Source organism: Chlorocebus sabaeus, chromosome 10 (genome assembly GCF_047675955.1).
Source record: "Chlorocebus sabaeus isolate Y175 chromosome 10, mChlSab1.0.hap1, whole genome shotgun sequence".
Lineage (NCBI taxonomy): Eukaryota > Metazoa > Chordata > Mammalia > Primates > Cercopithecidae > Chlorocebus > Chlorocebus sabaeus.
In genome coordinates this window covers 85,771,292-85,843,380 of record NC_132913.1, presented here as the reverse complement: position 1 = coordinate 85,843,380, position 72,089 = coordinate 85,771,292, and positions in this window count along the sequence as shown.

Here is a 72,089-nt window from a genome sequence, read left to right as displayed (position 1 = left end):
TAAATGTATGCATTAAATTTTGGTAAGATTGTCATTTTATACGTGGCAGCATGGCAAGCGAAAAGATAGTAAGCTATGTTTATCTACACTCCATCTTGGGGTTACTTGCTACCTAAGACAGATCATTCTAATGTGAAATGTCTTTTAAAAAGATGTAGACCTGTAAACTCGAAAGACAGAACAGAATCCTGTGGTTTGGGGAAAATAATGATATCACACCGCCTAACACTAAGCAATTGGCTCCACAGTAAAAGCATAAAACCCTCCTACAAGTGAGACTGAGTACCAAGTCTTGTTCATACTGATCAAAAAACTTTCTCCAACAACTGAAGGAAATAATTCATTTTAATTGACAACTAAAACAGAGACTTTAGAAATTCACACAGTGACTACAAAATTAAGTGTGTGTGGAGATGGTAGGGCAAAAGTCAGCCAACTGACTGTTTCAGTTAAAGGAGCATAAGTAACTCCTTTGGGTAAGCATTTTTTAGTTGAATTGACCGATTGCTTTAGCGTCACGTACAATAAGAACAAGTAACAATAGGGATAAAGCATTTACTTTTCCATTCCTAGGGAAATAAGCTATGATGCAAGAATATTTTAGAGCCTTATTGTTTCTTTTTTAGTCTTTTCATATGATTTTTAAGTATACCAGATAAATTTACACAAAATTAAGCAAAATTAAAACCTTAGGATATGTGTTTCTTTGTACATGTGTGGTTGAAGAAAGAAAACAGATAGGTTGAGGGAAAAAACCCACAAATGGTAAAATAGAAATTTCTCAATTATACATACATATCACAGTTTTATAAATAAACAAATAGGCATAATATTTTTCACATGCATATTATAAATGAGGCTATGCTATCTTAATACTAGTATTACAAAAGCTAATACTTCACGATGCCTATGATTAGCAGTCTTTACAGTCTTCGAGAAGTAAAAGAAATTTTTTGAAGAATAAGATATATTATTTTGGGGAAAATACTGTTTAGACTGGCAAGAAATTGTTCCCTAAAATGCTATCTAATGAGATCTATTCATATTATTGTTTTTCGATTTATTACAGAACTTTTGTTCTCTTTTAGAACAAAAAGTTGCAAATAACTTTCCTTGAGTTTGAGAAAAAAAAATAGAAATTTTGACTTTTAAAGGTCGAAAGAACTTTCCAAGTGCAGTCTCCTCATGTTGTACATGAAATATAGTTCTCTTATTTCATATTTGGCTTTGCTCTTTTTTGCACTGTTCCTCCACACTGCTGCTGCACACAAAACCCGGGGTTACATTCCTATGTCCTTTTCATGCATTTCCCCTTTTGTAAGCACAGGGGGTACCTCCTCCTCTAACTGATTAAGCACCAAAGTTATGCTCAGAATTACATAGAATATAAAATTAGATATTGTCCCTGCCCAGTGGGCTCACAGTATCTCCAAATTTGCTGTAAAATATGTCTACATATTGTATAACAGATGCACTTCAAGTGCTAAATGTCTGGAGATAAATCTATTATTGACTTCATCCTCTCAACCTTTCCAATTTCCTTTATCATTTGTCAGCTCTCTCTATGTACATGCCCAGGCAGAATGGTAATTGCAGAGCATGTTCTTCATTTTTTTCTTAAGAGGTGCCACAGTCCAAATCAGCCATGACAGATTTTGGTCCTGCACATTGTGGCACTAATAGTGTTTTGACCCCAACCCATGGGCATTTGTCTCTCTACACTTAGAGCAATGGTAGATACTCAAGTATGTTCTATAGTACTTTCTGCCTTGTTAGAAAACTCAGGAATCTGTACATTTTAAAATATTTTATAACTTGTTTTCAAACCAATTTTATGCTTTTTAGGACACACCTATAGTGCTGCTGTTTTTTTTTTAATTTATAGTTATGCTAATGCACTTTTGTATTGGTATATTTATACTGTGCATTTTGACCCAGACATATATTTGATGCATGTAATTTATATACTTAAATATATAAAAGCATTGCTTTCTTGATACCTCAGTGCTATTGTACATATTTTATTTACACAGCTATGGCTTTTGCAGACATCTAGGTGAAAATCTTAATCTCTAAGACTGCAGGTCTATAGTATTACAAATATTAAAATCACATAATAATTATCCTGCTAACTTCAAGTCTGTGGATCAGTAGTTAACGATAAAATTCCTTCAGACTTTGGAGTTGAAATGTGTTTTAAGCATGCATGAATACAACTTTTGTCATTTATTTAATAAAAGAACAGTTTTACTTCTCATCTTAAAAATAAAGCAAGAAAAAATGTAAAAATAAAATGTCCTCTTCTTCCCTCCCCTTTTTGTTTATTTCTGAGTCTTTTCTTCATTTCAAATGAGTTTTTAAACACATTTGGCAGTCAGTACCCCTAATCATTCAAAGAGTTGTGTGACAAGGGGGGAGCTGGCTAGATACCATCAGTTCTTTTAAAATGTATTAGTCTTTAACCACCTGTCTTCTCCCTCAAAATTTAAAGAGAAAAAAATATATTTTGGTGAGGAAATCAGCTTAATGATTTTATAATGAAGCTTTGGGATACATACGTTAGCATATATCATGACTTAAGACCTTGTAAACATGATGGAAATGAGCACATTTGTTCAAAGTGTGTCTTTTGGTAAAAATCATCCTTTTTACCACAATGAACCTACATGGGGCAAATGAAATTGATCATCAAGAATGAATCTTTTCTATTGCTTGCTTTGTCTTTATGGCCCAAGGTAAAGTTGTGTTTTGGTCTCCATGCTAGCTTTCTGTTCTGTCCCCAGGGTAAAGAGAGCAGAATTTCATTGTTGTTACACTGTTGCCAATAATCTCTTCTATGTTCATTGACTTTCCACCTCATAAAATATGGTTTGCATTAAGACACTAGTACCTGCTGATCTATTTTATACATCCTCCGTTTGGTTGTGCTCTGTCATGTAAATACATGCTGTATCCGCTGACTTAATGGTTTTAACTGAAAGGATGTCAGTAGAATTTTGAGAAAAGCTCTTTAAAGCTATAAGGCCATTCTAAAAGTAATTTGTAGCTTTCATAGCCATTAGTGAATGTTGAACAGGATGATCTGAGGCTATTTCACTTTAAAAGTATAGTGTTCTCGAGAAAACAGACACATTTTTACACAACGCGTTCCTGGCATTTCATAGGATCCTAAAATCTCAAAACTCTTTTGGACTGTGTTTCCTCTTCCAGAAATGTTGACACCTTCACTAGAGGTAGGGGGAAAGTTCTGATCGTGGAGTCAAGGTTGTAATTATACCATGCAATATAATAGAAGAGGAATTGCAAATGTGCTGCCCACTTTCTGGCCCATGGATCCACTGGTAACATTTCTAGGCTGGGGAAGGAAGATGGAAATCAGAGAAGGGAGAAAAAAAACAGTGATGCTGAGAAACAGTATAATTTTCCAGTTTGGGACATTTAAGACCAGGAATGCAGGAAAACACAGAAAAGAAAATCTACTATTGGTAGAACACTTAATAAATAATTGTCATATTCTTGAAAAATCATAGAAATTACTCTGTGATACTCAGATTTAATTCACTTAATCAATGTTTGTTAAATGTCAACTGTGCACTGTATATTATACTGAGTCCTAGGGAAGAAATGGTGAATAAAAACCCTATATGTAGATTCTAGTGCAGCTCACAAATGTGTGAATAAGATATTCACACAGGTATTAATAAAATGGTAACAGAATAGCAGTGTAAAGACTTTCGGTCGTAAGATGAGCAAGTTCTAAGTATCTAATGAGTGGTGAGGAATGTGTGAATTCATTCGATTGTCATTATTATACAATGTATGCATATATTAAGTCATGTTGTATACACACTTGAATATATTCAGTCTTTATTTGCCTCTTAATTATTTTCAAGTTAAAAATAGATTCCAGTTTACAAAGGGAAGATAACGTGGTGCCATGAGGGCAGATCATAAGAACCTGGGCTTGTCTGGGGATCCTGAAAAAGTTTTGATTGAGATTTGAAGAATAAACAGAAGTTAGATTATGATTCCATCAACATTCAAAGGTAGAAATAATAAAGCAGACACATTAATAATAAAGCTAGGCTTTTGCTTTATGTTTATAGTTTTAATAAAAGGAAATTAAAGGCTTTATGTATCTCAGATTACTGTTAATTCATAACCTCATATGCTATTCAGATCTCACAATGTAACACTCACAGGCAGTAGTTTTACTATATATCTATAAACTTCAGTTTTCAGTTTAAAATCTCAGATGTTTCCATTTGCATTTAGCTACAAAATTGGCAAGAAGATTATCATCTCTGATCCAATTTTTTTAATGGAAAACTAATTTTGATTTATGGGGTGGCAAAAATATAAACATTTTAGATAAATCTTTTGCCAATTTCTAGATAAAAAATGGTTTTAACTGTTAACTTTGGCCTTTTGAAGGATTATTTTTAACTGAACATGTCAATGTTTTCACCCTATTATGTTTCTCTATGTAAAATCACACAGTATTACCTTGTTCTGTTTAATAGTAAATCATAACCCTTTTATGAGACATTGGCATTTGCGTCCGTCTGCAATAATAGTCACTGTCTAATGAAGCCAGAGTCTTCATGTCATTACCATTTGTTCAGGCAAGTGTGCGATAGTTATTAGCACATTACACAAAACATGGAAACTCTTTTAAAATACATTTAATACTTATGTGATTGCTTTAATAAAAAGAAACAAAGATACTAGTGAGAAGCATTCATGCTATATAAATATCACCATTAGTACTCATTTGTTGGTAGTGTGGTGATACCAGTTAAAGGCATCTAGAAAATAAGAAAGCTAGTTTAGGAAAACAAATCCGAGCTCTGGATCTTTGTGGGAAACCAACTCTAAGCAAGTTTAGAATGCCCAAGGCTCTTAAAGTTTCCCTAGGGAAACTAAGTTGATTACTTCTAAATTCTTGTCTTATAATGTTGTTTTTTCCTTTTCAATATTATTTTTTATTAAGTAAATTAACATTAATAATAAAAATACTTCCATATTTAAGAAAATATAATTTGCCAAACTCTCTCATTGAACTCTGGTCTTTCCCTTTCAAAGCATTTATCGGAATTTATAATTATGATCTCATTTATTCATTTGCTTTTTCCTTAACTATGTTGTAATATTTTAATAAGTACTATACTATGTCAGCTGACCCTCATCAGTTTTATAAATCAGTCTGAAAAACCTGTTTTAAACTGTTTTAGTGCTCAATGCTCAGCTCAGTGTTATGAACTTTTGACTGTTCTCTTTTGACTATGTTGCATTTATTGCTTACATTAAATATGATGGAGGACCTTACTTCAAAGCCTCTGAAATTTTAGTTTTACATTTTACCTTTTCAAAATGTGATACACCTATGTATACATAATACATATATGTACATATATGCATATGCACATATATAATTTTTAACAATTAGAAATGTCTTAACATGTACATGTATGTATATATACATACCCATTTTTTTCTGTTATATTTGTTTAAAATTACATATATGTATCTGTATATATAATGTATTATAGATAAATGTCTATATATAATTAGAAATGTCTTGTTTTTTAAATTCAAAAGAGTATTAAAATTAAAAGTTTACAGCCACATTCTGCCAGCTTTATTGATGTATATTATATATATAATTCAGTAATTTTAAGTGTACATTTTCATAACTTTTGACAAATGTATTTAGTCTTATGACTCTCACGACATAACTATGTGTAACATTTCCATCACCCACATAGTGTCCTGGTACCCATGTACAGCCAATTCCCTTTCTCTGCTTTCTATCACTCTAGTTTTGTCTTTTCTAGCATTTCAATATTGGTCACTTTTTAAAAACGATTTCTTCAACAAGACTGTAAGCTCCCTGAGATTAGGCATTGGATTAGTCAACAGGCAACTGGATTTGAGAATTGAGAAGGAAGAGTCCTCAGACACACAGACTTGGTGAAAATTACACTTTACAGTGCAAGCTTGAGAGACACAAGGACAGCTGAGAGCATAAGTTGAGTGAGTATGATTCTCGAATCTTAGTTTCTTCCTGAGACATACCCTGGTGGCTGTGATAATTAAGCTAAATGAGATAGATGCTGCCACTTGGTATAAAGACATTAATCAAACTCCTGTGTTCCCTGTCACATCACCCTGAAACGCTGTCAAAATTGTCTCGTGTGTTTGCCTCCAACCTTTTATGTTTGAATCTAACCTTTGTATTTCCGGTATGATTCACTATGTGTTATATTCTTCTTATTATTACTATATGTATTTTTTTGAGACGGAGTCTCGCTCTGTCGCCCAGGCTGGAGTGTGGTGGCGCGATCTCGGCTCCCTGCAAGCTCCGCCTCCCGGGTTCACGCCATTCTCCTGCCTCAACCTCCCCAGTAGCTGGGACTACAGGCGCCCGCCACCTCGCCGGGCTAATTTTTTTGTATTTTCAGTAGAGACGGGGTTTTACCGTGTTAGCCAGGATGGTCTCGATCTCCTGATCTCGTGATCTGTCTGCCTTGGCCTCCCAAAGTGCTGGGACTACAGGCATGAGCCACCGCGTCCGGTGTGTTACATTATTTTCAAGTCAACTAACAACATTGGTCTTTATGTGTGTAGGGTGTGTACTACAATGCTGAGCAATCCAGGTGTCTCTGCACTGATTTATCTGCCTCATGACTTGACTCAGGAAGGATTGAGCAAGGCTGTCCTAACAGCCAAGATCTCTCTGTGCCTATTTAATTCGTGGCCATGAGTTTAGCATTCAGCACAGGTCTTGCACATAGTAGTTATTCAATAAAGTTCTAGTGAATGAGTAAATATGAAGCCTCTGTTTATTCATCCATAAAATGGACTGAAACCATCTAGGTAAAAATGTATGTAGAATATTTAACATGGTGCCTGGCACATATTTGGTAAACACAGATAAAATGTTTATTGCTGTAATGACTAGAATAGCTCTGCAAATTAGAAGTCTAGATTAATTATCCAGATGATCCAAGAAGGAGCTTTTTAGTTTGTCTTATTCTCGGTTTTTCTTAGACTTGGGAAACTCAGCTAATTGAATGGCTGCATATATAATAACTCCACAACCACAGTTCCTACTTCTCAATTACTGGGTGATTGACAAATGTATTGGTCTAAAGAGTTTCATGAGTTTCACAGATTTTAATGAAATCTCCAAGTCAGCTTGTACTTCTGCCTGTAACTCTCTCCATGTATTTTTGTAGAGGGTAAAGCCCCTGATGAATCGCCACAAAGAGTGTAGGTGTGTGGGTTTGTGTGTTGCCAACGTAATTGTGCCTGAGAGTCTGGCAGAGAGGGAATATGTTTAATCTGCTTAGTGGGGTTTTTATAACCTTGTGGATTTATTACTTAAAGTTGAAAGCTCGTGGTCAATGCTCATCCTCTTGTTACCTTGTTCTTGTTTACTCGTCTAATGCACATTTATTAAGTGCTGCTGTCAGGTACTTTGTTGAGACACTGTCTGGGAAGCCCTCAAATACAAAACTGATTTTCTTATAAAATTTAGACTTAGAAAGGACATTAGAGATCATTTAGTCCGAGAGATTAGAGAAATGCCCTGGGAAGTTAAAGGTAGATTTGGAATCTTCAAGGTTTCTTAGAGTTCCCTTCCCACTCAGCTTCTGTTTCACTTTCCCTTATCAACAGGCGAGGCATATAACTCCCTAAAATTTGCAATATCGTTTGCCACTTTTTTTTTTTAATTAAAGGATTTGTTTTCTTTAGACCCATTACAATGTGTTAATTTGGAGTACCTAGTTTGTATAACTTCTGCCACATAACCAGTGTCATCCTCTCATTACTTGTATCTATACCTCTATCTTCTGTTAATGTCCTCTAATTCAGGGAAAAGAAAAAAGAAACTAAATTTGTACACAAAATTCCCTCCCAAATATTCAAATACAAATTAGACAAAAACGTTAAAACTAAGTACAAAACAAACCCAATGCTAAATGTTGAATTTCCTACATGCCTATTTTCTGGTGTCTTTCCATTTTTACATGTGATAGTTTCAATATAAAGAAAAAATGAAAATATCAAACTTGCTATAAATCTGGTTTCCTCCTCATACTTCATCTTTGACTGAAATATTGCTTACTTTATTTTAATGTCATGGTAGCATGACTACTGATGAGTCATAGCCAGTTGGCCTAAACTGTTAAGTTCTGTAAGGCATTCAGGTGGGGGTGCTTCCTGGAACTTTATCTTGGGCAATTCAGATAACCTAAAGTTGCATCAATAACATACAGATAAAAAATTTTACATAGAAAAAGGAATAGTTCTGTTGTTGAAGGACGCCATGGGCATGAACAGTGGCAATGAAAAATACAGTGTCCAGGCATATAAAGATTTAGAAATGAGGTCAGTTAAGACTCAAGAAAAGACACATTGTAACAGGTTAGAGTTTGTGTTCATGAAACTTAACAGTGTTATGAAAATGTGAGTGATAGACAGGAGGCAATTTTTAAAATGACAATTGTATTGGAAACATTACTTTTGCTTAATTAAACGTTTCAATTGTAAAAATGAGACACGTACCAGGTAAACAAACAAACAAAAACCAGTGTGCCAACAAATGAACTGCATAATGAAAAGTAACTGTCTGTCCACTTCAACCCCTAGAGGCAACCACTAATGTTTCCTTCAGTGTCCTTTTATCTACCCTCTGAATGTTTCCAGTGCCCACTGAGGTCATGTCACAAATGCTTGAGATAATATTATATTTCAAAATGACGCCCATGAAAGCAGAATGATTCTTGCAAGCCCTTTAAGGAAACCTATACATTTTTCACATTTCTAGGGCATCATTTCACAAACCTACTTTAAAAACCATCCAAAATTGAACATATTGGAGGCAATCAGCCAAAAATCAAGACTACACCATGTTAAGCATTAAGAGCCAAGAAGAGTGACTGGATGTCATGTGCAGAGCTGTGAAAACCCAGCCCATCTTGACAAAAAATAGATTTACTGTATACCGTGTACTGTAAATGGCAGCATGTGGAGCGAGCAATCGCATCAGCTGAAAGCAACTCTGTGACATGCCACATCGCAAGCTCTGCAGGGCTGAGATGCAGATGAACTTTCTGGTTACTTTATGTCACAAACCATTTTTTGGGTATGCTGTACTGGATCAAGTCATGAAGGTGTACATTTTTCAATTCGTGTCAGCTATTCTATAAATCAGAACCAAAAGGTTTGGGTACAGTGAAATTGTGTAGCTAACTCATACCTAGTTCTCTTCGAGTTTATGGTATGATGCATCCTGGTATGGGATAAATTCTGCATTTCCAGGAAACAATAACATCAAAATGGAGTTAAAGTGTTGTTTCAGCATTAAATGGCAGATACTCCAAATGCCAGTACTTTTATCACTTTTAAATTGTATTATTTCTGAAAGTGCAGAGAAATATTCATAGGGAGAGAATCTGACTGTGGGTCTCATACATTCCTAACTCACAGCAAAATGAAAAATGATCCTGAAAAGTTCAATAATTTTAGGCCATTTACTCTTTACATAAAATACAAAAGGGTAAATATCATTCAGGGTTATTTCCTTTCTGTCGTTGTAGATGTTTCTCACAGAGCCAAGAGCTCCTGGCACTCCAAAATGCTAAGGGCTCCTAAAATCAGTTGGTGTACCTTTCTTACTTACTTAATAAAGGATATCATTTAAACAGCATTTTCAACTTGAGAATTAAACAGTGCATGATAACTTTAGATATAATTACTACAATGATAGGCTACTGTCATGTTTTAGTGTTATTAATACATGTTCTAAATACTCTAAATATAATATGATTTACATATTAATTAGATGATAAATTATACTTAAAAATATAATATACCAAATAGTATACATTATGGTATATATTATATATTTTATTATATATTATTCATTATGCTATATGCATTATACTAATATATTTTATTTTATGCTATATATACATATGTAAATAAAATATATATAATTATGAAATAATAGTATATTTAACTCTTAAACCTATTGATTTCATGTTCACAGTTTTTCCTTAAAATCAAAAGCACTTAAGCTGTGTTCAAGAAGTCAGTAAATTAGTAACAGCAATATTTCAATTTAAATACTTAACTTGAAAGCTTCAAACTGTATGCATCGTATACAGAGTGGGGTGTTTTTATCAGAAGTTATTGAATATCCCTTGCAGAATTATACTTTGTGTTTTAGTACGAACAAAGAGAGTATTTTCAAGAAAGCATAAGAATGTTTTTGCACAAGAATGTTTTCTTGTATATTTGTGTTCATTATAAGTAGAAAGTCTGCAAGTGCTGTTACAACATTATTGTATAGCAGCCTTCAAGAAAACAGTATTGTGAAAGATAATTGCAGTTTCAATAGTAGTTTCCTCTTCTTACTTTAAAAAAAAAAAACAAAAAACATATATTTAGCCAGATACCAGGCACACTAAGTTTAGTTCACTTGGCAATGCTTTAACCAGCTTTTTCTTCATAATCTTTGTATTTAAAATAAATCCAAAATAAAACCCAGATAAGCTATAATTCAATAAGCATCTGAGCAATGACTATACATATCCTGTTTTAACAGAAAAATATATTACAAAGATATGATCAATTATTTTTTTAATGCAATGTACTGAAATGGCATAGAATTAAACCACATTGGTCTTCATTTTATCTGAAAAATAGAATTGCTGGGAACCAGTGGTGACTGGGGAGAGGAAACCTATCAAGGATTGGTTCCTGGGGAGAAAAAGTTTCCTAGTAGCTGTATTATAATAAAATAAAAAGTGGCTAGCACAGCATTTCTAAATAACAAGGCAATAATGACATGTTAGATCATTCCATATTTAAAACCACAAATTGAAAATGGATAGACTTTATTTCATCAAGAGATTAAACTTAAGCCTTCCTTTTCCTAACCCTTTCAACAAAGGACACTTAGAGGTCGGAAGCAAAGGGCTACTTCATTTCTCATGGAACAAGGTATTTTCAAAGTTCATCAAAACTTTATCTTCTGGAAGGACTATGGGGGTGGCATGTGCTTTGCAAAACACAGACAACTTTTCACTATTTCTACCCTATTTTGGTCTATATAGATGGGGAAGGAGAAATCCTTCTCTTCCATTGCCTCAAATGCCTTGGATATAATTCGGTTGTTCTGCTACCTCTTTATAGTGATACTGTGTAATGTGTGAATACATGTGTAAAAAAATAATAGATTTGAACCTTAATACCCAATTACTATTCTAAAACCTAATTACTAACATGTTTTAAAAATCCATTTACTTCTTTCTTGAGTTAGGACTCACAGCAGTTTCTCTGAGGGAGAAGAATGAATACTTTTACTTTTATTATTATTATTATTTAATAAAGACAGCCATCTTTCTAAGAACTGTATCTATCTCCCAAACTGTCATTCAGAAAACAAGCAAGATTCCAAGCTAAGGCCAATGGAGTTCATGATTTAAATACTTCTTTACAAGAAGCTGAATATTAAATAAGCTACCATTTTATGGTTATTCATGATGTGCACAAGGGTACGGTGGGCTTTGAGGATCCAAATCTTTCCATATTCCTCAAGCACAAAAAAAAAAAAAAAAAAAAATTCTCCAGAGTAGGCAGAAGGCCTTTGCCTGCCCTCAGGTTGCTTCCTCTCCTTAGGGTCTCCAGTATCCAATTTAACAAATATTTTCTGCAGCTCCTGTGTGTTCAGCTCACATTCCATCAATTTCTGTTTATTTGTTTTTAATGTTTCCTCTAACACAAACAAAATTGAAAAATAATTTGGTTGAAAATTAGCATATGAGACAGGGGCCCTGTTTTCAACAGGTCTGTGTGACCCCTGTAGTTCCTGTAAGCTTAGAATTATTACAGTTCCTTATTGTTAATACAAGACTCGTTTCTTTACAAATGTGGTTCAGCAATTTATTTGCTGCCTCCTCCTTATAGTCTGTGATATGTTTTGTGTATCATTCTTCAAATGTAATTTTTTAGTTGATATGGCCTGGTAAATCCAAACTTTGTCTTTCCCACAGTTTGAATAGGGGTTTTATCATGTGAAGAACGGCCACCTTCTTTACAAAGGAAAATAAAGACATTAACAGTTGTGTTTTCATTCTGTGCCATACGTTGAAGAGGTGATGAACAGATCTTAACTCCTTTAATATTCCCCATACCTTATGATCTATAGATATTATTATTCTTATGATATCAATATGGAAGCTGGGGCACAGAGAGATTAAGTAATTTGTCTAAAGCCTGGAGGTATATGTGAAATCAAATTTGGCCTCTACAATGTTGCCTTCCTGGTTTTTAATAAGTAAATCAAGTTGTTCTTTTGATTCTGTCATCTTGATGAAGAAACTATGTTGTTAACTAAAAGAAAGAAAAACAGTATTTATTTAAAATCACTCTCACCAAATATTTTTAAGTTATTAAGTTTTTAAAACTTTGTTAAACAGCAACTATCCACAAGTTCTTAAACATCATCCAATTGTAATGTCATATTGAGGCTATAACAGCAAATAGTCTTTGGCAGTAAGATTGTAAAATGTTGCAAGAAAGATACAGTCTTATTTCTTCTCTGATAATCTTTAATAAAGAAGATATTAAACTTACTCCTTACTGTATTATCATGATTTTGAACTCTCTTACAGTAATTGTTTTCCCCTAAAGTTGAACCTTAGTCCTTCAAAAAGGTATCCTGGTTAGTGTTGACTGATCAAATGCGTGAGTGATTTTCAACTCTGTTCTAAGGGGAATGATTTGCCCCTTAAAACCATTTTTGATTATGTGCCTTAGGATCTAGGCAAAATGTTATAAAATACTAGCAACTATGGAGTAAACTTAAAGGCAGTGTTTATTATTACAATACAATGTTTAAAATCATGTGTTAATATAATTACAAGTTTACCCTCCATGACTTGTGATTATAGTATTTAATTAAGTTTCATATTCTATTTGGAGGAATATAATAATACAGGAAAAAAGTATTTCTAAGCCTGAAATAAAGAGGTGAGGCACAGTGCAGGAAAATGGGCAATATGGTGCCTGGCATAAGTGTTTATAATTTGTAATAAGTGTTTTTTTAAAAACCAAAAAAAAAAAAAAAAAACTAAATGCATTAAAAAATTTTGAACACTGATAATTTTCTTAAATCAGTATGTACCTGCACAGGATTTAGCATGGCTCTTGGTACATAGTAGATGCTTTAGTAAAATTTTTTTTTTTGGTATCAAAAAATGGAAAAAAAAAAAAAAAAGAAGGAAGGAAGAGATAAAATTTAAAATTAAAAACTGAATGGGATCAATTAGTTAGATTTTTAAAAATTATTATAATAGATATTAATAACACTTTTTCTTCTTTTCTAGTCTAGAGTCCTTCCTAAAGGAATTCCAGACAAGAAACTCTGCTCCCACTGAGAAATGGGCAGAACAATCATGTAGAATTTTTTTTTTTTTTGATAGCTAAAAATAGTAGCTTCACTTTTTACTAGGGAGTTAAAGACCAGAGTTTAATCAGAAAAGCAGTGACTTATTTTAATAAAATCCACAAATGTATGTCAACCACCTAAAACTGGTAGTCTGAAGAAGACAACAATAAACAAAACATAATAGCTGCCCTCCAGGAGGTTGGAATTTTGAAATAGAATGTAGTCAGGAGCATAAATGACTATTAGCAAAAGAAATTCCACTTATGAAGTTCTCCAAAACACAGCATAAACTCAGTGTGTAGACTAATCTAGACATAAAGTTCTGAGCTGAGAGCCAGGAGAAACTAGGATTATAGGACATTCACCTGATGACTTTGGACTTTCTGTTCTTCAGTTTCTCTGTTTGGAATACTGGAGTATTAGTACATGTTATACATTAATTTTTATGGACATATAAAGATGAATAAATATGTATCAAAGCAATTTTCTCTCTTACAATGAATGTTATTACTCATGTAAAATATTAGAATAAATATATACCCCTTTTAAAGGCATTCCAGGAGCTCAATGAATTTAGGTTCTGTTGGGAAAAGCTGTTTGTATTTGTCAACAAATAACTGTAGGCATTGACATAAAGGAATCAAATTCTTTCAAAATGTTGTCTGAATGGTTCAAGTGATGTTTCTGATTATAAAATGACTTTTCTGCTGATAGACATTTCCTACTGTGTTTGTCAAATGGTAGGTTCATGGCTTAGTCAGGGACAAAGTTATTAAGGACATAAAACGCCATCTGGATGGAGCTAATAAACATAAAACATAACCTTCAGATACACTGCTGCAGTGGCCAGACTGTGCCAGGCCAGATTACCCTTTGTTTGTTTAAATATGAGCCATGTTCTAAGCTTTCGACTGTGCTAGCTTTAGATGTTTCCCCTCGACTCAAATGTAAAAACTCCATGAGGTAAGCAAATTCACCTTGTATACCACACCAGGCTATAGATTTAATATCTGTATGACTGATGTGACATGTCTAAACTATTCTTCCATTACTTTCTTCAGAAATTTCCTGAAAGAGTAACTTCATTGACTTAGAAAGTAAGAACTCATAAAATTATAGAGGGAAATATATCTCACGCTATATAAGCTTTCTTTTAGTGAAGTCCAAGGAAATAAGCATTACAACTAGAAAATCCTGACCCTTGAAAAACATGTAAGTCCCTTGTAAAACACTATCTCCAACACAAAATAATCATGCACATGCTAAGCTTCAGGACCTAAGCTTGATTGTGGTAGAAAAATCGATATATTTCGACATAAGCTTGCAATAGTCAACGGATCTCTCCTCTCTCTCTCTCTGGTGTGATACAAATTATTAAAATTGTCAAAGATTCCCTTTAAGTTGTTTAGAGTTATGGAATGTATTGAAGTTATTAACGACAAATTATTAGGCAGTAGCGAACAGATACTTGAATAATATTCCATAGAAGGACATTCTCACAAAAGTCAAGGAGATTGTACCATGCTGTTTACCTGAGGTGTGCCTGAGCCTCTGTCATTAGAAGAAATGTGGCGCCTGTGGTGGAAACTGTGTTGTGCCACCTAGGTCCCCATTCAGGAGTGAAAGACTTCTTCCCCCACTGATGGGAGTGTTTCTGGGAGACAGTCCTCAGCTGTCAGCCACTTTCAGGGACTGCCTCAGCTGATTGCATCATGCAAGGTCATGCCTCCTTGCCAAACCATCCCACATCCAGTGAGGGGTATAAAAACCCAGCCCTCTGACCAGAACTTGAGTTGACTCTGATGCACCATTCCACTTTCAGGCTTCCGTTTTGACTGTCAACTTCTCCCTCTTTCTAATCCTACTTCCTTTTCTTCCAGAGGTATTAATCCCATGAACATTCCTCAGTAAACCTCCTGAACACCCACGTCTGCCTCAGGATCTGTGTATTAGTCAGGATTCTCCAGAAAAGCAAAATCGATAGGATATATGTAGTTATGCAGAAAGAGATTTATTACACAGGATTGGCTCACACAACTGGGGAAGCTGAGAAGCCCCACAATCTGCCGACTGCAAACTGGAAGCTCAGAAAATCTGGTGGTAGAGTTCTAGTCCAACGCCAAAAACCTGAGAAAGAGGAAAGCCAGTAGTGGAAGTCCCAGGCTGAGTCCAAAGGCTGAAGAACCAGGAGTAGTAATCTCTGAGGGCAGGAAAAGATGAATATCCCAGCTCAGAAACAGGAATTTTCTCCATTTCCCACCTTTTTGTTCTATTCAGGTTCTCAACAAATTGGATAATGCCAATCTGAATTGGTGGGGGTGACCTGCTTTACTCAGTGTAGCAATTCAAATGCTCATCGCCACTGGAAACACCCTCACAGACACATCCAGAAAGAATGTTTGACCAGCAATCTGGCATCACTGAGCTCAGTCGACATATAAAATTAACCACCACTGTCTACTTTCTAGAAAACCCAACATACAACATTAATCTTCTCAGAGATAAAGACAGTAAACTCCACCAGCCAGGATGCCCTTTTCAAACTCCCTTCCCCTTCTTCTCGGCATTCACCAAGGAAGAGATATGCGCACTCATTCTGCAGACATGGCCTAGATGCTAGTCAGCACTGGAAGAGTTAAATAGATTTAGTGACTAACGAAGTGGGATTATTTTTAAAAGAAAAATCATAAAACACTATGAGCCATGGTATGCAAATTGCCCTGAAAGCGACGGCAGTAAAGGCTGACTACTCAGCAACATCAATCCATACCCACAGGCCTCTGCAATTAGTCTACCATGGTGAAATTGCAGCGACAGACACATGTTTCATTCTTCATTTCTGTGTAGCCTCAACATTTGAAAATTTCCTCTCTTCCTAAGTAAGAGGCATTTCATTAGATCAGAATGACAGCTATATAGTAAGAGTTTTAAAGCAAAAATGCAGATTACAAGTGGGAATGCTATGCAAAATGGTGATTAAATTAATTATGAGGTCTTTTTAAAATTTTCAAAGCCACATTATGTTAATATTCCCCAATAGATTAGGAATCTGAATGTTTTTCTTTCAAATGCTAACAGCGTTAGGTAGGATTATCTTGATGTCTAATGCTATTTGGTTATTAATATTCTCCTTACACTCATTTATTTTAGTAATCCTATCTTTTGTTGATTGACTAAAGTGAATTGTCCTCATGAAGACATACATTTATGCTACCGAAAGACAGAGCTTTCCAGACATGTATTCTGTGTGCCTACTGTGACCTCAATCCTCTCCTGAAAGCATTTACCCTTTTGACATTAGTCACATGGAACTTGATGCCATTGCTTATGTTGCTGTTCGTTTTGTTATTGGTTTTCTACTTGATACCACTTTGACTATTGAATCCTCTCTCACTGAATTGCCAGTCTTTTCAGAGCCAAGATGTTTCTTCTGCTTCTTGGTAGGTTTTATAGCACCTTCCAAAGTAGCTCAAATGTGGGTAATGCTTGATCCATATTTTGCAACTAATTTTTTATCCTGTTTCATTACAGACAATTTTATTTGTGTCTCAGAGACTGAGCAGTTGAATGGAAAATTCAATGCCATGATCTCTGTCTTCCTTTAACACTATGGACCACTCTCTCATTCCTGACAGACCTCTCTTCTCTGGGCTTTCGGGATGCTGAGCTATTCTAGCTCATGTTCTGCCAAGCACCTCACATGTCCGGCTTCCTTTCCAGCTCTCCTCTTTCCTATGTTCCCTCACTACACAAGCCAGGCACTCTGCCAGGTGTTGAAATCCAAAGATTAATAATCTCCAATACCTATCCTCATCAACAGAAACTTCTTATTTTAGAAGGGGAGACTCCTGCATTTCCAGCCTCTTATATTTATATTTTACTTATTTAACAAAATATTTACTGAATATCTACTATGTGCCACAACATTATGTTCTAAGGGCTAAGGTAAAATGAGAAAAAGCAAAATCCTGCTCTCATAAAATTCTGATGGGAGTTGAAATGGGGATAGACAATACCCTAAAAAGATCAGTCAAATATAAGGCTGTTAGAGAGGCAGTGTAGTAGAGCTGTAGAGAAGAGACTGAAGCCCCTGCAAAAGTGACTGGCATTAGTTAGTGCATGTAGCATTTATTGAATAAATTAAAAATAGCCACAAGTACTACGAAGAAAAATAAAGTGGGGGCAGAGGATAGAGATGGTGAGTATGTGGCTGCAACACTATACAGGGTCATCAGGGAAGACCTCAAGGAGAAGGTGACCACTGGACCAGAACCTTCAAGGAAGCAGGGCACAAGGCTTGCAGATGCCTTTGGGAGGAGCATTCCAGAATGAACAAGCAGTTAGCACAGAGCCTGTTCAGCAGAGGCATGCTAGGTGTGTCTAGCAACAACCAAGAGGCCAGTGTGGCTTGAAAAAGTGAGAGGAGTGCAGAATAGTAGAGAGTGGGTCACCTTCCTGCTGCCTCTATTACTATTTAGCTTCTATTTTTAAACCAATTCCAAGTTCTAATAATCGTTTGTTTTCCTTACATGTCCAAACACATTTGAGTGATGATCTGTTTTAATGTTTTAGTAAAAATTGTTATCAGGCATATTGGTCTGTGTATTGTAAAAATTTTCCATGATTCTTTCTTTGAAAACTGTTAGATTGTTATTCATTTCCAGTCTTCTGGATCCTCTCCATCCCCTACTATTCCTTAAGGGTTATCAGCAATAGTTCTGTGATCAACATTTCTGAAAATCTGCGGATGTAATTTGTCTCAACTTCATAGCTTGAACTTGTTCAAAGTGGAACTTGAGTGGAGAAGCATTCCCTTAGCCAGATGTACATTTGTCTTCAGTCCTCTCTTTCCATCATGTCTATACTGCCTTTCCAGAGCTTTCTCTCCACATTTAAAACTCCCTTGAGCGGTAAGCTACCCCTTCTGTCTTTTTCTTGTTCAGTGTAGGTGGTTTGAGGAGCTTCTCTGGCATCATGATCACAGTTTCACTTAGCTTTTCTATACTTGTTTCTAATTTTATCTTTTTCCTTTTATCTTGGTAAGAATTCCTCACAATTTGAGATGATCAGAAATCTCCCTGGCTAGTCATTTTTATTTATTTTTTTTTTGTCTTTTCTATTTTTTTTTTCAGAGTTGGATACTTCCTACTTTTTTACTTCTATATATCACAAAGATTATATTATCACAATGTATTTATTGAGGTACTTCCAAACTTCCTGATCCATTTTCCTTTGAGGTGATACCTGGCAACTTTTAAATGGTTAAAATCCAGCAGACAACTTAAATGATTAAAATGACCTGGCTGGGGCTTTGTTAAACTGAAGAACTTCCTGTGGAAAGGTGGCAGCTGATGCCCTGTTCCAGTTAATCAGCTGGATGGTACCAAAGTTGGCTACTTTTCAGAGAAGCTGAAGATCCCGAATTTTTATACACAAGTTGCATTAGTTTCCTAGGGCTGCATGGCTTAGTGACTTAACTGAGTGATTTCAACAACAGAATTTTCACACAATCTTGGAAGCTATAAACCCAAGATCAAAGTGGCAACAGAGTGTGTTCAATCTAAGGGCTGTGAGGGAGAATCTGTCATGCCACTCCTGTAGCTTCTGGTGGTTTGCTGGCAAACTTTGACTTCCCTGGCTTGTAGAAGCATCACCCTCATCTCTGCCTTCATCTTTATATGTTGTTCTCCCATAGGAGTGTCTGTATCTAAATTTCCCCTTTTTATAAGGATCCCAATCACATTAGATTAGAGGCTTGCCTTGCTCCAATATGAAATCATTATCTATAAGGACCTCTTTTCCACGTAAGGTCACATTCTAAGGCACTGGAGGGTAGGATTTCAACGTATGCATTTTTGGGAAACATAATTCAACACATAACACAAGTTATGCTAGCAACCATTTACCACTTATTGTTAATCCCTGAGCAGTTCATGCACAATGTACCTCCAAGCCAAACTCAGCTGGTGGGTCCAAAGTGTACAACTTCTGCTTCAGTTCTTAGTCCTGGGATCTGTTACTGTGCTGAATGTTGTGTCTTGTGTGTTCCTGAGGCTTAAATCACTTATATGGACATGTCTAAGATTTTTCACTTTTAAAAATGTTAAGACACCACGTTTCCTTGCCACCAAACTCCTATTGTGCTTGTTTCCTAACCTGGTTTGTCCTGACAGTTAAATATGTATTAATATTATGTATGAATAAGCCCTCCAGGCTTATTCCCCACAGTGCAGGCTTATGTGGGGGCCTCTGAGCATTGTAGTTCTTTATTGTAATGAAGGGTATTTTTGTGCTTAAACTTTTTTGAACCCGGATATTCCCAAACTGTGAATATTTAGTCAAACTTCATTCATACATATCTTATTCTGCATATTGCGTTATAAATAATTAAGAGGAGGATAAAATTATAAAATATTCGGGACTATTTATATTTACAAAATATCATGTTATAACATTCCTTCAAATATAAGAACATGATTATATGATGGATTTTTGTAAAATGAACAAAATGAAATTTCACTAGCAATTAGGAAAAATGTTGAACTGAACATTTTAGGCTAAGAGATTTAAAAAAATATTTAGTTGTCATTTTGAAGTCTGTCCCTCTAATGAGTTGGGAGATGAAAGAAAGTTTTCTAAGTAGCTAATTATAACTATTAAAATTGCATGAGGAGCTTTTTGTATTAACTATAGAAATTCAGCTTGCAGATTTTCACAAATTTCTATCTCTAGAGAAAATAAAGATATGAACAGGAAATTCCTCTAATTATTTCCTTCTTTTGGAAGTTTGCTGTATATTTTCAAGATAGACAGGTTATGATTTTCTTTAGTCAAAAATTCAAACTATTTCTGAAATACTACACCACCTGCTTTGTTCAGTGTCTAACAGATATGGGAGATGAGTTACCTGATTGTGTAGTGATTTACCAGTTTATGTTTTTACAGAAACAATGAGCCAAGTCTCCTTTTTTTGGAAATCAAGGTTATAACTATCTCAGAAGTCCTTTCATAAAAGTGGATCTTATTTTGCAATTAAGGCTTATACACAAAAGTTCTTCACCAGGTGAAACGAGTGTTAATTTTTTTTTTTCTTTTTTGAGATGGGATCTCACTCTATTGCCCAGGCTGGAGTGCAATGGCATAATCTTGGCTCACTGCAACTTCTGCCTCTCAGGTTCAAGTGATTCTCCTGCCTCAGCCTCCCAAGTAGCTGGGATTACAGGTGTGCACCACCATGCCTGGCTAACTTTTGTATTTTTAGTAGAGATGGGGTTTCACCATGTTGACCAGGCTGGTCTTGAACTCCTGACCTTGTGATCCACCTTCCTCAGCCTCCCACCAGTGTTAATTTTTACAAAGAATTAAAGAAAGCAAAACCTTTAGAAAGAGTTCACAGTGGAGAGAATTAAAACGTTCCCTCTTCAATAATGTAAAAAAATAAAAATAAAAAATGGAGGAACACCAGAGGGTTTTTTTTTTTTCAAGTAACAGGCATTTTTATGTCAGGCACTGTGGCCACAAACATAGATCCCCTGTTCCAGCTGGCTGCTGTCAGCCAGCTTGCTGGAGCTGGAGCCCTTTTCTATTCCTCTCCAGGGACTGTGCTGAGAACTTGTACCAATTTGCGTTTTCTGCTGCAAACAATAGAGATCATCAGCTCTGCCATATTTATGCAGAATAAAGAATTAATTGGAAAGATGTCAGGTAGCTTTCTGAATCAACAAGAACATTGAAGAACCAGACTAAAACAAAAACAGAAACACAACAAACAAACAAAATCCAAAAACCTAAAGAACCAAGAGAGGTAGACAGCAAGAACAGCCATAGAAACTTCCTAGTTAAGATGATGCAACAGGAAATACAACTACTGTACCATCCGCTAGTGACCACCGGTGCGGGAAGTAGATATCTGCTGTGCTATGGGTCCCTTCACTTTGTTGCCACTGTTTGTTTGTTCGTTTTGGATTTTTCTCATTCTTAAAGTTTCAAAGTACTGACTGGGCAAGTTTAAATCAAATATCTATGCCCTACCTCGTTAAAAGCAAGGAGGACAAATGCTTTGCTTCCGTTTTCATGATGGGATGTGGATCTCTTTCTCTCACTGATTCTGGAATTTTCTCAAAAAGGAAATGTATTTAATTTCTTAATTGCCAAAGTTGGACACATTTCACTAAGCCCCACCTCTGTGGCTCCCTTATATTTATATGCACCCTTCTTTCCATGTCTACAGTTCAAAAAATATAATGCAACTGCTCTTTCATATAATTTAAAACAGTCGCTTATTGTTTGGGGGAGACTAACCAAAATTCCATCAGGTAGTTTCTCTCGCTGAAGCATGGAACTTTAGGATGATGTCCATTCAATCCTTAGTATATACACGCATCCCTTCGTATCCATTAAGCATTGATTCCAGGACTCCCTCAGATAACAAAATCTACAGGTGCATGTCTCATATGAAATAGCATAGTGTTTGCATATAATCTACACACATCCTCCCCTATACTTTAAATAATCTCTATGTTACTTACAATATCTAATACAATGTAAATGCTATGCAAACAGCTGTTTATACTGCATTTTTAAAATCTGCATGTTTTTAATTGTTTATTATTCTTTTGTATTGCTTTTTAACCAGATATTTTTATCCACTGTTAGCTGAATCGCTGATACAGGACCCACAGATATAGAGATCTGGCTTTATTCTGGTACTCATGGTATTAAATTGTACAATTCTTTATTACTTACTCCCTTAAAACATTAATAATTGGATATAGAGAAATAAAAAATAGTTAAAATACATAAATAACACAGCAAGGTGGAAAAAGAAGATAAAAGTTATAGTATTTGATTCAACAGGTGGTCACTACAATATCTACAGTATTTATGAGTTTCTGCTATTAACTATTCTATGTTTCTTTTACATTCAACTTGCCTCTCAGTTGGGGTTCTTTATTCAATGGAATAACCCAAAGCTTTATTCTTGAGAAATCTGTATCTTAATGTTCCTATTTATACAGAGTTCTATTAAATTTAACCATTGAACCAAAGAAGCATCATATGAGATTACCTGTTCTGTTGTTGTTTGTTTGTTTGTTTTTAGTGTATGTCTCTTCCATATTTTTTCTGACATGAGGATTCCAAAAAGGCTAATTCATTTCCAATTCAATGGAATCATTTTTTATGCCTCCTATTGGAAGCATTATTACTTTAGATAATGAAATCTCTAAACAGCAGAGTTCAGAATTACAGAGTGAAGAAGCAAATATTTTCCCAATGGGTAACTAGTTTTAATTATGAGAGGTGCCACCCCACTGCCATTCCTTTGGAGTTTGGGGAAAAACAGCAACTTCCATGCATTCTGATTATACATTAATTCCGAGAATACACAGAATCTTGCTGACTAGTGTTTTAACTTGGTGGAGTTAGTGTTTGGGGTTTCCTTTGGAGTCTAGGGAGAAACAGCAACTTCTATGAGTTTTGATTATATCTGGGTTCAGAGGATACACAAATCTTGCAGGCTAGTGTTTTAACTTGGCAGAGTAGGAGTTCATCTGACATCTTAATGTGGTCTTGAATGGCCATTTTACTAACCTATAAGGTTGCCTGTTTTGGAAGATAGGGTACATAAATGCAGTAAATCTCATGGACATTGATTAATTGCCTTAATTTCATATTGGAAAACAAGTTTCTTCGTCAGAATAATTCTTGTGCGAGATATCTTACGTGTTTAAAACAGTCAGTAAATCGATGGATGGTGGTTTGGAGACAAACATAGCAAGCAAGAAAAACAAAACCAACTCATAAGTGTCTATTTCCGTAAGAAAATAATATCTAAGTTATCCAGTAGCTGTCTCATCCTTAGAAGTCGAATCAATTACTATTACTATTTTTGCTCTTAATCTGATACCAAAGGGAAAAACAGTGTGCTGCTGAGAAGTATAACTTTGGAACGGTGCTCAGCTCAGTTAGGCAAGGAATGCCGAGTCAAGACCTGATTTTGGAGGCTGGAGGATGAAAGCAGAGAAACACCGCCTCGAGTATTGAAAATTCATTGGACTTGCAGTGACTTGCCATAGCAAAATTATTCATGCTCTCTATATTAACAAATGTAGGTGATTAACTACAGTTTTTACCTTCCAATATTCTAAGGAAATATGCTGTTTTGACATACAGAAATAAAAAGCAGTCTTTCAAGTTAAAAAAATAATTCTCTCTAGGAGCCACCAATTTCAAAATTAAATAATAAAGACCAGAGTGAAAAGATAAAATTCCCATAGTACTGAAAATGAACGCTGGCAGGAAACTGAATGTCAGAATCAAGCATGAGTTTCAGCAAAATACAACTCTAAAGCAGTTTGATTGACGGGGAATAAATTGTCTATATTTATTTTTGTAACATATTTAGCTTTGCTTTAGAAACGAAATTTACCTGAAGAAAGAGGCAGAGATCTGATCATCCCCAACAAACACCATCACCAATATAGTCTCTACCTTTTTGATTCAGAGGCCTATGTTCTTACTAAATTTTCAAACATTCTACAGACATGTTTCTGCCAAACATGCAAAAGTCAAGCCCACATGTGTCTTCCTTTCAACGCTCCCATTTTTTTCTATACCCTTCAAGGGATAAGAACCACCAGGAAACAAGGCCACAAAAGGTAAGAGTGGGCAGAGAACAGTGGCAGGCTGTCCGATGGGAGTTGTGGTCACCACAAGTAAGGTTCTGTAATCACTGGCTCAAGATCTCAGATAACAGGGTAGGGAGAGTAAAAGAGGATCCCACCTCAATTAATCAGAATCATACAAGAATCCCAAACAGATGCCCAGAGTTGTGCTAGGATCAGTTTATAGCAGCCTTCTCTTCAGATACAGAGCTGGTCATCCTAGCAAGGGCAAGAGACAGCTACGTGTTCTGTATTAACATGCATCTGCCTATGACCTACCTCATTTGTAGATTCATAAACAGAAAAGAATGCATTGTATGAAAAATATACTGCAGAACAGGAGAAAGAAAACAACATTCTGAAGACTTGGGGAATAAGTGGTTGTTTGGAAAATAGTAAAACAGTTTAGAGTCACTTAACCAATTCAACAAATACTTATTATGTGCTTGACATGTCCAGGCACCGATGGTCTCTGGGGTCTATAATTTTTAAAAATAAGACATACCTAACTTCTGCCTTTGTAAAGATTCAGTCTGGGTAGAAATATGGCCAAATAAACAGGAAGTTGTAATATCCTGTAGTACATTTTACAAAAAGGGAGTTATAGAGTGTTACAGAAATGCAGAAGGACCACTTAATTCAGTTTGGTGAGGATTGATGGTTTGGTCAGAGATGAGGTCCTGGATAAAGTGGCATCTAGTGGAAACTTGGGGTTAGTTTGGTAAATGGCAAAAGAGGATAAATGTCTAAGAAGACAGTGATTGGAGGTAGGGAAGCATGAGGCTCCAGCAGTTCAATCTGGCTGCACCACAGGATATATGGCGTGAATGGGCCAGTGACACTGGTGGGAGGAAGTGACTGGAATGGCAAGAGGTAGGGTAGTGAAGGAAACAGGGGCCAGGAGCCTGTGAGACTCATCAGGAGCGAACACTTTATCCTGCGGGCAATATACAGCCACAGGTGCTTGTATAGGGGAGTTTATTTAATATAATTTGAATGATTTGGGGACAGTAGAGGCACCATTCTGCTGCAGTGTGGATAATTATTTAGAGGTAGGTAAGACAGATACAAAGTGACCACATAAAAAGGAATTGTCACAATCAGGAAAGACAATGGCCTGAACTGATGCCTAAAGAAAGTACGGAAATGGAGAAGGTGGGTGAAATTTATTCATCATTAAGAGAGGCAAGCAAAACTATTTGATAATTGTATAAAATACAGGATGAGGAAGATGTATGAATCAAGGACAACTTGGGTTTTCCTGGCTAGGGTGACTTAGTAGGGCGATGCCATCCACTCTGGGAGGAAACAAATATAAACCAGATGAGAAGTGAGGGGATGACGAGTTAAAATTATGACATGAAAATACGAATTTTCTGTGAAATGTTTGAGTGAAATTGTCTAATAGGTATCTAGAGATGTGAGTCTTCATCTTTGGAGAGACAGCTTAAGACTTTGGATTCATTATCTCCAACACACAGACAATAAATGAAGGTGCTGTGCTGCTCGATATCAGGAAGGAAGAGTCTGTCTAGTGAGAAGAGATCAAAGGAGCGTTTGCATCCAGGGGGATGGAGAACTGTACTGTAAAGAGGGGAAGAAGCAAGGATGAAGACAAATGTAAGTCAGGTTGTCCTATTTAAGTCAGAAATTTGATTGGATGGTTTGTATTGCCTGTGGGACCTAGGAGGAAAGTTCCTCCCTGGGAAAGTACATCAAGGGAAATAAAGGACAAAGCTGGTCAGAAAACAGAAGAATTGTTAGGCAGTTGCATTTGGAGCCTAGGGAATTTGTAGTAGTTCTAGACTACAGAGTGAAGAGAGTACTTTCTCTCCTCCCAGCCAGAGATCTCAATAGCCGTGTTATAGAACCAGAGGGGGCCGGGCACGGTGGCTCAAGCCTGTAATCCCAGCACTTTGGGAGGCCGAGACGGGCGGATCACAAGGTCAGGAGATCGAGACCAGCCTGACTAACACAGTGAAACCCCGTCTCTACTAAAAAAATACAAAAAACTAGCCGGGCGAGGTGGTGGGCGCCTGTAGTCCCAGCTACTCGGGAGGCTGAGGCAGGAGAATGGCGTAGACCCGGGAAGCGGAGCTTGCAGTGAGCTGAGATCTGGCCACTGCACTCCAGCCTGGGTGACAGAGCAAGACTCCGTCTCAAAAAAAAAAAAAAAAAAAAAAAAAAAAAAAAAAAAAAAAAAAAGAACCAGAGGGAATATAAAGGAAAGGACGAAGTGATAAAAAGGTACAATACAAATGATGATTGATACAAGCCAATGTACAGGGTAAAGAACAAATTGAAGCAAGAATATATGTTTTAACAGGAAAAAAGTGTCCTTGCCTGTACATTCTTTTTGAATGATAGGCTTCACTTTCAAACAAGATAAGTTTAAGTAAGTAGATACCTCATCCCTGCACTGCAAGATAGATCGTGTTAGTGTTGTGGTAGTGTTGTTTTTATAAAAACTGAATTCAAAAAGAGATGCAAGAATCCAGGAAGAAGACAAAAACAAAACAAAACAAAAAGTGTTTGCCTACTAGGGAAATGAAATCAAGTTATTTTCAGAATCCTCTGTAACACTAAATGAAAGAAAATAGTTTTGTGGGGGAAAAAAGTGACCAAAGGGAATTATATTATACATTTAGATTTAATCCATATTATAAATCTGTATTTAATCTGTGAAAGCAAAATAAAGATAATCTAAGATAACATAAAGTCTTAAGAAGTTTAACACTCATATCTTCTAATTGAAGCAAAAATTTAAGATTCATTTCAACAGACGGAGAAGTAAAGGAAAATTAAAAGTTTAGTAATAATATAGTATTCTTAGAGGATTTTGTGAACACTAAAGTCAATTAAGCAGAGAAATAAACCAAAATAATTGTGAATCTAACACAAGTCTAAATAGGAGTACTAAAAAGTACTTTTGAAAGGAAGTCTATGTAAAGTTGTTGCATAAAGTAGGAAATACATAAACTGTATGTCTAATATATTCAATAGCTTATATGAGCACAAATAAAATATTGGTATGTATAGCAATACAAAATTTTAGAAAGTGTAATTACACAAAATTAGAGACAAGAGAGTTTACTACTCATATGTATTTTTGGAAACTTAATAGAATACCATATATATTTCCATGAAACAAAATTTTAATAAAATATGAATTTTCAAAATTAACTTGAGGAAAGCAGGCATTTAAAAAATGTAATAATCATGAAAAATTATAGGTATCAAAGAATTACTATTAAATATCAAGTCATAATTCTAGGGATTTTTATGAAGATATTATTTCAAATTTTTATACAAATAATATTTGTACTATTTAAATATTCCTAATGTTTACAGTTTCTCAATTGACAAAGACAGTACAATGTTGATACCAAAACCCGCCAAAGATACCACATAAATATAAACTACAGGCCAATTTCATTTATAAGTAAATAAAATATATTTTATATAAAATACTAGTAGATCTTAAAATAATTATGCTTTTTTCAATCCAAGAGCAATGCATATCATAACAACTAAAATAATTTTTTTAAAAATTCTAACCACTAGTATCCTAAGGAATGTTAAGAGAATAATATACCAAGAACAAGGAGGCTTCATTCCAGTGATACATGAATTGTTCAATATTAGAAAATTAATTAGTGTCCAGGAGGCCTTTATTGTTTCAGTACAATAGGAACTGATCTTTAGAAGTAAATTCACTTAAAACTGGAACCATACTCTCATAGTTAGTAGTTTTTAGAAACAAAAACCATTTTATTGACAATCAACTCTAAAATAAAAATGAATTTGTGATTTGTATTTGTTTTCATCTAACAATCTGTAACTTGGAATTGAAACTATGAACCAATTTCTATAATAAAATAAAGATGAATCAAAAATAAATCTTTTAAATAATAGTTCTCTAATAAAATTATAAGATTATATTTTCATAAATTATCATAAAAAGATCCTTCTGGCAAAAGTTCTAGAGGTCTCAACTCATTTTCCAAGGGCCTTTTGAACCACTGAAAGTCAAAGCATTCTTAAAGTCCACTGAAGTCAAAGCATTAAATGCATTTAATGTCATCAAACTTTTTGATGTTTTCTTCTTCAAATACTAATTGTTTTAAATCTCTCAGATCTTCTTATATCAATGGATTTTAGTATGATCCTAGCAATTTTCAACACTTCTTAAATTTTATGAAATCATGTATATTTACATTTGCCAATTCAGTTTACAATTGATTTGCATTATCTGATACTTATCGTCTGAAATCAACGAAGAATTTAATAGTGTAATGTGATATCTTTATGAGGAAGAGACTAAGTTTAAAAGTGTTCAGTTTGCTTGTGAACGTTTTTGTACTCTGATGAACTTTGCCCCCTTATTTTAATATTATGAGCTCTAGGCACTTCAACAATAAATAATATTTCGATGAGTTTTTTCTACTTCCTCCCTTATACACGTGTAAATATTTTTTTCACCACGCGAAAGGTGGAAAAAAAGAGGGATATGTATCTCTAAAGTTCCCGGTATAAAGGGGAAAAAAAATACCTCATTAGAAAAAAATCAAGTAAACTAGAATTCAATAGATAGTTCCTTAAGATTTTTAAAACATCTCAAACATATAATGGGTTGATGTGTAACTACTAGAGGCACTAGCATTAAAAACTCTGGCTAAGAAAAAGTCAGTTCTAGCACCACTGTTATTTAACATTGTTTTGGAAGTTCTGATCAAATCAAAAAGACTAGAAAAAAGAAATAAGGCTAATTTATTGGAAATAGAGAAAATTATTGGTCTTTTAAAAATACGTGATTGTATAATTAGAAAAAACTAACAGAATCAGTTAAAATATTATTGAAATAAGGAAATTTTTCTTACATAGCAGGTATAGTTAGGTCAATATATAGTGGGTAGCTATTCTGTTTATAATAGCAGCAAAACATAAAATGTTAGGATATTTAGCCAAAAAATGAACAGGACTTACAAGAAGAAAAGTACACAACTTTACTAAAAAATCTAAAATAAAACTTAAATAAATGTAGATACAAAACAGTTCACCAGAAAGAAAGGCAACATTACCAAGATGTTAACTGCTCTAAAATTGATTTATAAAAGTTAATTTATAAAAGTAGCAATCATAATCCCTTCAAGATAAATCTCACAAAACTCTAATTTTTATCTTTGAGGAAACACTGGCAAAATTAGTCAGAAGAAGATATGAAGAACAAGTAATTATTGAAACTTGAATGATCAGAAATAAAAATACATTAAAATATCACCATAGTGAAGAACACTGAACTATTTGCTCAGAAGATGACATATCGTTAAAACAGAATGGAAACTCTAGATATTTAAACACACTCACAGTACCAGTATATCATGACAAACAAATGATCATTGTGGCACATGAATTCGTTAAGAATGTACTGCATTAACAAATAATTCCAGGACATTTTTATTTGGGAAAGAACCTATTATTTTTGGAACCAGAGCTACCTAACAGGCAAATGAAAGTATGAATCTGATTTTGGTCTTTGGGGAGATATTTAAAAGTCCAATCTTTGAAAGTCATTCATGGTTGAAATTGTAGGAGGGCCCATATGAATAGAAACAATGAGAAAGAAATAAACTGGATATACAACTTTGAGGAATTACTATATTTATGGGCAGAAAAGGAAAAGGAGCCCGTGAAGAGTCCCTGGGTTCTCAAAGTCCAGAAAGCAAAAGGTATCAAGAAAGAGGCACTTCGACAAAATTTGAATCATCAGAGAGATTGAAGAACATGCTGTATTTGAGAAAATGTGGCACATATACACCATGGAACGCTATGGAGCCATAAAAAGGATGAGTTCATGTCCTTTGCAGGAACATAGATGAAACTGGAAACCATCATTCTCAGCAGACTAACACAGGAACAGAAAACCAAACTGCATGTTCTCACTCATAAGTGGGAGTTGAACAATGAGAACACACGGAGACAGGGAGGGGAGCATCACACACTGGCACCTGTCAGGCGGTGGGGGGTCGGGGTAGGGGAGGGATAGCATTAGGAGAAATACCTAATGTAGATGACGGGTTGATGGGTGCAGCAAACCACCATGGCACGTGCATACCTATATAACAAACCTTCATGTTCTGCACATGTGTCCCAGAACTTAAAGTATAATAATAATTTTTGGCCAGGCGCGGTGGCTCACGCCTGTAATCCCAGCACTTTGGGAGGCCGAGGCGGGCAGATCGTGAGGTCAGGAGATTGAGACCATCCTGGCTAACATGGTGAAACCTTGTCTCTACTAAAACTACAAAAAATGAACTGGGTGTGGTGACGGGCGCCTGTAGTCCCAGCTACTCAGGAGGCTGAGGTAGAAGAACGCGTGAACCCGGGACGCAGAGCTTGCAGTAAGCCAAGATTGTGCCACTGCACTCCAGCCTGGGCAATAGAGCCAGACTCCGTCTCAAAAAAACAACAACAAAAAAAAAACAGCAATAATAATAATTTTTTAAAAAGACAATAAAGGGTCACTGGGGTTTTGTGAAAGGCCAGAAACCAGTTTATGGGCGGTAAAGGAGAAAACAGATGATAAAAAATTGTATTCAAAGGTAGAATGTATTAAAAATATTTGGCTGTGAAACGAAGGAGAAGAGATGACAAAAGGATGTTTATAGGTAACATGCTAGGCACTTCCATGTGCCATTTTTTTTTAACATTTATTTTTGTTTTTAAACTTTTCATGCATTACTCTTTGGAGTGGGATTGTAAGTTTATTGATGTATAATTTACAAATCAAAACTCACCCATTCATGAAACAGTTACACTATTCTATGAATCAACAGAAATATAGTCACGTAAACACCACTATAGTCAAGATAGAGAATATTTTTATCATCCCAAAAAGTTCTCTCCTTTTTCTTTGCAGTAAGTTCCCATTTAAACCCCACACCCCTGACATCCACTGATCTTTTCTGTCCCTACAGCTTTGCCATTTACAAAGTGAAATATAAATGGAATCATGTCATATACAGTCTTTTGAGCCTGGCTCCCTTCATTTAGCGTAATACTTTTCAGGTTTATTCATGTTTCGAATATATCCTTTTTATTGCTGAGTAGTATTCTCTTTTATGGGTATGCCACAATTTCACCATCCTAAAAATTAATCCTCATAACTAACTACTAAGGGAGAAATTATCTATACTTTACTGAAGACATAATTGAGGATCCAGAAGGTTACTCAGGTTCCTGAATCCCATGGCTAATAGGAATTGGAGCTGGGGTTCATGCCTTAAAACCCAAGGACAGTATATACCTCAGACATTAAAAAAGTAAAAAATATTAATAATTGAAAAAGGAATTATTACAGGCCTAGAAAATAGGGCAGATAATATTTTTAAAAATTATATTAATTTGTCTCTCATGGAAAATTAAGATAAAATGTTTGTTTTCTTTAAAACAAACTTGTGCTTTTTCAAGTTTCATGTCTCCACTATTCCCTGTTGTGTATTCCACTGTTTTAAAAGATAGTATAAGAATTTGAGTGAACTCAACCCACTTTGCACCCCTGGAACATTTTAAAGATCTTGAAGCAAATTGAACTTCTGATTTGGATCTGTTCCTGGGGGACATTTGCCACAGCCACATGCTTCCATCAAATGTACAGTACATGATCAGAAGGATTCATACTATAGATAGAAAAAGGACAAACTGCATTTGAATCTGTTCACTTCTAAATTTAACAGTTCATTTTTGTGTTTATGTAGAGCAGCATCAAAGCTGTGCTTTGCCAATAATGTATTTTATTTAATTTTTAGATTTATACTAATTCACCCATTTCCTGACTTTTGACTGTCTCATATCCTTGCAGGAATGATTTTGTGCATATTTAGAAAACAAGTTGATCAGAATTCCTGCTGCCTTTGGTCCTGCAGCAAGTTCCTCTCCTTTTTTTTTTTTTTTTTTTTTTTTTGACGATAATAAAGGCACCCCACAAGGACCACCACAAGGGAATGTGTTTCACATCACAACACAGATGGCTTGTTTACACCATTTCCCCTTCTTGCAGAAATTTTTAGGGATGAATTCAAATTTTACTTCTTGTCGCATTATGTCTTATAATTCCATTCTCATCAAAACCTTGTTTTGCCCTTGAAATACAGTAAAAAAAAAACTATTCTGCTTTCATTTCTTTTAATATATGAAGATCAGCAGGAATTAGAGTAACTAGCGACCCCCTCCTAGCTATTTGCCAACTTTTAAACAACTGTTTACATAATCCTTAGCGTCACTCAGTGCTCACCTTTATATTAACAAACGACATCTAGAATCTCTGTCTTGAATTTTGCAGCATTTAACTCATTAAATGATTTGTATAACTTCTTTGGCACTATATGTAAATGTTCCAGGTCAGTCTATCTTTTTTTCCCCTCGGAAAAAAAGGCTAGATTATTGATAAAGGCTAGAACAATGGTTCCCGGTCTTTATCATACCTGAGAATTATCTGGGAGCTTTTACAAAATGGTGATGCCTGGAGCCCATCATCCCTATTTCTCAGTTAAGTGTTTTGGGGTACAAGGGCCTGAGCATCAGAATTTTTAAAGTTCGTTCATGCAATCCTAATGAACAGCTTGAACTGAAGAACCCTGGTCTAGAATTTTCAAACATTCAATAGGATGCCAATAGAGAGCTTTATTTGCTTTTTTCTTCACATCCTCATGAAGTATATGTTTGCCATTTAAGGTTATAGGAGCGCATGGATGTGGGAAGTTTTTCCACAGTGATGAATATTTATGGAGAGAGTGGCAGCTCTCCTATCGTGTATCCAACAGGTTGGTGAGAGTGTTCTGTAAACTTCTATAGAAATATGATATTTATCTAGTTCCTGGAGCAGTTTTTATTCTAGTGTCTCACCCTGAAGGACATTGAGTAAGCTCTATTCCCAAAATTAGAGATGACTATTCTCCAATTATGAAGAACGCACCAAAAAAAAATTACACTTCCATTAGAAATGCTAAGCCAGTGTGTCTCAATCTCAGCACCATTCACATCTGGGCCAGATAATTCTTTGCTGTGGGGGTTGTCCTGTGCATCTAGAATGTTCAGCACCATCCCTTGTTCCTCCCCACTAGATGCCGGTAGCAATTCCCTAGTTGTGACAGCCAAAAACATCTGGAGATACTGCTAAATACTCTCATAGGGGCAAAATTGCCCCCAGTTAAGAAACTGTTCTAAGTATATAAATGTAATTTTATACCTAGCTTGAAATGTTTTATCAGGGTCATTATCACTGGAACATTGATATGTGCGCACATTGCAGCCATACTCATTTTTCCATTAACTATCTGGAGTATTTAATATTAGTTCTTAAAACTGTATCAAAATGTTCATGTCAAATTAGGCCATGCACTATTATATCAATATCATTATAAACTGGGGGCTCAGGGACAAGTGGGGATGGTTAATAAGTATAAAACAAAACAAAAGGAATAAAGAATGAATAAGACCTACTATTTGATAACACAATAGGGTGACTACAGTCAATAATAACTTAATTGTACATTTAAAAATGAAGAGTGTAATTGGATTGTTTGTAACTCAAAAGGGTAAATGCTTGAGGTAATGGATACCCCATTCTCCATGATGCGCTTATTTCATATTGCAAGCCTATATCAAAACATCTCTCACCTACCCTATAAATATATATGCCTACTATGGGCCTACAAAAATTAAAAACAAAGATAAAATAAGAATGCTGAATAAAATCTTATTATAAACATTTTAAACATCTAACATGAAGGAGACTGTGTTCCTATTATTGTAGTGTAAAAGGAAGTATGGGAGACAGGAAATGTAAGAAAAAAAAGTAATAGCAATACTAACTGCTAGTATTAGAATCTCTTTTTCAAATGCTCTGGCCCTTTGGCATCCTATAACTTACAAGTAAACAAAGACTAAATCTGGTAGATTCATAGGAGATATAATGATTCTATTATTTCATCCCTTTCATGAATCCATGTTCTTCCATATGTGTGAAGAACATTTATATGGTTTGGCTGTGTCCTCACCCCACCCAAATCTCATCTTGAATTGTAACTCCTCCAATTCCCATGTGTTGTGGGAAGAACTCAGTAGGAGGTGATTGAATTAAGGGGTTGGGTCTTTCCTGCACTGTTCTTGTGATAGTAAATGAGTCTCAGGAAATCCGATGGTTTTAAAAACCGGAGTTTGCCTGCACAAGTTCTCTCTTTGCCTGCTGCCATTCATGTAAGATGTGACTTGCTCCTCCCTACCTTCCACCATGATTGTGAGGCCTTCCCAGCCATGTGGAACTGTAAGTCCAATTAAAGCTTTTACTTTTGTAAATTGCCCAGTCTCAGGTATGTCTTTATCAGCAGCATGAAAACAGACTAATACAAACATTATAAAAGAGATAGAAGAAATTAGGTTGTAATTTTGCCTTTAACTTGGAAATAATAAATTTGTGAGTTCTTCTTCTTCCTCTTCTTCTTTTTCTTCTCCTTCTCCTCCTTCTCCTCCTCCTTCTTCTTGTTCTTCTTCTTGTTTTTCTTCTTCTCTTCTCTTCCCTTTTCTCTTCCCTCCTCCTCCTCCTCCCCCTCCTCCTCCCCCTCCTCCTCCTCCTCCTCCTGCTCCTCCTCCTCCTTCTTCTTCTTCCTTTTTGTTGAGACAGGGTCTCACTCTGTCACGAGACAGGGTCTGGCTCTGTCACCCAGGGTGAGTGTTGTATATGGTAGTTTATATCAGAGTTTAATGAAGAAGACTATCATTAAGGGCGAGAGAGAGAGAGAGATTTCACAGAAGATCCAGGAGTTGATCTGGTTTTTGTAGGAAAATTGTCTTATATAAGTATATAAAAATGAAGAAGATACTCCAATAGTAGCAGAAGAGTAGATATCGTCAAGGAGAATAGAAAAAGAGAAAGAGAAAGGGGGAGTGGAAAGATCACTTGGGTGAAGTGGTGCTTGAGAGTGGTCTATAGAAAGATTAAACACCTATAAAGTAGATTAAAGTGAAAGAAAGTCATTGGGTTAAATTAAGTTTAAAAATGCAGAATACAGCAAATACAAACTAGTGGTAGAAGAGTGGTATTGGCAACTCTGTTGATCACCAGGCCAAAACTAGAAATCAGTATTCATGTATCATGAGATGAGGTCAGGAACTCTGTGTGTGTGTGTATGTGTGTCTTCATGTGCATGCACACACACATGCACATATGCACTATTGTATAATCATAGAAGACATTATCATTTTTATGTGATTGAGGTAAATTCAAAATACGTTTTTATCTTTCATGGAGTTAATAGACATATTCCTTGTGCTTCAGGCTCCTGTCCAACAATAAGGACCCATTAACACACACACACATGACAGACGGAACTGGCCAATTTTTTAAGTCTAAACTGAAAAGCATTCTTGATTGCCTGCTAGCATAAAGAATCCCCTTTAAATGCTCTATCAAAACAAGACAATACCAAAAAGCTACTCGTAAAATCATTTATACTATTCATTTTGCAATATATATAAAATTAAATATGAAAATTCACCTATACACAGGTATATAACATATTTATATAAAAATACTAGAAGGAAATACAGTATTGTTATTCCATAATATTTGAATTATGAGTGTGTGCATTTTTATTTTCATATTTATGCATATCTTCGTTTTCCACAGTCAATGCTTATCATTATTTAGTCATAAAACATATATAAGTTGAGCATCCCTAATCCAAAAATTCAAAATCCAAACTGCTTCAAAATCCAAAACTTTTTGAATTGTGCTCATGATGCCAGAAGTGAAAACTTCCACACCTGACCTCCTGTGAGAAACACAGTCATTTCATGTAAAAAATTGTTTTAAATAATATATGAAATTACTTTAAATAATATATAAAATTACTTACACCAGCATGTAAGAGGTGTACATGAAACATAATAGAATGTCATGTTTAGATTTGTGTCCCATCCCTGAGATATATTATTATGTATATGAAAATATCTCAAAATCTGAAAAAATATGAAACAGTTCTGGTCCCAAGCATTTCAGATAATGGTTATTTAGCCTGTGTCAATTTTGGTATGAGCCAGGCACTATGCTAAACCTTTACAATACTTTGTAAATATTATCTCATTAAATTCCTAAAATAGCCCTTTGGGGTAGATCTTATATTATCCTCATAGTGCAGATGAGGAAAATAAGGATAAGAAAGGGTAAAAGTGTCTCAGATGACACAGTTTAACAGTGGAAAAGCTAAGGTTGCACCACAATCATTGTAACTCAAGAGCCTATACTTTTAACCTTGGAAAGCACTGACTCTCTTAATAAAAATAAGAGAATGGATATATGAGAATACATGATTAAATCTCAATAGAGTACATAGATTTCTCTAAAAATTCTAATGCTCTTCCTTTTTTTCTATATTTACACCAAATTTTATTTTCATTAAACTCACAGGGAATTTCACCTATTAGGTATGTGTTTTTATCTTCTTTGTAAGTGGGTATTTCAACATTTTGGGGATACACCCTAGACAGAGTTTACAAGATGCTGTTCCTTCCTAAAAGTCCAAACCAATATGTATTTTTAATAGATTTATTTTAGTCACAGCCTGCGAAGGCAAGGTTAAGAATGACTGTTTCGTGTAGTGACCGCATGCTCTTGAAGAACCCTGGTTAGTTGTCAGCCAGTTCTCCTATTTGTACCAATTATATATTAGTCTAAATGTCACTTTTTATGAATTTCAGGAACATAATTTAGGATGTAACTAGCTCAAAACTAATAATAAAGCTAAAAGCTATACATTTATTTTCAGACATCACATTTTAAGCAAAAGTACACTATTTTTTATGTTATAAAAATAACCTGAATGTTTTCCATTTCACTTCCAGTGTTTTCCCGAAGTGAAATCTGACTCATATTTTACATGTAGTAAGATTTCTAGGACAGTCTTTATTTAAACAATTAAAACTCTATGGCACAAGAAAGACTGTGCTCAGTGTAGTAGATATAGAAGCACCATGTGCTATAATTTCAATTTGAGTCATTTATCACATATCACAAGAGTATAACAAAAATTTTGAGGATCACATGCTATGCACTAGACCATTTAATCAACCTAATTGAGGTTAAAATTAAATGTAATTTAAGATTACAGGAAAACCCTTTGTATCTACAATCCTTATCCACTCAGTAAAGAAAAATTTTTGAATTTTTGAATTTTTTGTATGCATGACACTGGCTCAAATATGTAGTTGGTTTAACATTAAGCAGGTTTTATGTATGTGAACTAATTTACACTCCCACCACGTATATATGTAAAACACATTTTTACAAAGGACAACAAAGCTAAATATTTCCATAATTTCGACGTTTGTATTTAATTTGAAACAAAACATTCAGTGGACATTTTTCTTATTCTTTTTTTCTGAAACACTGTGCCTCTCATTGATATATTACAGAAAAATAAAAGTCAGTACACACAGCAGGTGAGAGGTTATGTAGGTTTTTAATATTCTTAGTATCATGAAAAGGTTATCTCTGTTAATTACCAAATGTAGAATGTGTTATCTACTATGACTTGTCGGATATTAGCTAGAAAATAGAAACAGATTCAACTTTTGGTTTAGAGTAGATTATATAAATGTGCAAGAATATCTGTGTTATTTTCCATATTTAGATAAATGAAATTCATTGTGCCATTAAAGATATGACTGAAACACCTTGGTTCTTTCTGTTTACTTTTCTTATTTCCAACTTTAATTTTAAGTTTAGGGGTACATGTGCAGGTTGTGCATGTTTGTTCCATAGGTAAATGTATGCCACGGTGGTTTTCTGCACAGATCATTCCATCACCTAGATATTTAGCCCAGCATCAATTAGCTCTTCTTCCTGATGCTCTCCCTCCTCCCATCCCCACCCACTGATGGGCCCCAGTGTGTGTTGTTCCCCCACATGTGTCCGTGTGTTCTCATCATTCAGTTCCCACTTATAAGTGAGAACATGCAGTATTCAGTTTTCTGTTCCTGCATTAGTTTGCTGAGGATAATGGCTTTCAGCTTCATCCATGTCCCTGCAAAGGACATGATCTCATTCACTTTTATGGCTGCCTAGTATTCCATGGTGTATATGTACCATATTTTTTTTAATCCAGTCTATAATTGATGGGTATTTAGGTTGATTTCATGTCTTTGCTGTTGTGAATAGTGCTGCAATGAATATATGCATGCATGTATCTTTATAATACAATGAATTACATTCTTTGGGTATACATCCAGTAATGGGTTTGCTGGATCAAAGGGTATTTCTGCCTCTAAGTCTTTAAGGAATCACCACACTGTCTTCTATAATGGTTTACACTCCTACCAACAGTGTAAAAGTGCTCCTTTTTCTCCACAATCTTGCCAGCATCTGATGTTTTTTGACTTTTTAACAATAGCCATTCTGACTGGTGTGAGATGGTGTCTCATTGTGGCTTTGATTTGCATTTCTTTAGTGATCAGTGATGTTGAGCTTTTTTTATATATGTATGTTGGCCGCATCCATGTCTTCTTTTGAGAAGCATCTGTTCATGTCCTTTGCCCGCTTTTCAATGGTTGTTTTTTTTTTTTTCTTGTAAATTTGTTTAAAGTTCCCTGTGGATGCTGGGTATTAGACATTTGTCAGATGGATGGATTGCAAAAATTTTCTCCCATTCTGTAGGTTGTCTGTTTACTCTGATGATAATTTGTTTTGCTGTGCAGAAAGAAGCTCTTTAGTTTAATTAGATTTCATTTGTCGACTTTTGCCTTTGTTGCAATTGCTTTTGGTGTTTTTGTCACAAAATCTTTGTCCATCCTTATGTCCTGAATGATATTGCCTAGGTTTTCTTCTAGGGTTTCTATAGTTTTGGGTATTACACTTAAGTCTTTAATCCATCTTGAGTCGATTTTTTATATGGTGTAAGGAAGGGGTCAATCTGCGTATGGCTAGGCAGTTATCTCAGCACCATTTATTAAATAGGAAATCTTTTCCCCATTGCTTGTTCTTTCTGTTTACTTTCTCATAAAACTACTTGGAACAGTTTTGTTCACTCAATGAAAGTTTTTAAGCCACGATCACTGTCTGAAGTCCCTTCTAACACTTTCACTTTTAGTTTTGGGAGATGGGGCAAAGTTCATCAACGGCTCAGTGCAGTGGCATTTAAACATTTTATTATGGTTCACAGTAAGATGTATATTTTATTTTGTGATTCAAATGTATGTGAAGATAACATATACCCTGAAACTAAAGTTTTGAAAACTACCACTTAACAGTATTGACTGTAATTTATTCTAATAATTTTAATTCCAATATGTTCCATAATATTAAAACTTTTAAAATCTGGTTATGGTTAATTTAATTGATTTAAAAATCCATAATGTGTGGTCACCATGGTTTGAAAATATCAACCTTCTTTGTTTAAAGTAACCATTTTTTCCAGTAATCAAAAGTGGTTTCTTTTAGCTATAAAACTTCTTGGCTTTGACTCATATAAGTCAAATACCTCTGCATGATAGACTCAAACGTTACTTTTAATCTTTGCAATATTACATTGATTGAGTGAGCCACTGCATTTGTTTGCTATCTAACAAGAAAAACGTAATCCCATAAATATTTATATATTTATCTAGGATGTAGACATATTTTACATATTTATCTATTCAAGCAAACAGCAAAAATGACTTTGAAAATGTAGCCTCCTTGTCTCCATTGTTAATGGCAACATCTTTATTATCTTTATCCACATCAAACACATATTTATGTTTGATATTTTTTACATGTATGAAAACGTTGTCAGAGAAATCAGATCCTGACTTGAAGCCCCTGACTTCCAACCGCAGCAGTGGTTCTAGATGATTGAACTACCCTATTTTCCTGTCCTTACTATATTTATAAAGACCTCACTTGATGTTTTAAAAATAATTTATCCAAGTACTTTAATTAGAGATTTTTCTCTAGTGATTAAATATACTTTATTTTCTCAATTGGAAGTTATTCATCCTTTATTTGTAAAGGCAATGCTACTATCATTTTGTAAAAGTAACATGTTAGACATTAACAACAACAAACTCCCAGGTAGATTTTCTTCTAGTTCCTCTTGAACCCAAATTTCTAAAAATTCATTTCTGAAAGAATAGTTTTATTTGATGGAAATGGGAAGGCAGGAGAAGGAGTAGGTCTGAGGAAGAAGAGAGAATAAAAGAACAAGTAAATATTGCCAGTAGCTTTCATTTAACTTAAAATTGTAAAAGGTGGTTGGAGAGCTGGTTAAATAAATGATTTACTGGCTGCTCATTAGCAGGGTCCTGGATCATATTGAGGAAAGTGAAAAAGCTTTTATTAAACAAATATAAGCCTCTCAAACGGAAATGGGTTCAAAGCTAACTCTGTCCCTATCATGCAAAGTCAGAAGTAGCATCTTGGTTGCTATAGGCAACCTAATTTTAACCAGTAAACTTTGGTTTAAGATGGAATCAACTATTCTTTCACCTGCCCCTGTGCTGATGTTTGCACTATATCAAAAATCTCAATACATAAGTATGAACTCAAAAAATAATTATAGACCATGTCTTTAGACATCACCCCTACCTAATACCTATCTATTTAGACTTAATATATAATTATTTTAGTAAAACATATTTCTAATCCATTTTAAATTTTAAATTATCCCTAATTAGGTAAGAATTTTGTACTTCTAGTTACTATCATAACTCATTAAATTTTGTACTTCTAGTTACTATCATAACTCATCTTCACTGCTTTAACTATTAATTCTGTGTGGACCTAATTTCTTGAAAGAGTAGAGATAACCAGTTTTAAAATCACAGATAATATCTCTTTCATTGATACAATTTTGATGTGAAAACACATTCTCAAAGCCAAATATCTTAATTTCAAATTGTAAAATCGATAATGAACTGAACTTTACTCTCCCAATACCTGGTCGTGAAGAACATTAGTTAGTGCTTGCTTTTATTTAAACAAACCTTTGTCATTTGGCCATGGAGATCTTATAACTGTAAATCAAGAAATTTGTATAGGAGAGGAACAAAGCCAGTCCCCAAAGCAACTATGAATATTATTAACAAGGACTATTGGGGAAAGCAAAGCTAGAGCCAAAGTCACTGGTTTTCATTTAGCAGACAAGAAATGTCATCTTTCAAGTAAAATCCTGACAGGATATATCCATTTGTAACTGTGACAATGAACAGTTTCTATTTCCCTCTTGAAAATTGTGAGGAAGATGAGGATGATTACGATGATTATTTATTTAGGTTATTTCTGTCAGAAGCCTGTTCTTAGGTCCCTATGTGGTCTCCACAGTGTGCTATGTTCTTTCCAAAGGGAAAACCAAAATTACTTTATTAAGTGACCCTTGAAAATTTCCCCAAATCCCCATTTGGTTTGGATTTCCCTTAATCTATTCTAGGATGAGAATATAGCAGGGGAAAGCGTATGTTCCTAATAGATATTCAGACCAGATGTTAGTTGTCTAATACATATCCTATTCCTGAATGGCTGAGCAGAGGAGTCTATAAGAGAAGATGGAGAAGTCGTTAACTAGAGACCTTGGCCATTCCACTATTCTTCCCAGTTTACAAAAGTTAAGAGTTCCACATTGCAGTACCTCTGGTCTGTCACTTTGAATTTCTGGACAATGTTAACAGCAAAATTTGTTTCATACACTCATGAAGGGAGAGGGGAGAAGGCACACCTAAGATCCTATCCCAGGCATGTATTAGAAACAGGAGGGCTGAGGACCAGGTACAGTGCATCTCCACATCTCTGTTGTCTGCAGCAGGGAACACATAAAATGTCTTCAAGGAGTTAAATCGCCCCCCCCTTATTCTAGACTAAGGCATACCCCAGGAACCACTGTCTTGATTCCTGTGACCTAACCCAGAGCTTGGTACACAATAGGAATACAACATATATTCATTGAAAAAATTAATAGGAACAAATTTATTGTGACACTTTTGGAGACCAGGACTCTGAATGGAATTGGACAGTATGAGTTTGAACAACATAAGCATTAAAATGTTGCATTACGTGTACTCCTTTGAATTATTAAAATCGATTGTAGTTTTGTTATTAGAGTGATTATATCTCCTTTGTTTCTTTAAGTGGTAATGAACACTCTTACTGCAGAGAATATAGTTCATTTAAGAGCTATACAACATTACAAAAGAAATTGTTTTTTAAAGCCCATACTAAAGTGCCATTTACAAAACAAGTCACAAGTAGTTAGTTGTCTATACCAGTAACCATCATAGGGATAAAATAACAAGATTTGATAACCAAGTATTAGATCTGTAGATTAGGAGTGTAAATGATCTTTCTTTTCAGTTGTTGAATACTACAAAAAAATGAGCGTGAAATGAAACATTTTACACATGGGTAATTATGAAGAGAGACACAAATATGGTGCAAAATTGAAAGCCTTCTTTTTCCACATAGAGAAAAGACAACATTGCCCTTTATAGGCCAATTGGAAAGACTTTTTAATGAGAAGTATGGTTTGGAAGATAAATACTGTATGTTATTGTTTTAATCCCTAAAATCTGTTTTCACTAATTGATAATCGCTGGCAAGTGAGGACTGTTAGTGATAAATATAGTTATGATGCTTCCCTCTTCATTTGCAATGAAAATCTGTTTTTTTAAAAAAATTTTTAATCAAGAGGAGCTAGAAAGAGAATTGAGGTCATGTACTGCCTACAAATGGTGTGTACAATTCTAATGCTGAAAGCACTGGCATTTTCACAAGAGCTTACATGAACTCTTCTTAAATTATGACCTTTTCTCTCACCACAAAGGGTTTAGGGCTTTGTCTTTAAATTCAATAAGATAAAAGAAGAAATCAATAAAAGGATATCATATCATTCCTCTTGGAGGTGATCAGCAGAAACCAACTATGGTTTTATGGAAAGACTCTCTGGGAAGTCAGCATTGACAGGAACCTGGAGGGACCTACTTGGAAAATCCATTAGGCAAGGGAATTCTACACGCCCCAAAAGGTGGAAACACAGCAAACATCCTGGAGTTGAAAACATCCTAGTCAGGATACCTCTGCTGGGATGAAGGACTAAGGGCGCCCAGTTCTTCCCTATATCCTGTAAGAGTTAAAGTCTCTGGAAAGGCTTCAGAGTGGCTGAGTTTCGCTATCCTCCTGCCCTGGATCCAGGCTCTCCCTATCAGAGGGTGGGAAGAAAAAGGACCTGGCCCCCTTGGCTTTCTTAGTGGGATGCCAGAAGCTGGAATGACCTTCTCACCAAAACTACACATAATGGATGACAGATAATTTTCTGAGCATTTAGAGTGCCATAAGGAAGAAGATAGGATGCTGGGAACCAAATGCCAAACAGTGTCCAAGTCCAAAATATTTATCATCCAACATGCTACACCTCAATTATCAGAGGAAGAAACCAACATCGATGGCAGTGCCTACACAGCCTCTATGAGCCATGAGACCCTAGAAAGATGAGGATTGGAGAGAAAAGAGAAATTTCATGTATTGATCACTTGCTCTAGAGAAGATATTATGGTAGATGTAATAAACACATTCACTTATCTGATTCATGACTACACAATTAAGTGGGTTATATTGATTTTCCCATTTTAGAGATAAGGAAACAGAAGCACAGGAAGATTAAATAATCACACAAAGATTAAAAGGGAAAACTGAGGGGTGAATTTGGGCGTGCCAGATTTTAAAACCTATGCTCCTTCCACACTAATAAAACATGTCTATATGAGAGTCAGGACCCTGCAGAAATTGCTACTTTATACCAAGTCTCACAGACACCAGCTCTGTAACAAGGAAAGTCTGGACAGGAGAAAGAAGAGCTGAGAGGGGACTTGGCAGGAGTGGAGGAAGATGTCTGTAATTTTATTCTCCAGCTAGTCATGAAGGACTGCTTACTTTATGCTAAGGAGTCTGGGCTCTTTCCAGTAATGGATAGAGGAGTAGGAAAAATTGTAAAAGAGGGAAATATACAATTAGATTTTTCTTTAAACCCCTAGTCTCATGGCCTTGTAATGAAGGAATGAGATGATGGCAAAGCCAGTGGCAGTGATTTCAGAAAGCAATCATAACATCTATTTGAGTATTTATGGCAACAGTGAACATGGAAATGGAGAGTAGATGCAATGAGAAATTTAGATGAGTTTGGGGAGACTTGATGACCAATATAATTTGGCTACATGTGGGAAAGAAAAGAAGATTTTCCACATTTCTGGCTTAAGTGCCTGGATAGATCATTCCCTTCAGTCAATGGTACTCATACTCTAGCGTTCATCAGAATCACCTGGGGGTTTGTCAAAACACAGATTGCAAGGCCCTACCCGAGTTGCTGATACAGTAGGTCTGGAATAGGGCCCTAGAATTTGCATTTATAATAAGTCCCCTGATGCTGCTGATAGATCATTTAAAAACCTATGAAGCAAGATTTATTATTAGCTCCATGTTATAGGAGAGAAAATCAACATTTAAGAGGTATTAAGTAATTTGCCTAACATCAAGCAACAGTTTCTCTCCAATGTCTATGCATGTAAACACTATACTTACTGTCTCCCAGCATATGGGAGATAAGAGATGCAAGGAAAATAAATTCGAGTTTGGGTGGGAGCGTAGGGAGGAGACAGGGTAGTAGGAATATTTGAGAAATAATGAGTTTAATTTTAATTACGTTCAGTTTGAGCCACATAGGTGTTTGAAAATGTGAGTATACAGAGAAGGCTAGGTTACAAAGATAGAGTTATTTCCACGTAAATGGTAAATGAAAGCGTAATAGTAGAGAAGATCACCTTGCAAAGAAATTATGAGAAAGTGTCTAAAGATGGAAACACAGGGGATATCATTTTTATGGGATGGTCAGAGAAGCTCATGAAAGAAATTGAGGAATAAAAATGAAATCTGGAAGGTAAGATGTTCAGAAATTGGAGGTTGTAAAGTATGAGAACGTTTTAAGATGAAAGAATCCATTGACAGTGTCAAATACTGCATAGAGGGTTTATGTAGAACTGGTTGACTCCAGTTCTACCTGTCCCTCCTCTAAGAGCAAGATCTCTTGCCACACCTAAGATCTCTAACCCACACCTGGGTTACTGTTTCTCTCCCTTTTTTCTGGACTAATAACTGTTAAATCCTCTGACATTCTTATATCCTAATCTAAGGAGAAATAGTCAGGAAAGCATCCCCTTTGGTATGAAAGGTCATTAGAATTACTTACAGAGTTAAAACAACAACAACAACAAAGGTACAGGGTTTTAAAAATAACCTTGTATACTATCACTTATGAAAAGTTTATGTAAGTACTAGACCATTTAGAACAATGACTCTCAAGGCATTGTTCTAGGAGCATCAGCATGTCCTGGGAACTTGCTAGAAATACAATTTTCTCCGTTGTCACCCTAGTCTTACCGAAGGAGAAATAATTCTGGGCCTAGTAACTTGTGTTTTAACTAGCCATCTACAGGATTCTAATGCTCCCTAGTGTTGGAGACCACTGATTTAGAACATTTGGAATGACAACTGGGAGTAAATTCAATTGAGAGACCAAAATCAGACCCTGAAAAGAAGAAATCCCCATCCCTCCAGTAAGTCTAACACTTTATTATGAGATGTGACATTATAGTGAGAGAGGTGGTATAATTGGGAGGGCATTTGAGAATACATTGTAGTATGGAAACAGGAGCTTATTAAATTAGCACATTTTCATTGAAAACAGACTAAATGCCAAACCCAAGGAAACAGAGCTAAACAAGTTAGCCATTGTATCCACTCATAGAAGTTATGCTCGAGATATCACATGCTTTTCCCTGGGAACGTCAGTGAACATCAGACAATTGATCTACAAGAAAGATGGGTCTAACTTCACCAAATTTCCCTGGAAACACAGTCACGGTATTTGGTAAGGGAAAAGTGTTCTATGAAAGCCAAAATTCTTTCCTGTTTATTTGCCCTTCTGACGTTACCAATGTTTTCCAAATGTTCTGTGTGTGCATGTGTGTATTTGTATGTGTGTATATATATACACAAGTATTCATAAGTAGGTACATGTTTACATGTACACACATACACACATATTCACATATACATATAGGTATATATGTGTTACATATAGGGTACATATTTTCAGACACTTGACTTTTGTATCATCACCTTCCTTAGTTTGAAACTATACCTAAGTATAGTAACTTTAGGTGCAGTGAATATCTACCAATCCATCTACTGAGTGTCCAGCTTAATAAATAAAACAATACTAATTTAGGTAAACCCCCCATGTACCCCCTCAGATCTCATTCCTGACCCTTCCCCTTGGTCGCAGCCATTATTTGTTGCTTTTTGGTCCATGGATTTATTAATGATTTATACGTTTGCCTCTATCCTTAAGCAATATGTAGTTTTGTTTTGTATGCTTTTAATCCTAAATAGATGACATCATAATGTAATCTGTAACTTGCTTTTATTCCTCCTCAAAATTACTTGTTGAGAGTGTTTGTGAGAGTCATTATTTGCGAGATGTGTCCAGGTAGATAGGGATAGATACAGATCATTCATTTTTTACTGCTCTGTAGTCCTCTGCACAATATCCAAATTTATTGATCTTTTCTTTTGTTGACATTTAAATTGTTATCAATGGTTCTCTATTATAAACACTGCTGATTTGTACATAATCGTACATTTCTCCTTTTGGATAGGGGGATGTTTTATTCGGTGTTATTCTAAGAGTGAAATTGTTTGGTTTAGGATATATTCATCTTCAGAAGCTATTGCCAAATTTCTCTCCAAAGTGAATTTTCAATTCCCACAAGCAGAATGTAAGATTCTGTCACTCCTCACTCTTACTCATATCTGGTATTGTTATGTATGTTAATAGGGATGAATATGATAGGTAGGCAAGAGTTTGTTCTTATGGGATTAATTATGTTTCTTTGATTTTAATGAGATCAATAATATTTCCATGCATTTATTGACCATTATAGTTTCCTTTTTGTGAAAAATTTGTATCTTGTGATCATTTTATATTGGCTTGGCCTTTATTTCTTTTATTTCTTCCTTCCTTCTTTTTTTCACTATTTCTAGGAACATTTCATCAGTCCCTTGTCCTTTACAATGATATATATTATACAATATCTCCCCGTTTGTAGCTCATTTTTCTCACTTTGTTATATTATCTTTAGGAGCACATTTTTTAAAAAAAATTCATGCATTTAAATGATCAATCTTCTTATTTATGGTTTGAAATTTTTGTGGGTTACTTAAGAAATAGTATCCTGTGGATACAAATATATTATTTATACATTTCAGAGTTTGCTTTTCACATTTAGGTCTTTAATTCAGCTGGAATTTATTTTTTGCTGTATGTATGGTGTGGTGCAGGAATCCTTTATATATTTTTTCCACATGAATAGTTAATTGTTTCAGAGCCATTTAGTAAATAGTTCATATTTTTCCACTGATCTGCAATGCCATCTTTGCCTTATGTCAAGTTACCATGTGTGGGTGTATGTTTCTGGGTTCTTTATTCTACTTGTCCATATGTGTGCAAATGCCATATTCTCTAAGTGACTGTGGTTTTAGAAGACTTGGTATCTTATGTTATTACCTTGCTTTTCTTTCAAATAATATTTTGGCATTTCTTGCTTGCTTTTCCAAATAAAGTTTAGAATCAGAGTTTAAAATTGCATTGAATTTATGGATTAATGAAAGAATAAACATCTTTATCATTTAGCTTTCATTTTGTTGCTTATTAAAGTATTTTAATAAAATTTTATATCATTTGTTTCCTAAAAGTGATGCTCAGATTTGCTAGATTTGTTTCTAAGATCTTGTAGTTTTAAAAATTTTATTTTAATATTATTCATGTAGTCAAATGGCATTTCCTAACTTTGGCTTTGTTATAAAAGAATGCAATTAATTGTATAAGTAATTTACAAGTGTCTTTTGCTGAATTATCTCATTAATTTTAATAATGTATTCATAGAGTTCATTGGATTTTATCTAGCAATTTTAAGTTCTAAAATCAATGCAAAACAAAATAGAATTGAATCCCAAGTCCAATGGAAATTTGTAAATTCCTTCATCTGCCATTTCATGTATTTATTATTATTATTATTATTATTATTATTTTGGAAAAGATGGAGTTTTAAATTTACAAAGCTGACTTATCAACCAAGAATTCATCTTAATTCATTCAAGTTTTGATAAATGTTCTGTCAAATGCTTTACTGGAATTGTAATATATATCATGTCTTTCTTCTTCTTTTGTCTTCATCATATCAAGAAAAATTCCGTTCTCAAACTTTAGTGACACAATTGTTTCTACAGAACTTACTGTTATTCTTTACTTTGCAGATTATTAAAGCATTTATTATTACTATTATTATTATTATTTTGCTATTAAGGCAATATAGTCTCAATGAGGGAAGAGGACATAGTGTAAGAGGCTTGGCAAGAATGGCACAGTTTTTAAAATACTGTTGTAAGGTCTGGAAAAACAGCTGACTAGACACCTTGGTACGGAGGTCTCCAAATGTTGACTTGGAGGTATTTCCACCTGCCATTGGTATGTCAGTGCAAAATATTCACACTTCTCCTATTGTGTTAGTTCCACTGTATTATTATTTTGTTATCACTAGACTGGGAGATCTTCAAGGTCAGGGTCATAATTTTTAAAGTTTTGATTCCATAAATCTAATAAAACATCTCACATATAGCCCAGCCTCACAAAGTATTTGATGAACTCATCGCCCCTCCTACACCCACACAGAGAAGTCTGTGATGCTCTTTGAGTAGGCCATCTTTACCTCCAAGACAGTCCATATAAAGTTTTGTAGTCATTATCTGTTTTCAGGCATTAGTCAGGGTCAGCTTCAAAGTAAATACGGTTTGAATTCTAATTGTCCATGTATATTTAGTTCCTCAAGACTTTTTCACAGAGCCCGTTTCACAATAGCTTTTAGATTTAAAAAACAAGATTCTTGGCCAGGGACGGTGGCTCACGCCTGTAATCCCAGCATTTTGGGAGGCCGAGGTGGGTGGATCACAAGGTCAAGAGATTGAGACCATCCTGGCTAACACGGTGAAACCCCGTCTCTACTAAAAATACAAAAAATTAGCCGGGCGTGGTCGTGGGCGCCTGTAGTCCCAGCTACTTGGGAGGCTGAGGCAGGAGAATGGCGTGAACCCGGAAGGCGGAGCTTGCAGTGAGCCCAGATCACGCCACTGCACTCCAGCCTGGGTGACACAGCGAGATTCCGTTCTCAAAATATCAAAAGCAAAACAAAACAAAAAACAAAAAACAAAAAAAACCAAGATTCTTGATGTTTTAGTAGGAAGCCTCTCCTGAGCGACCTGAGTTGCTGAAAGACAGCCCATCTGAACTCCACATGCTTCTGTGTAAGATTGCATCAGATTTTCTTGATCAGTTTGTGTATGAAATTTCAATTCCAGATTTGGACCCTAAAGGTCATCCATCTGCATGCTTTAAAATGCAGTGGCTGAGGATTATTTAATTTAATTCTTCAGAATTTTTATGTTTTTCAAAATGTTGACTCACTTTATTTTCCTCTAAGCTTCCATTTTACCTATAAAATAGGAATAATACAATGTTCCATCTTTTTGGTCTATATGAAGAACAAACCAAATGTTATATACTAACAATGTTAGGTTTTACCTGAGTCCTTTGCTCCCAGAAAACAACCAAGGGTTTAAAAAATATCTCACCAACCACTCCTTTGGGTTCCAGGAAATGGCTAATCTTTTTTTTTTTTTTTTTTTTTTTTTTTTTTTTGAGACAGTCTCGCTCTGTCGCCCAGGCTGGAGTGCGGTGGTGCCATCTCGGCTCACTGCAAGCTCCGCCTTCCGGGTTCACGCCATTCTCCCGCCTCAGCCTCCCGAGTAGCTGGGACTACAGGCGCCTGCCACCATGCCGGGTTGATTTTTTGTATTTTTAGTAGAAACGGGGTTTCACCGTGTTAGCCAGGATGGTCTTGATCTCCTGACCTCGTGATCCACCCACCTTGGCCTCCCAAAATGCTGGGATTACAGGCATGAGCCACGGCGCCCAGCCGGAAATGACTAATCTTAAAGGAGTGTGGTGCTCTTGCATGTTGAGGTAAGCTCCACTTCCACCATTCTTCAATGATTTGGCTAAGATCCCTTACTATGGTATCTCAAGACACCCATGACTCAGGGATGAATCCCTTGGCTATCCACCTCCACAAAACCCCAAGTCCCTTCTTTTTCTTTGATATGTTTCTCATTAATAAATGCTCTCTCTATTACAATAGCCTAAATAAAATAATCTCCTGTATTGTTTAGTGCATTTCGTCTTTGACAGTATAGATAATCTAGCGTGGTGCTTATACATAGTACATTTTCAATAAAGGTTTGTTCTTTTCTGCTTTCCCTATTAGCCTGCCCTATCCTCCAAAATTCTTTTAATTCACACCCTGAAGACAGCTACAACTTTTTGGAGACCTGTTATTTGCTGACTGTCAGCATCTATCTCTTCTATTGTGCCTCTGAAATATTTGTGCCTTGCGTGTTTCTTCTGTTGGACATGAATAGCTATGTTGTCTGACCATGTGAGAAATTCCACCTCATGGTTTCATTTAGCAGACTTTACTAAGAAAGGACTGTGTTTTCTTCATACAGTTAAATATATATATATATATGTATGTATGTATATATACATATTTTTTCCACATGCAGGAAAATTTCATAGATCAAGTATTTTCTACTCAATGAAATTTCAGTGAACACACCCCTATAACCATCATTCTGATTAAGAAACAAAATATAACTAGGACCCAACTAGACTTGTAGCCCTCCCAAGTCAACACTTTCTCCACTCCTCCCCAAGGGCAAATACTATCCTGACTTCTAATACTATAGATTTTTTTGGCTTTTTAATCATTACATAAATGAATTCATGCAGTGTGTATTATATATTCATTCAGTTTTCTCCAGTATGAATACATCCTAATTTATCTATATCACTATTAATTGATATTTCATTTTTTCTAGTATTTGGCTTTTATGAACTCTCTCTCTATATATACACACACATATTTATGTACATATACATATATAGATAAATATATATACATATACATATATACATATATATCCCTTTTTGCTGCATGAATGTGTACATTTCTGTAGGTACGTATTTAAGAGTACAGTTGTCGCATCAAGGACTAGCTCTAGTATTTATTAAAGGGTTTTTCAGATTTGCATACTTCAATCAGTAGTGTATGAGATTTCTAGTATTTCCACATTCTTAACACTGATTTGTTCTCCATCCCTATAGTTTTATCTTTTGGGAATGTTATTTAAATGGAATTATACAGTATATACCTTCTTGAGACTGGTTCTTCTTACTCTGGATAATGTTTTTGAGAGCAATCCAAGTTGTTGGGTATATCAATAGTCCATTCCTTTGTATTGCTAAATGTATTCATTGTCTGGATACACTTTAGTTTTTGTTTTACTCAACCATTGAACTACATTTGGATTATTTCCAGTTTTTGGTGTTTATGAATAGAGCCATATAAACATTTGTGAACAAATTTTTGTGTGACTGTAAGTTGGATAATAACTAAAACTCCAATTGTGGTTCATATAGATAAAAATATGTTTCATGTTAGAAAAAAACAAAGTGTTTTTCAGAGTAGTTGTCCCATTTTGGATTTCTGCCAGCAGTGCATGAGAATTTCACCTGCTCCACATGCTTGGAAGCATTTGGTATAAGTAGATTTTTTATTTTAGCCATTTTAATAGATGTATAGTAGTATCTCATAATAGTTTTAATTGCTAATGACTTTAACTTTTAAAAATTTATTTGTCATTCATGAATCTTTTTTGGTAAACTTTCTCTTTTGCTGATTTTTAATTGGGTTGTTCCTTATTGTTGAGTTGGAGAGTTTTTCAAATATTTTGGTTGCAAGTGCTTTATTGGATATGTACTTTGCAAATATGTCCTCTCAATCTGTAGCTTCTCTTTTCATTCTCCTGTTAGTATTTTCAGCAAAGCATTTTTGAAAATTATGATAAATTTCAATTTACGAATTTGTTTTCAAGTATTATGGTTTTGGTATTGTATCTAAGAACACTTTTCCTAATCCGAAGTATTTTCTTCTATATTTTCTTCTAAAATTTTAGTTTTGTATTTTACTTTTAGCTCTTGGTCTCCTTTGTGCTAATTAGCATAGGTGTGAAGTTTAAGTCAACGGTTTATATTTTTATATAAATGTCCAATTTTTACAGTAACATTTGTTAAAAAGCTATCCTTTCGCCATTAAATTAACTATGTACGTTTATTAAAAATCAACGTGCACATTTTGAATTTGTCGAAGTTTTTTTCTGTCAACTAATAATATTATGTATTTTTTGTTAGACTATTAATATGTTGGATTGCATTGATTAATTTTAAATATTTATATATTTAATTATTTATTTTTATTGATACATATTAGAGGTATATATGTCCAGGGCATATGAGATAATTTGATACATTCATAAAATCAAATAAGAGTAATTGGGATATTCATCACCTTAAACATTTATATTTTTTTTACACTAGGAACATTCAAATTATTCTTGTTTGTCTATTTGGAAATGTATGATCAATTAATGTTAACTATACCCACCCAACTATTCTATCAAGTATCAGGTCTTATTTCTTCTATCTAAGTTTATATTTGTGCCCCCTAAGCAACCTCTCCTCATCCCTCCTTGCCATCATCCTTCCTGGCTTCTAGTAACCACCAATCTACCATTCTTGCATTCATCATCCTTGCATTTGCTTCTTATGTGATATTTGTTTATGCATGTGTACATACACACATACATATATGCCGGGTTTTATTTGCTAATACTTCAAAGAAAATTTTTGTATCTAAGATTATGAAGAATTTTGAATCTACATAATTTTTGAAGGCATTTTAACTAAAGATTCTACTTCTTTATAGGAATAGGACTATTTGGTAGGTAGTTTGTGGTTTTCAAGAAATTGAGTCATTTAATCTAAGTTGTTGAATTTACCTCCATAGAGTCTTTCATAAAAATTATTTTTTATCCTTATAATATCTGCAGTGTATGTAGTAATATTTCTGATATTTATAATTTGTGTCTTCTCTGCTTTTTGTCAGTTTTACTAGCAATTTATTAATTTTATTGATTTATTCAAAGAATCAGCTTTTGGTTTTTTGATTTTTCTCTATTGTTTCTCTATTTTAATTTGTCAATTTTTGTTTTTATCTGTGTTATTTCCTGGCTTATGTTTGCTTTAGGTTTATATTTGCTACTTTTTTTCAGTTTATTAAGGTTGGGAATTTAGATTTGAGATTTTCTTCTCAAATTACATGCTATAAATGTAATGCCACAGATAAACATTTAATGCTATAAGTTTCCTTCTACACACTGTTTTAATTCCATATACAACATTCGATATGTTGTAAATTTTCATTCTTATTCAGTTCAAAATATTTTTAGATGAGATGGGGCACATTCAGGGTGGTATGACCATAGATGCCAGTTCAAAATATTCTCAAATTGTCCTTGAGATTTCCTCTTGAACCCACTGCTTATTTTAAAGTGTGTTGTTTAAGTATGTAGGGCTTTCCCTACATACTTAATGGTCTTGCAATGGTCAATAGTATAAATCCATTGTAGTATAATGCAAATAATGTTTTGCCTTATTTTAATATTTTAAACTTGTTTGATTTTGTATTCTGCAGTTGTTGGATGCAGTATCCTTCAAATTATTTTTCTGTACTGTACTCCTTTTCCTTTCCTTCTGAGTCTGCTTTGATACAAATTTTAGATCTTTTGATGTTGTCCCACCAGTTTCCAGAGGAAAAAACAACCTTTTTTTCTCTGTTGGTCACATTCATCTACTTCACGTTCACTGGCTCTCTCCGTCATCTCCATTCTGCTTTTAGGCTCATTCAGGGAGGTTTTGTTTTATTATAATTGTGGTTATTATGTTGTTCAGTTCTAAAAGTTCTGTATGGTTCTTCTTCGTATCTTCTCTTACTTGCTAAGACCATCTATATTTTCATTCATTTCAAGAGTGTTAGCCCTTCTTGGAACACTTTAATAATTGTTGCTTTAAAGTCTTTATTTGATATTTACAATGTTTTGTTGTCTCTGCATTGACAACTGTTGATCCTCTCTTCATTTGAGTTGAGCTTCTCCTGGTTCTTTGTTGGTTGTATAATTTTGGAACGTATTCAAGATATTTTCAATATCTAGTTATGGGAACCTGGATCTTTCTAAAGTCCTATGGGAACTGTTGATGTTTTTCCTTTAGCAGGCAATCAACTCAATTGTGTTTAGGCCACAAATTTTAACTAGCCTATTATTTAAATTACAAAATGTCAGTTTAGTTTTCAAAGATTTTGCAGTGCTGTTTGGTGTGTGTTAACCAATGGATAGTCTGGAACCTAAGAGATGATATATCCCACAGTTTTCTCAAAGCTTTTTATATGTTGTTTAGGGTTGGATCTGTGAATGGGCAGCTTAGGAGTCAGCCCAGGAGTTCATGAGCAACATTAAGCCGCCATTTTTTCTAAACTCCTCACTGTAATTTCGCTGTACTTTCTAGTTTCCCGAGGGTCTCCATTTCTGTTGTCCTTCAGGAAGGCTTGGACAACAGCTATTCCACTCTGCGTTGACTGTATCTGTGTCCAGAACTAAGTGGTGGAAAGGGAGGAGGAGAAAAAAAGCAAAGCAACAGGCATTCTCTCCATCCTCCTTGTGTCACACTTTCTCTGATCAGAGAGTTTCAGGTGTCTGCGGACCCTCTCTGCTGCCACTGTCACTACACCATCACAGCTACACAAGAGAGCAAAATAGAGAAAACAAAACAACAACGACAACAACAAACTCTCAGGGGATTTATTTATACTCCAAGGTTTAGGATTCTTCTCTTCTGCACCTCAAGCTAAAACTAGAGCAAATGTCCTGGTGGTCCATCTGGCGCTGACTTCTAAGTTGAAGGATGCCTCAAGTCCAGAGCTGAGGACATCAGGGGGAAAAAAATAAAAATTGACTTTTGGGTTTCAGGTACATGAAATTCTGGTATCTCCTTCTTATCTAGCTACTTTGAAGATTTTCTCTTTGTCTTTGATTTTTAGTAGTTTTATTCTAATTGTTGTAGATACAGTTTTTATTGTATGCAAACTGGCTGGGGTTTATCATATTTATTAAATTTCTTTCTTTAAACCTTTTATCTCGGCTGTTATCTCTTCAAATAGTGTTACTTCCTTCTCTTCCTATTCTCCTTCTAGTATTCTAATCACACATATGTCATACCTTAGTGGGTTTTTTTAATGTCATCGACGTCTCTTACATTCTTTCCAGAAATAAGCATGTTTTTCCCCCTATACTTCACTCTCAGTACATTTTACTGACCTCTCTTCTTGTGCATTCATCTTTCCTTTAGCTTATCTGCCGTATTATTAAAAGCATCTAAGAGGTTTTTAAATTTAGTTATTTAATGGTTTGAGCAGAGTATATTCATTTGATTCCTTTTTATAATAAAAATTATCTGATAAAATTATCTTACTATTTTTTAATACTGTAATTATGGTTATTTTAACATTTCCATCTAGTAACTCCAATATCTAGACTTCTAGTGGATTGTTTTTATTGTTCATTTTTATTGTAATTTCTGGTCATTTCATCTTGTCTCTTAGTGCATTTTAATTTTTACTTGACTACAGGATATTTTGTACAAAAAATCATAGAGATTATTTAAGGATCTGGGCAATGTGATCTATCTCCAGAGAGGATTTACTTTTGCTTCTGTCAGACATATCACTTTAATGCAATCTGACATTATGCTCAGCTTTGAATCCCCGTTTTGGTCTTTGCAAAACTTTCGTTTGTTTTCTCTCACAAGTAGGGTGTAGCCCTTTGGGGATATACCTAAAATTGCTGAAAGCTCTGTTGACCTTTTCGGCCTATTTGCCAGTACCTGCTAATTAGCAAACACCTCCAATGTAAAGCACAGCTGAATGTTAAGATCACGTCTTTGTTCTTTCCTTCTCTCTGCCATCTTGCCTACTCAAGTCTTTGATGCCTTATAACCTCTCTTATGAAGAGATAGTCTGTGAGTATTCAGTGGAAGTGTTCTTCTGACAGTCTGATTCATCTTGAAGCAAAAGTCCCGGTTTCATTTTATATTTTTATGTTTTTCTGGAAAGAATAAAATTATAATGCTAAATTCAATGGAATATGTTTTACAAATCTCAAATGTTGCAATACAAACAAAATATTCTTAAAGCATTATAATATTTTCCATTTAAAAACCACACTGTTTTCCAGCAAATAATTGTGTTTTATCAGGCTTATAAGAGAAACTTACTTAAAAGGCTATGACAATATTTTCCTCAATAATTGGGATCAATTTTATGTTGAAAAATTCTAAATTTTTATCACTATTATTTACAATAAAATAGATAATTTTCCTGAGAATTTGCTACACATCAGCAACTATGCAAGCTACATGATCAGTATTTAGTAAAATTAACTAAAATAAAAAAGGTTTCTACTAAAATTATAACAGTGGTCAGTCGATGGAATTCTGTTCCTAAATCAATGTATTTTATGCCTTCTTTACTATTTCAGAAGTATAATGGATATGAAAAGAGACAACTTTCCTCAGTATTTCCTGATTGGTATATCCAGCTAAGAGGCCAAAAACACATTTTCTCCAACAATTCAATCTGTACATTGTTGTATTCAATAGCCTAACTCAGCTGCTTTACATGTGGTGAAGAGTACTTGACCCTGCCCTGTCTATTCACTGCCTTACATGCTCTGAACCTTCTTAGTTAGAAATCCAGAGAGCATTTGTATTTGGTTCAATTGCGTACAAATTGGCATAGTCCCCTAGCATCTTGGACAAAAGTTCTAAGCTAAGAGATACACGCTTGAAACCAACTCACTACCTGCTCAGCTCTTCTGCTTTGGAAGAGTCTGCATTGTTGGCAATGCAAGAGAAGGAATATGTAAAGGAATATATTAATCAGATTCCGATTCAGAGACCATGATGTCCTAGACACATAGATCCACTGGGAAGTGCTTTAATTATTATATAAATTATGGTCTTCATGGTGAGTGAGAGAACTGCCCATCACTGTCACTTCTGTACTGTCCTTTCCGTCTGCTTAATCTTTTATTACACACACACACACACACACACACACACACACAAGACTGGTATCAACCCTTCGAGCTATGATAAAAGAGAGAAGACTGATGCTTACATACTTTTTGTTTTTACAAGTTTATCTCCCCTTCCTTAGGACAGGAAGCTATAAACTAACCCCATCCCCACCTTCTGGCACTTAAATAAATACAATAAAAATAAAATTATCTCCAACTGAAATCACACTGTTTCACGTGCTTCGGGTAAAAATCAAGGTATTTACAATTGCCACTCAAAAAGAAATGTCCTTGGCTTCCAGAAACTCAGCCCATGAATCCTCTGGAAACATGTTAGCATTAAAAAGTAAGTCTGGAAAGCATCTAAATGGCCAATCTGATTTTTTCTTTTTTCCCTAAGCTCTTTGGGGGATTTTTGTCAATTATGTAATCTAATTAAAGTATACTCAATTTCAACAGTCATTACAGCTACTTCAAATATTTTCCAATATTTTATAGAGGAATTTTCTAAAAGTTTTTTTGAATAGTGAATAAAACATTCTGGATGGCAGCAAGACTAAATTATTCTGGACAAGAACTATTAGTATATTAAAAATAAGCATTAGACTTTGGGGAGAAAAATGTACAGGGTGTAACATTTTTCATGTGGCTACAATGAAGTAAGGGATTTGAAGGCAAAAACAAATCTGGCAAATTATAAGTTAGGGTAGTAATTCAAGGAAGTCATAAAATAGAAGACTTTTATTGCACCATGGAGACAGTTTGGTGCTCTTAGTGGATTAAAAAGCATGTGGGACTGTGAGGCTGGAAAAGATGGAAGCTTGAAAGAGTTGGTGGGTTAAATATTAACAAAGAAAAGATGTTTACTGACAGTTTCTGCAAACATGCTCTAATAAATAAGATCCTCCAAGCATTCAAAAATAGAACTGTGCAAAGCCACAAAAATCTATGCTATTGATCTTCCCACCAAACTTGGTCTTCCTCAGCAATGCATGACTTCACTGTCATCAGAATTTGTGTTAGTCCTTCTGGAGAATGTTACCAGCATAGTCAAAACCTAGTAAAAATGAAAAAAAAGTGACAATTTTGCACTTGTCTTTAAAAACTAGCTACAGTGCACTGAAAGCAGTAAAGTGTGGTGGAAATGTGCAAATGTGAGCTTCAAACAGACCTGAGCTTAAATTGTCAAGTCGCACAAGTTAGTCTCTCTGAGCCTCAGATTCCTTATCTGTAGAACTGAGGTCATCATACACAATTCTCAGGGTTGCTTTTTAGTGTAAAAGTTGCTTTTTTAAAGTTTAATGTGCATATTAAACACCTGTAGAATCCGGCTGAAATGCAAATCCAATTCTGTAAATCTGGAGTAGGATCCTGAGTGTTTAGCAAGCTCCCAGGTGATGCCTGTGCTGCTAATCCCTGGGGCACATTTTGATAGAGAAGCTTCAAATTCTCAAAGCATTTAGTGTACACTTAACTAACCTGCCATTTAATTTTAATAATAACATTTTGCTTTTGTTCACAGTAACTTTTCTATATTTCTACATCGGTCTTTTTAGGCTTACAAAATAGCCCTTGGAAAAAGGAAACGAGGTATTTCCATCCTAAGAGGAAGCACAGACACATTACAATGAGTGGATATGTCCATGGTCTTGAATAGAGGGGAGACATGGCCCTGTGAGAGTCATTCACTGAGTCTTCAATACACCCCATGTTGAAGACTAAAAGTTTTAAATGTATTTACCTTTTCAGCTAATTGCATAGCTTTTAATGCAATGAAAGGAAGGAAACCAAAAGCCTTGACCATCAATGCATTATTAAAAAATACATAGATATATATATATATGTAATAAGCTCATTTAATATGTCTGAAAAGTATGATATTAAAATAGCCACATTTGTAGACATCAGGAAGAGCTTAGTGAAAAAACATTTCAAGTCCTGCCCACCACATGTAAATAAACTCTTTAGAAGACTTCACTCAAGAGCCTTGGCAAAGCTTAAAACAAACTAACAGTAAGTGATGCTGAGGGTTAACAAGAAAAATCACCTAGAATAGGCTTTTAAGAAAAGACAAGCTGCTCTAATAACAACTAGACAATTATCTGAGCTGTAGCAGGCTTCAAATGTTTGTATCTCCTACTGTAATGGTTTTTCCAAAGAGAAAAGACTCAGGTACTGATTTTACAACCATAATCTAGCATCTTTTCATGAATTATTTTCATCTTATTAGTTTCATTAACACATTTGAGTACTAAGATTAAGCAGATGTTACATAAAATGTCCTTTGTACTTTTTCATTTTATCTTTTAATGTAATTTTTGGAACTAGGTAAGGGTAATTAAAGGAAAGAAGTAAAAAGTAACTCTATTTGGACGTATTATACTCAAATGAAATGTGCTGAATGAACACACTGTATCTAGTTTCCTTTAAGAAGCTGATAAAATTGTAAAGTATGCATTCTTTGTTGTAAAAGAAAGAAGAGCTAAATATCTAGCCATGAGACAAAGCTTAGAGATGGGTGTTAATGACTGTGAGTTGACTCTGCACACAGCACTGCATTTTATTGTGTTTGATTTGTTTTGTGCTTTGCTAAAACCAAACAGGATGTATACCCTAAGGGTTCCTTCTCATTGTAAGATTGAAAATCATAGCATTTTTTTCTATCAAAAAATATAACTGTTCTTATAGGGGAAAATATGTTTCTAAAAGCATTATTTAAATTTTTTTTCACATGGCAAGACCCATATCATTGCATTTCTTCTCAAAAGGTTGGTGAAGCAAAGAAGGAAAACAAACTGTTTATAGATACCAGAGATTTAACCATACCTGGGAAGGAAACAATGATATTACCATAGTCATAGTATTGTGGTAAACCTGAAGAATCTGTAGGTCACATGGGCAGAAATAAACTACCATCTGCTTCTACCAGCAGGTGGATGAGAAAACATACAGCCTTTCTCACTAATTACCTACAACACCATCTAACTCTAAATATTTTGCATGTAGAGATTTCCGTTCTATGTTTATAAATACACATATAGGACAAAGAAACACTTATTTTAAAGATCTTAATATCTTGTTTGTTAAGCAATTAGTATTTAGGAGAGGGGCTATGTTGACAGCTCTGCAAACAGAAGTTTCCGATTCATCTGCTAAAGAGGTACTCGCATACCTTGGCAGGCTTCCTCACTCTGCTTTGTTGAATGGTTTACCCATATTCTACATATAACCATGGTGTCTTTCCCAAACCACCTTGGATATCTAGCTCAACAATTTATCTGTTAAATATTAGAGTAGAGTAGAGTAGTCTGTTCATTCCTTGAATCAAGAAATGTCAATTTAATGTCAAAATATTTTATTTTATTTTATTTTCTCATAGAGGCACCTGTGCTATTTAATCACATCAACAAATAATTATAAATGAAGCAAAAAATCCAATTATGAATTCCAGGAAAGTAAAATATGCTGTAACCATTATCCATGAAGTCGCTTTCATACTTCTTTAGCATAACCATTTGAGCATGTGAGCATGTTTGTGTGACAGCAAATTTTAACTACATACCAAAGTCTATCTTCTCTTCTTCCTGGAAAGAGCTGGGTGACATTTTGCAGACTTCCTTGCAGTGAGGCTTGGCTGTGTGACTGAATTCCAACAAACAGGATGTGAGCAGACTTGAAGGGTATCACTTTCAGGTTTCGTCCACTAGATACTTCTATGCATGTTCTTCCATGCTTGGCTCCTGTTCTGGCTGACCAGGATGAGGGTAACCAGGGTGAACATAAAATATAGGTGTGGAAGGAACCAACACCATGGCTACTGAAAATTGTAGACGTTTTACCCCCTCAGAGTTTTCATGTTAACAAGGGAAAAAATCTGCTGTTTTTGAGACATTATGCATTTGAGAATCCATTGTTATAGCAGTTGACAATATCCCATATCATTAGACAGCACTCCCGAAAAGTTTGAAAATCGATTTATTGTATTTTTGAATAGCCTAATGCTTAATCAATCCAAGGTAGTCTTCATTCTATTTTCAACACATCAGGGATATCTATTAAAGTTTTCCTTAAAAGTTCATATTAATTATTTATATTTGTTCATTCCTAGGACAGGAGAATACTATTGCCACACACACAAAAAAGATTTTTAGAGATAAGTTTGTTGATTGTGAAAGCCAAAAAAAAAAAAAAATCAAAAACAAAAAAATACCCTAAAGTTTAGTATGTAGAAACAGAGAAACCGAATTAGCAAATAAAAATAGAGGATTCCCAGTAAAATTTGAATTTTAGATGAATAACTACATTCTTCTAGGTATAAATATGTCCACCATGATATAAGAGGCAAAGCAGGACATGCTTATACTAAAATTTTTTCATAATATCTGAAATTCAAATTTAACTGTATGTTCAGTATTTTATCTGGAATCTCTAATCAGAATGGACACAGTCAAAACACAAATTAATTTACTGAAAAAGTCAGGTTGAAATGGAAAACACTGGAAAAAAATTAAAAAGAAGAGCAGTTTAAGCATGAACTTAAATGATGAGGATAGAAGTAATATTACTAACAAATAATAAAGCACTCAGAAGAAAATAATAGAAAAAAGATTAAAAAGTTGAATAAATTATGATGGAAAAATCACATCATAAAACAGAAAGGAAGGACTTTAGAAGACAAGGGATGACAGATTAGTCATATGATAGTAAAATTGAAGAACACCAAAGACAAAGAACTTCTAAGAGCTAAGATCTAATTCTAAGAATAAATTCTAAGAAAAATTTTACGAAAAATTCTAAGAGATCCTAGAATGGAAGGAGAAAAGGTAGATCATACACAAATGCAAAATAATCAGTTTTCCAGTAGACAATTTGGATGAAAGGATAACTCAACACAATCCTCCAGATTAATACAAAGCCACCGACTTCAGCAGTAGAGTAGTGTACCAGCTGGCTTGGCAGGCATTCATTTATTAGCAAGATAGCCTTCATTCTAGAAGTCATTAATTTATTCCACAAATAGTAAGGTTTTACAAAGCGTTTTATGCTCGGCATTGATCTCTCTAAACACTGAAAGTTTAGATGCAAGAACTTTGCTTAAATCTCAGTGTACTAAATGTATTACATCCTTCTAAACCAGCATGTCCTGCAATATGATACAGAACACTGATGTTCAACAACTGCTAAATAAGTTTGTTTAAAAAAAAAAAAAAAGGACAAAAGGACGCTTATGTTAGGAAATGACTCATCTTCTTAGAGATTAACATTGCATGTTGCATATAAAATACTAAAAAATCAAAAAAGAAATCCAACTTTGTTTAACTCAGCACTTCTTATTAAACACACTTGACCACAGAAAACTTTTTTTTTTTTTTTTCGGGAATACCAAGTAACATTTCCAGAGACCCCAGTGGCCTGGGGAACTCAGTTTAGGAAAATTAGTGTTTTCATTTAAAAAATAATTAACATAACATAATAACATTCAATAGTAAAAACAGTTACACATTGAATGGAATACATAAACTGTATCAGCTATGATATTTAGCCATATAAATAAAGAAAATACCATCTCACTTCTTTATGTCATTTGTTTAAGCATTTTTCTTATTTCATATTTATTAAATGTGCTTTTGCAAAAACAGTCACAAGAAAAAAACACACCGAAGCAACTAAAGTTGGTTCTGAAATTTATACCCGACAGTACTTAACTGTAGAAGTATTAAAATTACTATGGTACACATGGGGACTCACAGGCCCAGGATTTACTATCACTGAAATCACCCCTGAGTAGCTGAGTACATTACAAAACACAACACTATAAAGGAGACTGCAATATGGGAACAATGTGCTAGGAAAGCATTTCAGTAAATAAAAACTCAGCAGACTTTATGGCTGTTGGTAATACTTGTCACTTAATACAGTTTATAAAAATTTCCTTATTAAATTTTGTAGGGCAAAATAACACATCTTCCAATTTCTAACAGTGATGTTGACATAGGTTTCAAAAGGCTGCAGCTGCAGTCTTCCCAGACCTTTCTCCACGACGTTATTACAATACGTGTTGTTCTGAAAATTTCAATTCAGCTATAAACAATCTACTTTATCAACAACATGCTTTTGCACTTTTTGAAATGGTGCTTTGAGGCAGATAAATGAAAATAAGGATGGCAGAGTGCCAATAAAAATTCTGCAGACTGTGTCTTCAGTGCAGTAAAGGCTAAGGCAGCACAAGATTTTATGTATTTATTTATTTACTGTTGATTCCAGAATTCATTTCTATCCTTACAATAGCTGCGTTATTTTTGTTGATGGTTTGTTCTAATCCCAGCTGACACTTTTAGATAATAATGGCTCACACACTTTTAATCAATACTAAAAGAAGTGGATTTTTTGTTTGTTTTGTTTTAGAAATCTGGCATTTTTTTTCATTGCTATCCTTGTCTAAGGGGTAAATGGAGGTTAGGAGTTTTTAGGACATATTAAAAGTGCCATTTACTGCCCCAAACTCAGCTATTTTGAGTGTATAAGACCTGGATTTCAAACTGAGATCTCTTTACTCTAAAGCATTTTTATGTAAAAGATAGTTACACACTTTTAGGATTCTTCACAAAGTTTGCTTTAAAATGATCTGTTATGTGAAATAACAATGAAAAATAAAAGTTATTATATGTTATCAAAGAAAAGAGGCTGTGAAACTGAATTTCTCCACTTCATATTGGTTTATTATAAGAATTTCAAATTCCAGTTTAATTCTCTGTAAGTGAATTTTAATTTTATCCACACTAATTAAAGACTTGCTGTTTGATATTAGTTTGGAAATACCCAATTACAAAATACGTTTTAACATCATGGGCTTTCAATTCTAAAAGGATGTCCTTAGGGATCCCTTCTCAGTAATTAGTAATTTTATGGAGTTTGTAGTCAAATCACATATGTCCATGATCCAAAGTCTTCCACAAACCTAGCAAAATTTTATCCATTTTTAAAATTATAATGAAATGATTTATATAAGCTTAGAAAATTTAAATAAAGTTAGATTTTAGAGTTCTAACATTGAAAAGTAGATTTTAAAGGGGCTCAGTATGAATGCTTGCATACAATAAGCAATAAATATCAGTGAACTCTACTTTATCTGTGTTTGTCTTCATATTACCTGAAATCTGAAGAATGTTCATGCCAAAATAATGTACAAATTTAACAGTCTAAAATTTACTGGTCTTTTATTTTTGGTTAAAAATACAATTCCAAAATTATTTGATATTTCACGGCACAGTTATATTTACTTGAAATTAAATATGAAAAGTAAGCCTTTAACATATTTTCCTGTCACTATCAACAGGAAATAAATGCTCTTATCACCATGAGGAATTTCTGGAAATTCATATTTTCTTGAGAATTGATTTAGTGGCTGTGATAGTTTCATTGTAGCCTCTTTTAATACATATTTTAAATTATAAATTTAGAAATTATTATAAAGTATATAAATCCAATAATTTTGTATTAATAAGGTTGCTACCTCAGCACAATTTCCACGAGGACTCACAGATTGTGAGTGGAATTATAAAACACTCCTAGGTAAAAATGAATACTCTTGGGGAATAATTCTAAACCACGTATTTATGGAATTTCAAAAATAAAGTAAATTTGGACACATTGCTGTGACATCTATGTTCCCATCATACTTGACAAGTCAAAATTGGATTAGAACCATTCTACTTTGCACTTGAAAACAAAGAGAAAATAAGAATTCTTAAAAAGCACAAAATAGAGAACAGAATTAAAGTTCATTTCCACCCACATATACACAACAAAAAGATTAAGTAAGGGAAATATAAATGGTTCTTTTAATGGATAAAAAATGAAAAAGTTATCTCTGGGCTGTTCCATAGCCAGTCTCAGTTACCTCTAACTCTTTAAATTCACTCCATTTCTGTTCTTACTACTTCCTACTCTAATCACCCCTGAGGCATTCACCAGGAACTTTTGCACAGATTTTGTGTTTTTCCCACCTCCCTGTCTTCTGCAATCACCACAGTTGCCTGTCCACCCAAGTCCAAGGATTCTGTAGAATTTTAACATGTATAGATGATAGGAATGGTCTCATAGGATGAGAGTGTGATATTTGCTATGAACTTTTGGTACCAATCTTCCTGTGTAATAGAATCTACTCACACACCACTCCCACAATTTCCTGAACATGCTCTGTTTCATGTTTCTGCCCCTCTGCATACACACTCTACTCAGGTTGTCTTAAATGACCTACCCTCAGACTTAATCTGGGTAAAACTTTGCTCTTTCAAGGCCCAGATACATGTTGTTTTTTTCAGTGAAGCCTTTCCCAGCTCTAGGAAACCAAACAACCGTATTCCATGAAGTTCTGTAATTACCAGTCTACATATAGATCACTCCTCACTCAATTCTGAATGATTTGAGGACAGGAACTAAGCCTTATTAAACTTTCAGCTGTAGAGTGTTCCAAATATTGTTGACTGAGTAAAAAAACCAAAAGGAGGATTCAATTATGATTTAGCAATAATCTTTTGAACACTCACATAACACAGATGTTTTGCTAGGACTATAGGAGACACAAGTTAAACAAGATGTGAAACTCTCCAGGAGCTTGAGCTCACAGGGTGGAGCTTCCTCCTGTGAGACAGAGACAGGACAGACCATGATGAATGCTATGGCAGCTACTTGGGCCTACTGTGCTCTGTGTACAGAGTGATACAGATGCTCTGGTATCAGGCACAGATAAAATGGCAAGCCATCACTTAATCACCATATTATTGAGAACATACACTGTACTAAGTACATTAGAATCATGTCTTTTCATCATTATGAAAGCTGTATGATGATAGGAAATAGTATTATCCCCATTTTACAGATGAGGAACACGGGACTTAGGTGGGTAAAGATACTTGCCTGCCCACTTACTTTGTAAATGACATATTTAAGATTTGAATACAGACTCTGGAGCCACACATTGTTAATCTTTTGGAAGTCAAAACATTTTATTTAAAAAGCAGTTTCTTTTAGAGGTACTTTTAAATGTAATTCTTTCGTAGGAAACTGGCACAATTTTTATTTGAATAGCATTTAATCCTTAAGATAAATTCTGGTTAGAACAGGTTAATTAACAAATTCAATATGGCAACACCTCAGCACAAGTGTTCGTGGAGTGAACGCATTCCCTTTTCTAGGGTTTGGGCCCACTGTGTTTAAATAACTTAACTGGCAATTTGAGCATCTGGTGTGTTTATTTAATCTCTCAGCATTTTAGCATCAGATTCTAAAAGAGGGAATTATCAGTTCCTACTTCCTCAATCTCATGCTTTTTAACACTGGAAAACTGATGTGACATCCTGAAAAATATGTCCTATAAATACCCAAAAGTGGCTGCTTTTGCTAGAAGTAGCAGTAGTGGCACTATTAGACAGATGTGACCATTTTAAAACTTTTAGAAAAGCTACACATTATTGCTTTTAAACATAGACAACTTGTGAGAAAGAAAAGAACACAGACATGCACAACTTAATATGGAATTGGATTTCCTTTGTTACATACACATGAGAAATATTATCTGAGAAGTAAAAGATGTGAATGAGTAAAGCTGTAAGTTGATAGAGTGCATTGAGTTAGTGGACGAACTATGCAAAAACAAGTTCAAACATGTGAAAATGTGACTGGTAATCTTGCCAAAGTCAGAGATGCTGAAGGAAGTACAAGGTAGATCTGAGTACAGGGTAGATTTGCAAGCAAGAGTCAAGGTTTGTTGTACATTCCAGTTAGATATCATTCCCCTTGCCCTATATGTCCACCCTTCTTATTTCTATTATGTGCCATATTCTCCTAGACACAGGAAACACATTCTAGGCGGAAGAGAAAAGAAAACCTGAACTTTGAAGCCTGTAAATAAGTTCACTGTGGCGGATCTTGTTAATGCAAATGACATGACCAGCTAGCCCTAAGAAAGCTGAGCAGAAGGAGCCTAGGAGGCCTTCTCTCTGCATGGGCACATGGCACACCCATCAGCACTGACAGAGCTTAAGCATTCATATCGAGGGGCTGCAAACCCCTGGGCAGAGACGCACTGTATACACACTAGATATGGAAAATGTATGAGGAAGAAAGATTAACTGACAAAAAGTTAATTAAAACTGCTCTGATTATGAGGTAGAATTTAACAATTACTTTAAAAAATGCAGTGTGACACAGTACAGCACTGCAGCTGAATTAATCATGAATGAGGAGAGCAGTGTTTAATTTTTGTGTGCGGGAGAAAAACACTCAACAGATTTGACAATTAGAGCAGGGTAACAGCATTGCATGGCACAATGCAAAGCGGGTTTTCCCAGTGGTTTTTTGGGAGGGAGCTAAGCAGATGTGCTCAAATATTTACAAATGCACAATATTCACACGCTCTTCAGCTGCCCACCCTGCTGATTTCACAAGAAATCGTCTTCAATCTGGAGGTCACTGAGGGAGCGATGCGCACTGGGTCTCACACAACTCCAAGAGCAGCTCAGACAAGGCCCCCCTGACTGCCTCCAATCCATGTATTGGTTGTAGGAACAGAGAGGGCCAACAGGCTCTTTTAAATACTCAGCTACCAGGATTCACTTTGTCCCACAATGTGGGCAGCACATGCAATTATCATGGATGAGGCAGGCTCTGCTCTGGAACTGCTGTTGTTTGGTAACTGTTCTCAATGAGCATTTCCACAACCCAGTATGAGCTCTGTTTAGAAAGTTCACACTTGAAGCTGTGATGTAGCCAAGATGACCATAAAAACCCCTGCAAGCATGGCCCTGTATAAATGCTTTGCTTTGCAAATTTCAGACTGAATGTTTACCCACAGAATTATTTCAATTAATATTAGGGCATAGAAGTTTTTTTATATTGCAATTTTATTGAGATATAATTCATATACAGTTCATTCATTTAGAGTACATAATTCAAAGATTTTTGGTATATTCACACAGCATTGTACAACAATCACTACAATCAGTTTTAGAACGCCTTTTATCACCCCAAAAAGAAACACATTGCTCTTTGGTTGCCGTTGGCCAATCCTCCCCTTCCCCCAACCCAAAGCAAGCACCAATTTGCTTTCTCTGTAGATTCACCTACTCCGTATATTTCATATAAATGAAATAATATTATAGTGGTCTTTGCGACTGGCTTCTTTCACTGAGCATAATGTTTTCAAGGTTCATCCATGTTGTAGGATGTGTCAGGACTTCATTTTTGTGGCTTAATAATATTCAATTTATGGGCATACTCAATTTTATCCACCAATGGGCACCTGGTTGTTAATAGTGCTTCTATGAACATTTGTGTACAGGTTTTTGTTTGGTCATCTGTTTTCATTTCTCTTGAATACATACCTGGGAGTAGAATGGCTGGGTCAAAACCAAAAAAAAGACGATGGTTAGTTTTATGAGGAACTGCCAGACAGTAGCTGTACCATTTTACATTGCTACCAGCAGTGGATGAGGGCTCTGATTTTTCCACATCCTGTCGATCTCTGGTTATTATCTATATGTATTTTTTTATTAAGGCCATTCTAGAGACGGTGGCTTTGACTTGCATTTCTCTGATACCTAATGGTCTTGAGCATCTTTTTATATGTGCATGGGCCATTTTTGTATCATCTTTGAAGAAATGTCCATTCAGACTGTATTAGTCCATTCTCACACTGCTATATAGAAATATCTGAGACTGGGTAATTTATAAAGGAAAGAGATTTAATTGATTCACAGTTCCTCATTGCTGGGGAGGCCTCAAGAAACTTACAATCATGGTGGAAGGCAAAGGAGATGAAGGCACCTTCTTCACAGGGCGGCAGGACAGAGTCAGTGCAAGCAGGGGAAATGCCAGACACTTATAAAACCATAATATCTCATGAGACTCACTCATTATCACGAGAAAAGCATGGAGGAAACTGACTCCATGATCCAGTTACCTCCACCTCGTCCCACCCTTGACACGTGGAGATTATGGGGATTATCGGGATTATAATCCAACATGAAATTTTGGGTGGGGACACAGCCAAACCATATCACAGACCCTTTTTCTATATTGTAGTTTTTATTTGTAATATGCTGTCTTTTAATTATTGAATTATAATTATTTTATATTTATATTCGTATATAAATGTATATGATATATGATGCATTACACATGTGTATACATATATATTCTAGATGCAAGTTATCTTCTCTCATTTGTTGGGTTGTCTTTTTAATTTCTTGATAGTATCCTTTGAAGCATAAAAGGTTTATTTTTATGAAATCCAATGAATCTATTTTTTCTGTTGCTGCTTGTACATGTCATATCTAAGAAAACATTGCCAAATTCAAGGCCACCAATAATTTACCCCTATGCTTTCTCCTAAGAGTTTTATAGTTTCAGTGCTTACATTTATATCTTTGGCCATTTTTAATTTTTATACATAGTAGTGGATCCAATTTCTTCTTCTTCTTCTTTTTTTTTTTTTTTTTTTTTTTTTGTCTTGTGGATATCCATTGTCCCAGCACCATTTTGAGAGAACATAGACGTTTAAAAAATTACCACTCCTTTTATTCTCATGCCTCTTCCAATTCATGTCTTTATCACCCCACAGCAGGTTTTTGGAGGGTATGGGAGGAAGGACTCTTAATGATGTCCCAGTGATGAGTATGTGCTTATTCCATTTGAATTGATCGTCTCTGCCACAGTCCACTTACCATATTCTTCCCACATGTCCAATAACTCTCCAAAGCACAAGATTTGGAGTCCTAGATCTAGACTTATTCTTAGCTTTCCTATTTATTAATCATGTCAACTAGGGAAACTTATTCCACTCTTCTAGCTTCTATTTTTTTTTTTAATCTGTTAAGTGAAGTGAGTGAAACAGAAGTGAACACACTGGGGCTCTGTCCACATTCCCTCAGACTTTTTCATGGGTACTCCTTTCCTCAGCTCCTATGGCATTTGCTTCAAACAGCCTGCATCTGAATTTCTCTTTGGAAGACTTCCCTTGAGTCACTAGAACCATTTTTCCTGCCTGGGCAGAAAGCTGGAAGTGACTGGGAGTTACATTACCCCTAGGGATATGGAAGCCTCCACCTTATGGGGACAAGATCCAAGCTGTAATTTGCCCTCCAAAGTTCTCCCAAAGAATGAGACTAGGGCTAGAACATCACCGGAAACTGTACCCTGCTTGCCTTTTTCCTTTCCCTGTTCTACTTCCCCGTTCCCTTCCGGCTTCTCTTGGGGCGGTACCTTCATAAAACGCTTTAACACAAATCCTCACCTCAGGATCTGCTCTGGGGAAACTGACCCTAGATAAATAACTCTCTTGTACAACTCCTGCTTGGATAAATGAGATTTTGTATTCCATATGCAAAAGAATGAAGTCTTACCTTACACTATATATGAAAACTAACACAAGATGGACCAAAGACCTAATGTTCGAACTAGAACTGTAAAGCTCTTAGAAGGAAACATGAGAGTTTCACATAGAATAATATCTAGAAAATAAGAAGCATTCAATTAATGCCATTTGTCTTGTGATTGTCATTGTTGTTTTAATGGCTACCTACCAACCAAAATTCCTAGGGTTGACTGTAGGCATATGACAGACCAATTAGTGTTTTTGTATTGAATTTTTAAACTTTATTTTTGCTTTAATGTATTTTTTCCTGTTTTAACAGGTCTTTTGCAAAGACTTTGAAATTGCAGGTTCATTCTGCCACCATATATGTAACATTCTAAGATAAACCTAGTTTAACTTAATGGTACTGATCGCCCACTAAATAAATAAGTACACCCTGATGTTAGTCAGTTTATGTGTCTTATTTTTCCCTAATATAATCGGAGAAGGACAGTTTTTAACACCTTTAAACAGCAGTATCTTCCCATAGTTCAGACCAAGTGTTCTCTGCCTGGAAGAAAAATTCTCATTAAGTGGAATATATTTGGCTCTTTTGTGTCCAACAAGGTAATGAAAAAGGTTTAATCCTATTAATTATCTTCAGGAAAACACAAAAATCATTTGCGTGTCATGAGCAGCCTATGGGTTTCTCAAGGCCAAAAATAAGTTTATTTCCTTGTGCAAAATTCCGTTCATAAAATCTGATAGATTGTTTGTTTTGCCTTCACTGTGGCAAGAATCAAGCCTTTGAGACTTTCTGTTCATCTTCTTTTTGAAAATAAGTACTGTGGAAAAACAATCTATGTGCTGTCATACTATGCCATGGAAAATTATTCCTGGAAAGGTATTTTCACGTCCTTTGGAATTAGAAATGTATCACTAATCACTAGTTAGTTATATTAATACATAAATAATTATTTAATAAAGATATAAATAGGATCTACTTTAACATCAGAAACAATATTGTGCAATTGTCTAGTGACATGAATATTATAGTTTCCTGTGCTGTATCATTTGATCATACAGCAGTCATTAAGAGCAATATTAGTTAAGGTTCTCCAGATAAATGAACCAGAAAAACAGGATTCTCCAGAGGAATAGAACTAGTAACCAGAATATATAGATAGATAGAAATATAAATATAGGTATCTAAGAGTGATTAATTATGGAAGCTTTCTCACACCCTTATAAGTCCCCTGATGTGCCATACTCAAGCTGGAGCACCAGGAAGCCAGTGGTATAGCTCAGTCTGAGGCTGAAAGCCTGAGAACAGGTGAGTGGGGGGACGATGGTCTATGTTCTGAAGTCCAAAAGCCCAAGAATCTGATGTCC